The sequence below is a fragment of the Entelurus aequoreus genome, linkage group LG19 (assembly GCF_033978785.1).
Source record: "Entelurus aequoreus isolate RoL-2023_Sb linkage group LG19, RoL_Eaeq_v1.1, whole genome shotgun sequence".
NCBI classification, from domain to species: domain Eukaryota; kingdom Metazoa; phylum Chordata; class Actinopteri; order Syngnathiformes; family Syngnathidae; genus Entelurus; species Entelurus aequoreus.
The window spans coordinates 11727413-11799501 of NC_084749.1; positions in this window are offsets into that span (position 1 = coordinate 11727413).

The following is a 72089-nucleotide window of genomic DNA, read 5'->3' on the forward strand; positions in this document are numbered from 1 at the left end:
ATTCTAGTAAAACTTACATAGTTCAATATTACAGGCATTTTTAGACATTTTACATGTTTGGTTTAAAAGTTGTTTTTGAATACATTTAAATTGCTTTTTTCGCATTATCTCAGGATTCTAAGATCATTACTTTCATATTGAGTAAAAAACTACTTTTTATTTTTGCAAACCTTACAAACTCACATAAATACATTATTACAGGTATTTTTAGACATGACACATTTTTGGTTTTGGAGTTATGTTTAGATAACTTTCATATTTAGTATGACTGTTGTACTGTCATATTGAATTAAAAAAAACTAGCTTGTGTCTTTGCAAACTTTACAAAATATACTTTTTCTAGTAAAACTAACAAAGATACATGACTCCAGGCATTATTAGCCATTTTGCATGTGTTTTTTAAGAGTTATGTTTAAATACATTTTTATTGCTTTTTTTGCATTATCTCAGGATTCTAAAATCATTACTTTCATACTGAGTAAAAAACTACTTTTTGTTTTTGCAAAACTTACAAACTCACATACCTACATTATTACAGGTAATTTTAGACATGACACACGTTTGGTTTTGGAGTTATGTTTATATAACTTTCATATTTAGTATGACTGTTATACTGTCATATTGAATAAAAAAAACTAGCTTGTGTCTTTGCAAACTTTACAAAAGATAATTTTTCTAGTAAAACAAACAAAGGTACATGTCTCCAGGCATTATTAGCCATTTTGCATGTGTTGTTTAGGAATTATGTTTAAATACATTTTTATTGCTTTTTTCGCATTATCTCAGGATTCTAAGATCATTACTTTCATATTGAGTAAAAAACTACTTTTTGTTCTTGCAAACCTTACAAACTTGCATAAATACATTATTACAGGCATTTTTAGACATGACACATGTTTGGTTTTGGAGTTATGTTTAGATAACTTACATATTTAGTATGACTGTTATACTGTCATATTGAATTTAAAAAAACTAGCTTGTGTCTTTAAAAACTTTACAAAAGATACTTTTTCTAGTAAAACTAACAAAGATAAATGTCTTCAGGCATTATTAGCCATTTTGCATGTGTTTTTAGGAGTTATGTTGAAATACATTTTTATTGCTTTTTTAGCATTATCTCAGGATTCTAAAATCATTACTTTCATATTGAGTAAAAAACTACTTTTTTTTCTAGCAAACCTTACAAACTTGCATAAATACATTATTACAGGCATTTTTAGACATGACACATGTTTGGTTTTGGAGTTATGTTTAGATAACTTTCATATTTAGTATGACTGTTATACTGTCATATTGAATTAAAAAAAACTAGCTTGTGTCTTTGCAAACTTTACAAAAGATACTTTTTCTAGTAAAACTAACAAAGATAAATGTCTTCAGGCATTATTAGCCATTTTGCATGTGTTTTTTAGGAGTTATGTTTAAATACATTTTTATTGCTTTTTTCGCATAACTCAGGATTCTAAAATCATTACTTTCATATTGAGTAAAAAACTACTTTTTGTTTTTGCAAAAATTTCAAACTCACATACATACATTATTATAGGCAATTTTAGACATGACACACGTTTGGTTTTGGAGTTATGTTTATATAACTTTCATATTTAGTATGACTGTTTTACTGTCATATTGAATAAAAACAACTAGCTTGTGTCTTTGCAAACTTTACAAAAGATAATTTTTCTAGTAAAACAAACAAAGGTACATGTCTCCAGGCATTATTAGCCATTTTGCATGTGTTGTTTAGGAATTATGTTTAAATACATTTTTATTGCTTTTTTCGCATTATCTCAGGATTCTAAGATCATTACTTTCATATTGAGTAAAAAACTACTTTTTGTTCTTGCAAACCTTACAAACTTGCATAAATACATTATTACAGGCATTTTTAGACATGACACATGTTTGGTTTTGGAGTTATGTTTAGATAACTTACATATTTAGTATGACTGTTATACTCTCATATTGAATTTAAAAAAACTAGCTTGTGTCTTTAAAAACTTTACAAAAGATACTTTTTCTAGTAAAACTAACAAAGATAAATGTCTTCAGGCATTATTAGCCATTTTGCATGTGTTTTTTAGGAGTTATGTTGAAATACATTTTTATTGCTTTTTTAGCATTATCTCAGGATTCTAAAATCATTACTTTCATATTGAGTAAAAAACTACTTTTTTTTCTTGCAAACCTTACAAACTTGCATAAATACATTATTACAGGCATTTTTAGACATGACACATGTTTGGTTTTGGAGTTATGTTTAGATAACTTTCATATTTAGTATGACTGTTATACTGTCATATTGAATTAAAAAAAACTAGCTTGTGTCTTTGCAAACTTTACAAAAGATACTTTTTCTAGTAAAACTAACAAAGATAAATGTCTTCAGGCATTATTAGCCATTTTGCATGTGTTTTTTAGGAGTTATGTTTAAATACATTTGTATTGCTTTTTTCGCATAACTCAGGATTCTAAAATCATTACTTTCATATTGAGTAAAAAACTACTTTTTGTTTTTGCAAACCTTTCAAACTCACATACATACATTATTAAAGGCAATTTTAGACATGACACACGTTTGGTTTTAGAGTTATGTTTATATAACTTTCATATTTAGTATGACTGTTATACTGTCATATTGAATAAAAACAACTAGCTTGTGTCTTTGCAAACTTTACAAAAGATAATTTTTCTCGTAAAACTAACAAAGATACACGTCTCCAGGCATTATTACCCATTTTGCATGGGTTGTTTAGGAATTAAGTTTAAATACATTTGTATTGCTTTTTTCGCATTATCTCAGGATTCTAAGATCATTACTTTCATATTGAGTAAAAACCACTTTTTGTTTTAGCAAACCTTACAAACTCACATAAATACATTATTACAGGCATTTTTAGACATGACACATGTTTGGTTTTGGAGTTATGTTTAGATAACTTTCATATTTAGTATGACTGTTATACTGTCATATTGAATAAAAACAACTAGCTTGTGTCTTTGCAAACTTTACAAAAGATATTTTTTCTCGTAAAACTAACAAAGATACACGTCTCCAGGCATTATTACCCATTTTGCATGGGTTGTTTAGGAATTAAGTTTAAATACATTTTTATTGCTTTTTTCGCATTATCTCAGGATTCTAAGATCATTACTTTCATATTGAGTAAAAACCACTTTTTGTTTTAGCAAACCTTACAAACTCACATAAATACATTATTACAGGCATTTTTAGACATGACACATGTTTGGTTTTGGAGTTATGTTTAGATAACTTTCATATTTAGTATGACTGTTATACTGTCATATTGAATATAAAAAACTAGCTTGTGTCTTGGCAAACTTTCCAAAAGATCATTTTTCTAGTAAAACTAACAAAGGTACATGTCTCCAGGCATTATTAGCCATTTAGCATGTGTTGTTTAGGAATTATGTTTAAATACATTTTTATTGCTTTTTTCGCATTATCTCAGGATTCTAAGATCATTACTTTCATATTGAGTAAAAAACTACTTTTTGTTCTTGCAAACCTTACAAACTTGCATAAATACATTATTACAGGCATTTTTAGACCTGACACATGTTTGGTTTTGGAGTTATGTTTAGATGACTTTCATATTTAGTATGACTGTTATACTGTCATATTGAATTTAAAAAAACTAGCTTGTGTCTTTAAAAACTTTACAAAAGATACTTTTTCTAGTAAAACTAGCAAAGATAAATGTCTTCAGGCATTATTAGCCATTTTGCATGTGTTTTTTATGAGTTATGTTGAAATACATTTTTATTGCTTTTTTAGCATTATCTCAGGATTCTAAAATCATTACTTTCATATTGAGTAAAAAACTACTTTTTGTTCTTGCAAACCTTACAAACTTGCATAAATACATTATTACAGGCATTTTTAGACATGACACATGTTTGGTTTTGGAGTTATGTTTAGATGACTTTCATATTTAGTATGACTGTTATACTGTCATATTGAATTTAAAAAAACTAGCTTGTGTCTTTAAAAACTTTACAAAAGATACTTTTTCTAGTAAAACTAACAAAGATACATGTCTCCAGGCATTATTACCCATTTTGCATGGGTTGTTTAGGAATTATGTTTAAATACATTTTTATTGCTTTTTTCGCATTATCTCAGGATTCAAAGATCATTACTTTCATATTGAGTAAAAAATACATTTTGTTTTTGCAAACCTTACAAACTTGCATAAATACATTATTACAGGCATTTTTAGACATGACACATCTTTGGTTTTGGAGTTATGTTTATATAACTTTCATATTTAGTATGACTGTTATACTGTCTGAGCTTGTGTCAATGCAAACTTTACAAAATACCATTTTTCTAGGAAAACTAACAAAGATACATGTTTCCAGACATTATTAGCCATTTTGCTTGTGGTTTAGGAGTAATGTTTAAATACATTTTTAATTTTTTGTCGCATTATCTCAGGATTTTAAGAACAATACAGTCATATTGAGTAAAAAAAAACTACTTCTTGTGTTTGCAAGTTTTAAAAAAGCATGTGTTTCAAGTAAAAACTGCCAACGATGCATTATTTCAGGCATTATTAGCCACTTTTCATGTGTGGTTTGAGTTATGTTTAAATAACTGTAATATTGAGTGTGACAGTATACTGTCATAGTGAGTAAAACCTAATTTATGTATTTGCAAACCTTACAAAATCATATAAATCTAGTAAAACTCACATGGATTCTATCTTACAGACATTTTTAGACATTTCGCATGTTTGGTTTAGGATTCAATATTACAGGCATTTTTAGACATTTTACATGTTTGGTTTAAAATTTGTGTTTGAATAAATTTGTATTGCTTTTTTCGCATTATCTCAGGATTCTAAGAACATTACTTTCATATTGAGTAAAAAAACTACTTTTTGTTTTTGCAAACCTTACAAACTCACATAAATACATTACTACAGGCATTTTTAGACATGACACATGTTTGGTTTTGGAGTTATGTTTATATATCTTTCATATTTAGTATGACTGTTATGCTGTCATATTGAATTAAAAAACTAGCTTGTGTCTTTGATATCTTTACAAAAGATCATTTTTTTAAACTAACAACGTTACATGTCTCCCTTGGCATTATTAGCCATTTTGCATGTGTAGTTTAGGAGTTAGGTTTAAATACATTTGTATTGCTTTTTTTCCCATTATCTCAGGGTTCTAAGAACATTACAGTCATATTGAGTAATAAACTACTTTTTGTGATTGCAAAATGTAAAACTCAGTAAAACTCCCAATGATTCATTATTTCAGGCATTATTAGCCATTTTATGTGTAGTTTATGAGTTATGTTTAAATAACTGTCATATTGAGTGTGATTTTGTCATTGTGAGTAAAACTTAATTTTTGTATTTGCAAACCTTACAAAAACAACTGATTCTAGTAAAACTCACATTGATACAGAATTACAGGCATGTTTAGAAAATATTGCATGTTTGGTTTTGGAGTTATATTTATATAACCTGCTTTCTGAGCCGCCACTTTTGTGGTTTGCGTGTCCTACTGATCCAGGAAAATGTTGTCCGGGGGCTTCTATGCCCCCTGGTAGGGTCCTCCAAGACAAACAGGTCCTAGGTGAGGGATCAGACAAAGAGCAGCTCAAAGACCTTTATTAAAAGTACAATTGAGGACCTAGATTTTTTCTCGCCCGGACGCAGGTCACCGTGGCTCCCCTGTGGAGCCAGGCCCAGAGGTGGGGCACGATGGCGATTGACGGGCCTGTCCCCATGGGGCCCAGCCTTGCTCAGCTCGAAGAGGCAACGTGGATCCCCCCTCCAGGGCTCACCACTCATGGGCTTGGGTCATAGAGGGTGCAGTTTGAGCTGGGCGGCAGCCGAAGGCAGGGCACTTGGTGGTCCGATTATCGGCTACATATGCTCGCTCTTGTGACATGGAACATCACCTCGCTGGGAGGGAAGGAGCCTGAGCTGTAGCATGAGGTGGAGACGTTCCCGGCTAGATATAGTTGGACTCACAGCAAGGGCTCTGGAACCTGTTCACTCAAGAGGGGCTGGACTGAGCTGAACTTTCATTACTTGCAACGCCAGAGTGGAAGAGATTCGACACTGGCGTTGCAACTAATGAGAGGCTGGGGTGGCAATTCTTGTTACCCCCCGGCTCAAAGCCTGCACGTTGGAATTTAACCCAATAGACGAGATAGTAGCTTCCCTCAGCCTTCGGGTTGGGTGACGGGTCCTGACTGTTGTTTGTGTTTACACACCAAACAGCAGCTCAGAGTACCCACTCTTTTTGGATTCCCTTGAGGGAGTACTGGAGAGTGCTCCCTCGGGTGATTCCCTTGTTCTGCTGGTGGGCAACGACAGTGAAACCTGGAGAGTCGTGATTGGGAAAAATGGCCACCCGGATCTGAACCCAAGTGGTGCTTTGTTATTGGACTTTTGTGCTCGTCACGGATTGTCCATAACAAACACAATGTTCAAACATAACGGTGTCCATATGTGCACTTGGCACAAGGACACCCTCGGCCGCATGATTGACTTTGTAGTTGTGTCATGGGATTTGCGGCCTCATGTTTTGGACACTCTGTGAAGAGAGGGGCAGAGCTTTCTACCAACCACCACCTGGTGGTGAGCTGGCTCCTATGGTAGGGGAGGATGCCGGTCGGACCTGGCAGGCCCAAACGCATTGTAAGGGTCGGCTGGGAATGCCTAGCAGAGTCTCCTGAAGAACTTTGAACATGTCCGGAAGAACTTTGAACATGTCACGAGGGAGGTGCTGGACATTGAGTCTGAGTGGACCATGTTCCGTTCCTCTCTTGTTGAGCCAGCTGATTGAAGCTGTGGCCGCAAGGTGTTTGGTGCCTGTCGTGGCGGTAATCCACCAGCAGTGAGGGATGCTGTCAAGCTGAAGAAAGAGCCATCGGGTCCTTTTGGCTCATGGGACTCCAGAGGCAGTGGGCATACCGACAGGCCAAGCGAGACCTCCTCAATCCCACCAACACGTCTTCCTATGAGGAAACAGTGCCTGGGAAGTCTGTGGTGGGCTCTCCTATTTCTGGGGCTGAGGTTGACAAGGTAGTTAAAAAGCTCCTCGGTGGCAAGGCCCCGGGGGTATGAGCTCCGTCCGGAGTTCCTTAAGGCTCTGGATGCTGTGGGGCAGTATTGGTTTACAAGACTCTGCAACATTGCGTCTACATCGGGGGCGGTACCTCTGGATTGGCAGACCGGGGTGGTTGTTCCCCGGTCTGCCAATCCAGGATGGCAGACCGGATTGGCAGACCCGGTCTGCCAATCCGGTCTGCTATGAGTCCTAACTGCTTTGGTACACCTGCCGATGACAGCCTTCAGTATTTTGTGGCTGTCATCAGCCACAAAATACTACATTACTCTGGCGTTGCAAGTAATGAGAGGCTGGGTTGTCAGAAGGGGAACCGGAGGGTGTGTTCCAACTATCGTAGATCACACTCCTCAGCCTTCCCGGTAAGGTCTATTCATGCGTACTGGAGAGGAGGAACCTCGGATCCAGGACAATCAGTGTGGTTTTTCCTGGTCGTGGAATGGTAGACCAGCTCTAAACTCTCGGCAGGGTCCTTGAGTGTGCATGGGAGTTTGCCCAACCAGTCTACATAAGTTTTGTGGACTTGGAGAAGACATTCGGCCTTGGTCCCCGGTAAATCCTGTGGGTAGTGCTCAGAGAGTATGGAGTATCGGCATGTCTGATTGTGGCGGGTGTCTCCCTGTATGATCAGTGTCAGAGCTTGGTCCGCATTGCCGGCAGTATGTTGGACCCCTTTCCAGTGAGGGTTGGACTCCGCCAAGGCTGCCCTTTGTCACCGATTCTGTTCATAACTTTAATGGACAGAATATCTAGGCGCAGTCATGGCTTTGACTGCGCCTGGTTTGGTGGCTGCAGGATTAGGTCTCTGCTTTTTGCAGATGATGTGGTCCTTATGGCTTCAACTGGCCAGGATCTTCAGCTTTCATTGGATCGGTTCGCAGTGAAGCGACTGGGATGAGAATCAGCACCTCCAAGTCCGAGTCCATTGTTCTCGCCCGGGAAAGGGTGGAGTGCCATCTCCAGGTTGGGAAAGAGATCTTGCCCCAAGTGAAGGCGTTCAAGTACCTAGGAGTCTTGTTCACGAGTGAGTATAGAGTGGATCGTGAGATCTACAGGCGGATCGGTGCGGCGTCTTCAGTAATGAGGACGCTATATCGATCCGTTGTGGTGAAGAAGGAGCTGAGCCAGAAGGAAAAGCTTTCAATTTACCGGTTGATCAACGTTCCCATCCTCACCTATGGTCATGAGCTTTCGGTTATGACCAAAAGGACAAGGTCACGGGTACAAGCGGCCGAAATGAGTTTCCTCCGCCGGGTGGTGGGTCTCTCCCTTAGAGATAGGGTGAGAAGCTCTGTCATCCGTGAGGAACTCAGTGTAAAGCCGCTGCTCCTCCACATTGAGAGGAGCCAGATGAGGTGGTTCGGGCATCTGCTCAGGATGCCACATTGATACAATATTACAGGCATGTTTAGACATCTTGCATGTTTGGTTTTGGAGTTATGTTTCTATAACCTGCTTTCTGAACCGCCACCTTTGTGGTTTGCGTGTCCCACTGATCCTAGGAGCTATGTTATCCAGGGGCTTCTCTGCCCCCTGGTAGGGTCCCCCAAGAAAAACAGGTCCTAGGTGAGGAATCAGACAAAGAGCAGCTCAAAGACCTTTATGAAAAGTACAAATCGAGGACCTAGATTTTTTTCTTGCCCGGACGCGGGTCACCATGGCTCCCCTGTGGAGCCAGGCCCAGAGGTGGGGCACGATGGCGAGCGACTGGTGCCCATGGGGCCCAGCTCGAAGAGGCAACGTGGGTGCCCCCTGCAATAGGCTCACCACTCATGGGCTGGGTCATAGAGGTCGGGTGCAGTGTGAGCTGGGCGGCAGCCGAAGGCAGGGCACTTGGCAGTCCGATTATCGGCTACATAAGCTCGCTCTTGGGACGTGGAACCTCACCTCGCAGGGATGGAAGGAGCCTGAGCTGGTGCGCGAGGTGGAGAAGTTCCCGGCTAGATAAAGTTGGACTCACTTCGACGCACAGCAAGGGCTCTGGAACCTGTTCTCTCAAGAGGGGTTGGACTCTCTCCCACTCTGGCGTTGCAAGTAATGAGAGGCTGGGTTGTCAATTCTTGTTTCCCCCCGGCTCAAAGCCTGCACATTGGACTTAACCCAGTAGACGAGATGGTAGCTTCCCTCCGCTTTCTGGTTGGGTGACGGGTCCTGACTGTTGGTGTTTACGCACCAAACAGCAGCTCAGAGTACCCACTCTTTTTGGATTCCCTTGAGAGTGCTCCCTCGGGTGATTCCCTTGTTCTGCTGGGGGTCTTCAACGCTCATGTTGGCAACGACAGTGAAACCTGGAGAGTCGTGATTGGGAAAAATGGCCACCCAGATCTGAACCCAAGTGGTGCTTTGTTATTGGACTTTTGTGCTCGTCACGGATTGTCCATAACAAACACAATGTTCAAACATAAGGGTGTCCATATGTGCACTTGGCACCAGGACACCCTCGGCCGCAGTTCCATGATTGACTTTGTAGTTGTGTCATGGGATTTGCGGCCTCATGTTTTGGACACTCGGGTGAAGAGAGGGGCGAGCTTTCTACCGATCACCACCTGGTGAGCTGGCTCCGATGGTGGGGAAGGATGCCGGACAGACCTGGCAGGCCCAAACGCATTGTGAGAGTCTTTTGGGAACGCCTAGCAGAGTCTCCTGTCAGAGAGAGTTTCTTTTTCCACTTCCGGAAGAACTTTGAACATATCACAAAGGAGGTGCTGGACATTGAGTCGGAATGGATCATGTTCCGTGCCTCTCTTGTCGAGCCAGCTGATTGGAGCTGTGGCCGCAAGGTGTTTGGTGCCTGTCGTGGCGGTAATCCTAGAACCCGCTGGTGGCCACCAGCAGTGCGGGATGCCGTCAAGCTGAAGAAAGAGCTTATCTGGTCCTTTTGGCTCATGGGACTCCAGAGGCAGCGGGCATACCGACAGGCCAAGCGAAACCTCCTCAATCCCACCAACACGTCTTCCTATGAGGAAGCAGTGTCTGGTGAATTTGTGGTGGGCTCTCCTATTTCTGGGGCTGAGGTTGCCAAGGTAGTTAAAAACCTCCTCGGTGGCAAGGCCCCGGGGGTAGATGAGCTCCGTCCGGAGTTCCTTAAGGCTCTGGATGCTTTGGGGCATCGCATGGACATCTGGGGCGGTACCTCTGGATTGGCAGACCGGGGTGGTGGTTCTTCTCTTTAAGAAGGGGAACCGGAGGGTGTGTTCCAACTATCGTAGATCACACTCCTCAGCCTTCTCGGTAAGGTCTATTCATGTGTACTGGAGAGGAGGAACCTCGGATCCAGGACGAACAGTGTGGTTTTCGTCCTGGTCGTGGAACGGTAGACCAGCTCTATACTCTCGGCAGGGTCCTTGAGTGTGCATGGGAGTTTGCCCAACCAGTCTACATGTGCTTTGTGGACTTGGAGAAGACATTCCACCCCGGGAAGTCCTGTGGGGAGTGCTCAGAGAGTATGGGGTATCGGCATGTCTGATTGTGGCGGGTCGCTCCCTGTATGATCAGTGTCAGAGCTTGGTCCGCATTGCCGGCAGTAAGTCGGACCCCTTTCCAGTGAGGGTTGGACTCCGCCAAGGCTGCCCTTTGTCACCGATTCTGTTCATAACTTTTGTGGACAGAATTTCTAGGCGCAGTCATGGCGTTGAGGGGATCCGGTTTGGTGGCTGCAGGATTAGGTCTCTGCTTTTTGCAGATGATGTGGTCCTTATGGCTTCAACTGGCCAGGATCTTCAGCTCTCATTGGATCGGTTCGCAGCCGAGTGTGAAGCGACTGGGATGAGAATCAGCACCTCCAAGTCCGAGGTTCTCGCCCGGGAAAGGGTGGAGTGCCATCTCGAGGTTGGGCAGGAGATCTTGTGGATGAGTTCAAGTACCTGGAGTCTTGTTCATGAGTGAGGGAAGAGTGGATCGTGAGATGCACAGGCTGATCGGTGCGGCGTCTTCAGTAATGAGGACGCTAAATCGATTCGTTGTGGTAAGAAGGAGCTGAGGCAGAAGGAAAAGCTCTCAATTTACCGGTCGATTTACGTTCCCATCCTCACCTATGGTCATGAGCTTTGGAGTAAGACCGAAAGGACAAGATCACGGGTACAAGCGGCCAAAATGAGTTTTCTCCGCTGGGTGGCGGGTCTCTCCCTTACTGTAAGAATTTTCACCGTTTGATTACAGTAACCTACTGGCAGCTAATGGTTCCAGTATAAAACTGTTTTTCTACAGCACACATACTGTGATTTATCACTACAGTTTATTACTGTAAAAAGTATCACAGTACTGTGCTGTATCAAATATACGCTTCACAGCATAATACTGTCATCTGTTTAGCGGCATTACACTGTTATTTTAGTGTATCCACTGTAATATCCATTAACTTTTAATTACAGTAAAATAATTGTAAGCACTATAGACTGAGCTTTACGGTATAATGCCACTAGAAGTTAATGAATTGAACTTTTAAATTTTCAAAATCAAAACCCCTGCAATCTGCTGGCATAAAAATGACTGGAGAAATGGCCTTGCAAGTTAATGCTTTTATTAACCAATTATTTTAAAGTGCATCAAATACATTCAATGTACATTTAGTTCATTCTTCTTATTTTCAGTAAAGCATTTTAACATTTATAACATGTCAACTTAATTTCAAACTGGAGACAAAACACTGAACACGAGTCCAGTGTTTAGTTGTCGGCTACATAAAGCCCCACTCAAAGTCTGTGAGATGTTTTATAAGGGTGGCTACGTGAGGATTTACAGTTGCTGCCTTTTTCTGAACCAGCTTCCCGGTCTTCTTGGACACCACCTTTCCCTGGCTAGCCTTTGTTCCCCTCTCGGGGTTAACACCAATGAATCGCCTAAAAAAGAGAGAAAGCATATTAAATATTCTGTTGTGATTGAAGATTACTTGCAGTCGATACAGAACTCCACTCACATTGTTATTTAGGAATATGCACTGCACAAATATTAATATCAATTTTAGGATATATGTGAGCCTATACCATAACCACAGCTGTAGATGAGTGAATGCTCTAAAACCCATTAAGACAAATTCAGAGAGGAAGACAATGCTAAAGCCTCCCCAATCCCTCTCTCTATTTATTTTTTCTCTCCATCTACGGGACCGTGTATTTACGCTGATGTTTCCTGCTTTCACCCATTTAACATATCGTTACCTGCTCATTACCTATCTTCTCTGCATCCTGGGGTCACACTGGTGCTTCTTGCCTTTACCCATTCAACATATCTTTACCTGCACATCACCTACCTTCTCTGCATAGTGTGGTCACGCTGGTGCTTTCTACCTTTACCCATTCAACATATCTTTACCTGCACATTACCTACCTTCTCTGTATCCTGGCGTCTAGCTGGTGTTTCCTGCCTTTACCCATTCAACATATATTTACCTGCACATTACCTACCTTCCCTGCATCCTGGGGTCACACTGGTGCTTCTTTCTTTCACCATACAACATATCTTCACCTGCACATACCTACCTTGTCTGCATTGCGTCGACCACACCTGCGCTTCCTTCTTTCACCCATTCAACATACCTTCACCCGCACATTACCTACCTTCTCTGCATAGTGGGGTCACACTGGTGCTTCCTGCCTTTACCCATTCAACATATCTTCACCCGCACATTACCTACCTTCTCTGCATCCTGGGGTCAAACAGGTGCTTCCTTCTTTGACCCAGTCAACATATCTTTACCTGCACATTACCTACCTTCTCTGTATCCTAGCGTCAAACTGGTGCTTCGGTCCTTAATAAGAAGGTCCACAAAGGAACAGAAGAGTCATTGATTTAAGGCACAGAATTGGGGAAATGACAAGTCAAATTCCTGAACAGAGGTGAGAAATATAAAATAAAATATCCTAACAGTATTTAACAGTATCAAGAGGATTTACCTTTGAACAAATTCCAATGTCCGAGCACCAAGCAAGAAGGGCAGCAAGCCCTGAGATGAAGCTAGGTTGGACGCCTTTGCAGATGACATCACCTTCCATGCTGATCATCCAACGTTTTATTGTGACTTTGTCACCAGCAACTGGTAAAGTCAAGAAATGCAGTTTATGTTCCTAAACAGTATCCAATATGGGTAGCATTTTAAAAGTATTTGGAATGGCCACCTCACTCGCTCTCTCTTTACTCTGTTTACATCTAGTCTCCTAAGGCAGTGGTTCTCAAATGGGGGTATGCGTACTCCTGGGAGTACTTGAAGGTATGCCAAGGGGTACGTGAGATTTTTAAAAAATATTCTAAAAATAGCAACAATTCAAAAACCCTTTATAAATATATTTATTGAATAATACTTCGACAAAATATGAATGTAAGTTCATAAACTGAACATCTAATCAAGTAGGCTATTCCATTCATTACCATAAAGCCAGAGTTTCCCCCATGCCATGATGGTTTGACCCTACCTGGCGGTGCCACACGGCACCAACTGTCAATCAACTATCCATGTAGAAAACAATGGAGGCGTGGTTAAAGCGTAGCGTAATGCAGCTGAGACATGTGGACATGTTCCATAAATATTGATGTTGAAGATTTCTTTTTTTGTGAAGAAATGTTGAGAATGAAGTTCATGAATCCAGATGGATCTCTATTACAATCCCCAAAGAGGGCACTTTAAAGGCCTACTGAAATGATTTGTTTTAATTTAAACGGGAATAGCAGATCCATTCTATGTGTCATACTTAATCATTTCGCGATATTGCCATATTTTTGCTGAAAGGATTTAGTAGAGAAAATCGACGATAAAGTTCGCAACTTTTGCTCGCTGATAAAAAAAAGCCTTAACTGTACCGGAAGTAGCGTGACGTCACAGGAGCTAGGATTCCTCACAATTCCCCGTTGTTTACAATGGAGCGAGAGAGATTCGGACAGAGAAAGTGATGATTACCCCATTAATTTGAGCGAGGATGAAAGATTCTTAGATGAGGAACGTTACAGTGAATGACTTGAGAGGCAGCGATGGACGTATCTTTTTTCGCTCTGACCGTAACATAGGTACAAGCTGGCTCATTGGATTCCACACTCTCCTTTTTCTATTGTAGATCACAGATTTGTATTTTAAACCACATACTATATCCTCTTGAAAATGAGAGTCGAGAACGCGAAATGGACATTCAGTGCCTTTTATTTCCACGACAATACATCGGCGAAATGCTTTAGCTACGAGCTAACGTGATAGCATCTTGCTTTAACTGCACATAGAAACAAAAGAAATAAACCCCTGACTGGAAGTATAGATAGAAAATCAACAATACTATTAAACCGTGGACATGTAAATACACGGTTAATGCTTTCCAGGCGGGCGAAGGTTAACAATGCTGTGCTAACGACGCCATTGAAGCTAACTTAGCAACCGGACTGCACAGAGCTATGCTAAAAACATTAGCTCTCCACCTACGCCAGCCAGCCCTCATTTGCTCATCAACACCCGTGCTCACCTGCGTTCCAGCGATCGGCAGAAGGACGAAGGACTTCACCCGATGCGTTTGGCGGCCCGGAGACGTAGGACGTCAAGGTGAAGTCGGCGGCTAGCGCGGCTAGCGTGGCTAGCGCTCCAACAAAGTCCTCCTGGTTGTGTTGCTGTAGTCCGCTGCTAATACACTGATCACACCTACAACTGTCTTCTTTGCAGCCTTCATTGTTCATTAAAAAAATTGCAAAAGATGTCCAGAATACTGTGGAATTATGAAATGAAAACAGAGCTTTTTGTATAGGATTCTACGGGGTACCATAACTTCCGTTACACGGACTTCGTCACGCGCAAAAGGTTGAGTGGTTGAGAACCACTGCCCTAAGGCAGTGGTTCTCAACCTTTTTTCAGTGTTGTGAACATTTTTTTAATGCAAGTAGACCTCCATGTCTTCATAACAGGAATATCCTGAATTCTCAAGTTGCATATCACAATAGTCATCATCAGTGTTAATAACACAAGAGCTGCTTGGATTTGCTGTTGAGCAAGTCAAACTTCGTTCAGTGTAGCCGTAGTGCTTCCTTGACACGTGCGATGTGAAAGTAGACTTAACTGTAAATCTTTTTTCACATTGACTGAAGGGGCACGTAACTGTCCTACATTCGGTAATATGACTTTTCAAATGCAGGAGAAGGGCCCGTATATCATCGCACTTCGCGCTACATGAGACAATATTACAAGGTAAACCTTCTGCGCTATACATATCAGTCCTACTCTTGCCATATTTATGACGACGGCTGTGAGTTTTGAAGGCTGAGAAGTTGGAAAAAACTCTTGTGCATTTAGGGAAAGCACACTTAAACGATGCATTAGGCATACAACAATGATTCCGCATGTGTCTAACATACGCAAATACATTGCTGCAAGTTGTAGCACATATGTTGCAAGTTATCATCTTTTATGATGACTATGACAAAAAAGAAGAAAACTTAGCTAGCTAGCATGCGGCGGTACATGCGCGTGGTCAACGATAGTGTCTGTGATGCTGACTGTGATGCTATGTCATTTCGGACTTTATAAATATATATAAAAAGTAATTCAAACAGAAAATGACACATCAAGGTACAAGTGACTCTTACCTTGTTATCAAAAACACACGATGCAGTAGGATGGATTTAGCAGGGGCGGCCAGGTGAAATGAAGCTCGGTTGGACGAATTGTGGGCGGACCCAAGAAACAAGTCTGAAAAATACTGAATTATACTGTAGGTTTTACAGTAACTTAGTGCTGGTCGATATTTTTTGAAAATTGCAACAAAATTTACAGTACTTAACTGCATTTAAGAAGAACAGGATAGGTTGATTGGCAACACTAAATTGGCCCTAGTGGTGAATGTGAGTGTGAATGTTGTCTGTCTATCTGTGTTGGCCCTGCGATGAGGTGGCAACTTGTCCAGGGTGGAACCCGCCTCCCGCCCGATTGTAGCTGAGATAGGCTCCAGCGCCCCCCGCGACTCCGAAGGGAATAAGCGGTAGAAAATGGATAAAACTGTAATTTTATTTTTTATTTTTACAGTAATTTTTTACAGTGAAGGTCATGGGTGTCAAACTCTGGCCCGTGGGCCCTTGAGGCAATATCAAATTAACACTAAAGCTGGACCGTTGATTATACATTGCGGCAGTGCCGCAGTAACACCGCTACTTCTAATACTTGCCATCCCTCCCGGGAGTGACCCCAGCACTCCTCCCAAATATTTTTTTTTTTTCAGCTAGTCAAACGAGTGCTGGCCCAGTTTTGTAGTTGTGTCATCGGATTTGCGGCCTCATGTTTTGGACACTCGGGTGACGAGAGGGGCAGAGTTTTCTACCGATCACCACCTGGTAGTGAGCTGGCTCCGATGGTGGGGGATGATGCCGGACAGACCTGGCAGGCCCAAATGCATTGTGAGGGTCTGCTGGGAACGCCTAGCAGAGTCTCCTGTCAGAGAGAGTTTCAATTCCCACCTCCGGAAGAACTTTGAACATGTCACGAGGGAGGTGCTGGAACATTTTCCGTGCCCCTCTTGGCGAGGCGGCTGATTGGAGCTGTGGCTTCAAGGTGTTTGGTGCATGTCGTGGCGGTAATCCTAGAACCCGCTGGTGGATACCAGCAGTGAGGGAAGCCATCAAACACTGAAGAAAGAGCCTATCTGCCATGGGGTGGGGAAGTGTGCTGCTGACCTTTACTGTGGCTATTACGGATCGGTGGAGGGAATACTTCGAAGACCTCCTCAATCCCACCAACATGTCTTCCTATGTTTAAGCAGTGCCTGGGGAATCTCTTGTGGTTTCTCCTATTTCTGGGGCTGAAGTTGCTGAGGTAGTTAAAAAGCTCCTCGGTGGCAAGGCCCCGGGGGTGGATGAGATCCTTAAGGCTCTGGATGCTGTGGGGCTGTCTTGGTTGACAAGACTCTGCAACATCGCGTGGACATTGGGGGCGGTACCTCTGGTTTGGGAGACCGGGGTGGTGGTTCCTCTCTTTAAGAAGGGGAACCGGAGCGTGTGTTCCAACTATCGTGGATCACACTCCTCAGCCTTCCCGGTAAGGTCTATTCATGTGTACTGGAGAGGAGGCTACGCTGGATAGTCGAACCTCGGATCCTCCAGTTCCACGACCAGGACGAAAACCACACTGTTCGTCCTGGTCGTGGGACTTTAGACCAGCTCTATATTCTCGGCAGGGTCCTTGAGTGTGCATGGGAGTTTGCCTAACCAGTCTACATGGGCTTTGTGGACTTGGAGAAGGCATTCGACCGTATCCCGGGAAGTCCTGTGGGGAGTGCTCAGAGAGTATGGGGTATCGGACTGTCTGATCAGTGTCAGAGCTTTGTCCACATTGCCGGCAGTAAGTCGGACCCCTTTCCAGTGAGGCTGCCCTTTGTCACCGATTCCGTTCAAAACTTTTATGGACAGAATTTCTAGGTGCAGTCATGGTGTTGAGGGGATCCGGTTTGGTGGCTGCAGGATTAGGTCTCTGCTTTTTGCAGATAATGTGGTCCTGATGGCTTCAACTGGCCAGGATCTTCAGCTCTCATTGGATCGGTTCGCAGCCGAGTGTGAAGCGACTTGGATGAGAATTAGCACCTCCAAGTCCAAGTCCATGGTTCTCGCCCGGGAAAGGGTGGAGTGCCATCTACAGGTTGGGGAGGAGATCTTGCCCAAAGTGGAGGAGTTTAAGTACCTAGGAGTCTTGTTCACGAGTGAGGGAACAGTGGATCTTAAGATCCACAGGCGGATTGGTGCGGCGTCTTCAGTAATGAGGACGCTATATCGACCCGTTGTGGTGAAGAAGGAGCTAAGCCAGAAGGAAAAGCTCTCAATTTCGGTCGATCTACGTTCCCATCGTCACCTATGGTCATGAGCTTTGGGTTATGACCGAAAGGACAAGATCACGGGTACAAGCGGCCGAAATGAGTTTCCTCCGCCGGGTGGCAGGTCTCTCCCTTAGGGATAGGGTGAGAAGCTCTGTCATCCGGGAGGAACTCAGTGTAAAGCTGCTGCTCCTCCACATTGAGAGGAGCCAGATGAGGTGGTTCGGGCATCTGCTCAGGATGCCACCCGAACGCCTCCCTAGGGAGGTGTTTAGGGCAAGTCCGACCGGCAGGAGGCCACGGGGAAGACCCAGGACACATTTGCAAGAAAATGTCTCCCGGCTGGCCTGGGAACGCCTCGGGATCCCCCGAGAAGAGCTGGACAAAGTGGCTGGGGAGAGGGAAGTCTGGGCTTCTCTGCTAAGGCTGCTGCCACCGCAACCCGACCTCGGATAAGCGGAAGAAAATGGATGGATGGATGGATTTAGTATGACAGTTATACTGTCATATTGAGTAAAACAACTAACTTGTGTCTTTGCAAACCTTACAAAATATATTTTTTCTAGTAAAACTCACAAAGATACATTTTTCCAGGCATTATTAGCCATTTTGCATGTGTGGTTTAGGAGTTATGTTTAAATAACTGTCAGATTGAGTGTGACAGTATACTGTCATTGTGAGAAAAACCCATAGTTTGTATTTGCAAACCTTACAAAAACAACTGATTCTAGTTAAACTCACATGAATACAATATTACAGGCATTTTTAGACATAATGCATGTTGGCTTTTGGAGTTATGTTTATATAACTTTCATATTTAATCAGACAGTTACACTGTCATATTGAGTAAAAAAAAACTAACTTGTGTCTTTACAACCCTTACACAACATTTTTTTTCTAGTAAAACTCACAAAGATACATTTCTCCAGGCAATATCAGCCTTTTTACATGTGTGGTTTAAGAGTTATGTTTAAATAACTGTCATATTGAAGTGGCAGTAATACTGTCATAAGTAACACCTAATTTTTGTATTTGTAAACCTTACCAAAATACCTGATTCTGGTAAAACTCACATGGATTCAATATTACAGGCATGTTTAAATTTTGGAGTAATGTTTATCTAACTTTCATGTGTAGTCATATTGAGTAAAACAACTACTTGTGTCTTTGCAAACCTTACAAAAGATCATTATTCTAGTAAAACTAACAAAGATACATTTCTCCAGGCATTATTAGCAATTGCTTATGTGTTGTTTAGGAGTTATGTTTAAAAAACTGTCATATTGAGTGTGGCAGTATACTGTCATAGTGAGTAAAACCTATTTTTTGTATTTGCAAACCTTACAAAAAAATCTGATTCTAGTAAAACTCACATAGATACAATATTACAGGCATTTTTAGACATTATGCATATTTGGTTTTGAAATTATGTTTATATAACCTTCATATATAGTATGACAGCTATACTGTAATATTGAATACAAAAAATAACGTGTGTCTTTGCAAACCTTACAAAATATGATTTTTCTTGTAAAACTCACAAAGATAAAATTTTCACGCATTATTAGGAATTTTGCATGGTTGGTTTAGGAATTATGTTGGAATACATTTTTATTGCGTTTTTCGCATTGTCTCAGGATTTTAAAAACATTACTGTCATATTAAGTAAAAAAAACTACTTTTTGTGTCTGCAAGCCTTAAAAAAGCATATGTTTCGAGTAAAACTCACGAGGATGCATTATATCAAAAATCTTTAGACAGATTGCATGTTTGGTTTTGGACTTATGTTCAAATAACTTTCATATTTAGTATGACAGTTATACAGTAGTATTAAATTAAAAAAACTAACTTGTGTCTTTGCAAACCTTACAAAAGATCATTTTTCTAGTAAAACTAACAAATATACATGTCTCTAGGCTTTATTAGCCATTTTGCATGTGTTGCTTAGGAGTTATGTTTGAATACATTTGTATTGCTTTTTTCGCATTATCTCATGATTCCAGGAACATTACTGTCATATTGAGTGAAAAACTACTTTCTGTTTTTGCTAGCCTTAAAAAAGCATATTTTTAGAGTAAAACTCCCAATGATGAATTATTTCAGGCATTATTAGCTATTTTTTATGTGTGGTTTACTAGTTATGTTTAATAACTGTCATGAGTGTGACTGTATACTGTCATAGTGAGTAAAACCTAATGTTTGTATATGAAAACCTTAAGAAAACAACTGATACTAGTAAAACTCACATGGATTCAATATTACAGGCATTTTTAGACATTTTGCATGTTTGGTTTAGGAATTATGATGGAATACTTTTTTATTGCTTTTTTCGCATTATCTCAGGATTCTAAGAACATAATTGTCATATTGAGTAAAAAACTACTTTTTGTTTTTGCAAACCTTACACAATATATTTTTTCCAGTAAAACTCACAAAGATATATTTCTCCAGGCAATATTAGCCATTTTGCATTTGTGGTTTAGGAGTTATGTTTGAAAAAACTGTCATATTGTTTGTGGCAGTTATACTGTCATTATGAGTAAAACATAATTTTTGTATTTGTAAACCTTACCAAAATACCTGATTCTGGTAAAACTCACATAGATTCAATATTACAGGCATTTTTAGACATAATGCATGTTTGGTTTTGGAGTTATTTTTATATAAATTTCATATTTAGTATGACAGCTATACTGTCATATTGGGTAAAAAAACTAACTTGTGTCTTTGCAAACCTTACAAAAGATCATTTTTCTAGTAAAACTAACAAATATACATGTCTCTAGGCTTTATTAGCCATTTTGCATGTGTTGCTTAGGAGTTATGTTTGAATACATTTTTATTGCTTTTTTCGCATTATCTCATGATTCCAAGAACATTACTGTCATATTGAGTGAAAAACTACTTTCTGTTTTTGCTAGCCTTAAAAAAGCATATTTTTAGAGTGAAACTCCCAATGATTAATTATTTCAGGCATTGTTAGCTATTTTTTATGTGTGGTTTACTAGTTATGTTTAATAACTGTCATGAGTGTGACTGTATACTGTCATAGTGAGTAAAACCTAATGTTTGTATAAGAAAACCTTAAGAAAACAACTGATACTAGTAAAACTCACATGGATTCAATATTACAGGCATTTTTAGACATTTTGCATGTTTGGTTTAGGAATTATGATGGAATACTTTTTTATTGCTTTTTTCGCATTATCTCAGGATTCTAAGAACATAATTGTCATATTGAGTAAAAAACTACATTTTGTTTTTGCAAACCTTACACAATATATTTTTTCCAGTAAAACTCACAAAACTATATTTCTCCAGGCAATATTAGCCATTTTGCATTTGTGGTTTAGGAGTTATGTTTGAAAAAACTGTCATATTGTTTGTGGCAGTTATACTGTCATTATGAGTAAAACATAATTTTTGTTTTTGTAAACCTTACCAAAATACCTGATTCTGGTAAAACTCACATAGATTCAATATTACAGGCATTTTTAGACATAATGCATGTTTGGTTTTGGAGTTATTTTTATATACATTTCATATTTAGTATGACAGCTATACTGTCATATTGAGTAAAAAAAACTAACTTGTGTCTTTGCAAACCTTACAAAAGATTATTTTTCTAGTAAAACTAACAAAGATACATATCTCCAGGTATTATTAGCCATTTTGCAATCTGTTGTTTAGGAGTCATGTTTGAATAGGTTTTTATTGCTTTTTTTGCATTATCCCAGGATTCTAAGAACATTACAGTCATATGGAGTAAAAAATTACTTTTTGTGTTTGCGGGCTTTAAAAAAAGCATATGTTTAGAGTAAAACTCCCAATGATGCATTATTTCAGGCATTTTTAGCCATTTTGCATGGGTGGTTTACTAGTTATGTTTAATAACTGTTATAGTGAGTAAAACCTAATTTTTGGATTTGCAAACCTTACAAAAGATTATCTGATTCTAGTAAAACTCAAATGGATTCAATATTACAGGCATTTTTAGACATGTTGCATGTTTGGTTTAGGAATTATGATGGAATACATTTTTATTGCTTTTTTCGCATTATCTCAGGATTCTAAGAACATTATTATCATATTGAGTAAAAAACTACTTTTTGTGTTTGCAAGCCTTAAAAAAGCATATGTTTCGAGCAAAACTCACAAGAATGCATCATTTGAGGCAATATTAGCAATTTTTCAAGTGTAGTTTAGGAGTCATGTTTAAATAACTTACATATTGAGTGTGGCAGTTAAACTGTCATATTGAGTAAAAAAATTAATTTGTGTCTTTGAAAATCTTACGAAAGAAAATGTTTATAGTAAAACTGACAAAGATACATTTCTTAATTCATTTTTAGACATTTTGCATGTTTGGTTTAGGAATTATGACTAAATACATCTTTATTGCTTTTTTCGCATTATCTCAGGATTCTAAGGACATTATTGTCATATTGAGTAAAAAACTAGTTTTTGTGTTTGCAAGCCTAAAAAAAGCATATGTTTCGAGCAAAACTCACAGGAATGCATTATTTAAAGCATTATTAGCCATTTTTCATGTGTAGTTTAGGAGTTATGTTTAAATAACTTACATATTGAGCGTGGCACTTATACTGTCATATTGAGTGAAAAAAAAATAACTTTCGTGTTTGCAAACCTTACAAAAGAAATGTTTCTAGTAAAACTCACAAAGATACATTCATTATTAGACATTTTTCATGTGTGGTTTCATATTGAGTGTGGCAGTTATACTGTCATTATGGGTAAAACCTAATTTTTGTATTTGCAAACCTTACAAAAACAACTGATTCTAGTGAAACGCACATTGATTCAATATTATAGGCATTTTTAGACATTTTGCATGTTTGGTTTAGGAGTTGTGTTTGAATCATTTTTTATTGTTTTTTTGGCATTATCTCACACTGCAAGAAATTTCACCATTTAATTACAGTAACCTACTGGCAGCTAATGGTTCCAGTATAAAACTGTTTATAAAAACTGCTATGCAAATGTATTCATACTGCATAGCAGTTTTTAAAAACAGTTTTATACTGGAACCAGTAGGTTACTGTAATTAAATGGTGAAATTCTGTTGTTAGGGAGTTTTTGACGTGGCGACTTGAATTGTAATGGAGCTGTCCAGCTCTTGTCTGTGTCCTTTTGTAATCCTTCTTCCATTATTTTCAAGAAGGCTTTGTCCTGAATGGAGGGTGCGATGTAATTGTCATGTCTGGTTTGTTTGAACACATTACATCCTAAATGATCAGGTTCACAAGCGCTATCCACAAGTTGGGTGCTGAAGCTGAATGGAATTTGTATCTCACAATGTCTCGCTATTACATTAAATACATTGGGGCATGTCTCAAACATTGTAGCTAGTAAAACTCACAAAGATACATTTCTTAATTCATTTTTAGACATTTTGCATGTTTGGTTTAGAAATTATGATGAAATACATTTTTATTGCTTTTTTCGCATTATCTCAGGATTCTAAGAACATTATTGTCATATTGAGTAAAAAACTACTTTTTGTGTTTGCAAGCCTAAAAAAAGCATATGTTTCGAGCAAAAATCACAGGAATGCATTATTTAAAGCATTATTAGCCATTTTTCATGTGTAGATTAGGAGTTATGTTTAAATAACTTACATATTGAGCGTGGCAGTTATACTGTCATATTGAGTGAAAAAAAAAAATAACTTTTGTGTTTGCAAACCTTACAAAAGAAATGTTTCTAGTAAAACTCACAAAGATACATTCATTATTAGACATTTTTCATGTGTGGTTTCATATTGAGTGTGGCAGTTATACTGTCATTATGGGTAAAACCTAATTTTTGTATTTGCAAACCTTACAAAAACAACTGATTCTAGTGAAACGCACATTGATTCAATATTATAGGCATTTTTAGACATTTTGCATGTTTGGTTTAGGAGTTGTGTTTGAATCATTTTTTATTGCTTTTTTGGCATTATCTCACACTGTAAGAAATGTCACCATTTAATTACAGTAACCTACTGGCAGCTAATGGTTCCAGTATAAAACTGTTTTTAAAAACTGCTATGCAAATGTATTCATACTGCATAGCAGTTTTTGAAAACAGTTTTATACTGGAACCAGTAGGTTACTGTAATTAAATGGTGAAATTCTGTTGTTAGGGAGTTTTTGACGTGGCGACTTGAATTGTAATGGAGCTGTCCAGCTCTTGTCTGTGTCCTTTTGTAATCCTTCTTCCATTATTTTCAAGAAGGCTTTGTCCTGAATGGAGGGTGCGATGTAATTGTCATGTCTGGTTTGTTTGAACACATTACATCCTAAATGATCAGGTTCACAAGCGCTATCCACAAGTTGGGTCCTGAAGCTGAATGGAATTTGTATCTCACAATGTTTCGCTATTACATTAAATAGATTGGGACATGTCTCAAACATTGTAGGACGCCCCTTCTCAGTTGTATTTGTGAACAGCGTTTTCACAGCGAGAGTTTTGTGGACATCACCTAAACACACGTTTCCTACTATGACCCACCCGAGGTCCAATTTTTGTGCATAAAGTGCGTTGTTAGGGCCACTTATCTGTTTATGGACTTTGTGAACTCTAATAACATCCCGTCCGAGAAGCATGAGTATTGGCATTAGAGTCCAGGTCAGGGATAAGGTGAGCTACTTACTTTAGGTGACTGTGTTGCATAGATGCACTGGGTGTGGGAATTGCATCTCTATCGTTTGGGATATTTATACATTCAATGAGGCTAGGCAATGGGATGTGGACTTAACCATCCAAGGCTGCCACTACATATCCTGTAGCTCTCCTGCCCATTGCTTTTTTAGTACCAGCACATGTCCTTAGTGAGTAAGGGGAACTAGGGCCACGGTCATTTAACAATTGAAAAAAGTCAGGACATACTAACGACCTGTTACTTTGTTCATCATGGATGGCATAGAGCCTTACTGCTTGTTCAGGATGGCCCGCTGGGTACACTTTAACAAGACTAATTTTAGAGCAGGATCTGCCTGCTTCGCTCACGCCACAAACCTGTGTGCACTTGGACGTGATCTCCTCCGACTTAGCGGAGTCCCTCTCTATACTCTGCTGCAGGTTCAGTTTCTTTAAACCAGGGTGCTGGTCCTGGGTGAAGAGCAGTGCAGTGTTTATCATCAAGACACTCAGAAAACTGTATCTTGACCATACAGTTTTTTGCATTGTGTGTAGATGAAGAACAGCATTTGAAGCAAATGTGGTTCTCTTTTAAGAATGCTTTTCGATCATCGAGTGTTTTCATTCGAAATGATCTGCACTTCGAGAGGGGCTGAGGTTTCATGTGAATTGGGCAAAGCTTGTCGCTGTTAACAGCTTTGTTTGCCGTTTTTTTGTGTATCTAAATTGTAACGGGAGACAACATCAGTTTTGTGCACTGAATTTTTTTTTTTTTATATGCTCTCAAAGGCAGTTTGTCGAGTTTGGGTACGTCAGGGAACGATGTAAAGTTAAAGCTTGGGTCATTTCTTGAGTTAGCTTCTCGCGTTACAAAGTCTACAAAAACATTGAATGGTGGGAAGGGGACACGTTGTGTGCATTTGTATTTAGCTCCTACTGTTAAAGTAAAAGTTAAAGTACCAATGATTGTCACACACACACTAGGTGTGGTGAAATTTGTCGTCTGCATTTGACCCATCCCTTTGTTCACCCCCTGGGAGGTGAGGGAAGCAGTGGGCAGCAGCGGTGCCGCGCCCGGGAATCATTTTTGGTGATTTAACCCCCAATTCCAACCTTTGATGCTGAGTGCCAAGCAGGGAGGTAATGGGTCCCATTTTTATAGTCTTTGGTATGACTCGGCCGGGGTTTGAACTCACAACCTACCGATCTAAGGGCGGACACTCTAACCACTAGGCCACTGAGTAGGTGGTCCACCTTTCTTGCAAATTAAGGGAAGTTTCTGCACAATTGGATTTAATCCTCTTGCGGTATCCAAAAACGCAAGACCAGGAAGGTCTCTTTCAGCTTTAGCACGCTATATTTCCATGAGCAGTTCCCTAAACTTCCTTAGTTTGTGTAGTCTTTGGATGTGATTTGGGGGAACATATCAATTCTTTTGAAGAGTTTATCCTCAATCACTTCAGCTGAGCCATAACATTGCTCAAGCCTGTCCCACATCATATTGAGACCTTTGGTTGGGTTGTTAATGTGTATGGCTGTAATTTGTTCTACGTGTTCAGAGGATTCTTTGCCAAGCCACTTTAACATCAAGTCCATCTCCTCACTTGTTGTTAAATCTAATCCATTTATTGCATTTTTAAAGGAGCGTTTCCAAGCTCTGAAATTTTGAGGCTTGTCGTTAAATTGCAGTAGTCCTGTTGCTACTATTTCCCGGCGAGCAAAGTATCTAATGAAGTCACTCACATTAGAGATTTAGGCTCTTGGCATGAAGGCCGGACTTTGATTGATTGATTGATTGAGACTTTTATTAGTAAGTTGCAAAGTGAAGTACATATTCCGTACAATTGACCAGTAAATGGTAACAACCGAATAAGTTTTTCAACTTGTTTAAGTAGGGTCCACTTAAATTGATTCATGATACAGATATACACTACCAGATACAAGTATATACTATTATCATAATACAGTCATCACACAAGATAATCACATTGAATTATTTACATTATTTACAATCCGGGGTGTGAAGGGGCAGGGGGTTGTTAGGTTTGGTTATCATCAGTCATCAACAATTGAGAACAGAGAAATTGATATTGGTACAGTGTAGGTCTGACTTGGTAGGATATGTACAGCAAGTAGTGGACATAGAGAGAGAGAGGCAGAGAGAGAAAGAGAGAGAGAGAGAGAGAGAGAGAGATCAGAAGGCATAAGAAAAAGTATCTGCATTTGATTGTTTACATTTGATTATTAACAATCCGGGGAGGGTGTTAGTTTAGGGTTCTAGCTGCCTGGAGGTGTACTTTTAGTGCGGTTTTGAAGGAGGATAGAGATGCCCTTTCTTATACCTGTTGGGAGCGCATTCCACGTTGATGTGGCATAGAAAGAGAATGAGTTAAGACCTTTGTTAGATCGGAATCTGGGTTTAACGTGGTTAGTGGAGCTCCCCCTGGTGTTGTGGTTATGGCGGTCATTTACTTTAAGGAAGTAGTTTGACATGTATTTCGGTATCAGGGAGGTGTAGCGGATTTTATAGACTAGGCTCAGTGCAAATTGTTTTACTCTGTCCTCCACCCTGAGCCAGCCCACTTTGGAGAAGTGGGTAGTGAGGTGGGAGCTGGGGTGGAGGTCTAGAAGTAATGTGACTGACTTGTTCTGGGATGTTTGGAGTTTAGATTTGAGGGTTTTGGAGGTGCTAGGGTATCAGGAGGTGCATGCGTAATCCAAAAAGGGTTGACGAGAGTTCCCGCCAGAATCCTCATGGTGCTTTTGTTGACCAGAGAGGAGATTCTATAGAGAAATCTCGTTCGTTGGTTGACCTTTTTGATTACCTTGGTTGCCATTTTATCGCAGGAAAGATTAGCCTCTAGAATGGAACCTAGGTAGGTGACCTCATCCTTCCTGGTGATAACAATGACACCCACTTTCATAGTGAAGTCATTGACTTTCTTAAGGTTGATGTGGGACCCAAACAGGATGGATTCCGTTTTACCCAAGTGTATGAATAGCTTGTTTTCAGCGAGCAAGGTGCAAGTTCTACAGAGTTCAGCACTGAGGACTTTCTCCACCTGTGACTAGTCCCTGTCTGATACCAGCAAGGCCGAGTCATCCGCAAACAAGAACAATTCACAGTCGCATGCCGATGACAAGTCGTTTAAGTATATTAGGAACAGTAAAGGCCCCAATATACTGCCTTGAAGGACTCCACAGGTCACTGAGAGGGGGGGGGGGGGGGGGGGACACGGTGCCGTTCACCTCTACCACCTGTTCTCTCCCCTCAAGTAAGATTGCATCCAGCTCGATGAGGTTTTGTTAAATCCGATTGCTCTGAGCTTATCCAACAGTATAGCGTGGTGAACGGTGTCAGATGCCTTCTGAAGGTCCAGAATGACCATGCCGCAGTATTTGCCCGCGTCCACCTCATGTTTGATTTGGTCGGTCAGATAGAGAAGGCATTTGTCAGTGGAGTGGTTAGTTCTGAAGCCGGATTGGAATTTGTATATGAGTTTATTAGTGGCAAGGCAACTATCGACCTGTTCATAAACTATTTTTTCCATTACTTTCGAAATGGAACTGAGAATAGAAACAGGTCGGTAGTTGCCAGATTCCAATTTTCTTCGTTTTTCAAAGAGGGGAGTTACTCTTGCTATCTTAAAATCTTTTTGTACTTGGCCGTGTGAAATTGAGATGTTTATTATGTGCGTGATGATTGGGGCAATGATGGAGGAAGAGTCCCTGAGGAATCTGAAGGGATAATTATCAAGGCCGGTGGCCTTGTTTGGGTGGAGCGCGCTCAATTTTTTAAGCACCTCATCAGCTGTGACAATTTCTAATTTGAAATCATTGTTGGATACTTCTAGCTTTCTGTAGAAGGCTTTAATGTGTTCTACACCAAAGCGACCAGAGTGGTGGGACAGCTTGTTGACAATCTTGTGCTTTTTCCTTCCAGACCCTAGTGGATTTGCCACTTTAAAGGAATCTTGATAAAGAATTATGCCTAAGGAGGAGGTCCTGTCTTTGAGCAGCATGTTCTTTTTAATATTTGTGCCACCCCACAAATCCTGAATAACATTATCAGGTTGGATTCCAGTTTTTACTTGCTGTATTTGCTCCCTCACAGACTTTAAGGATAACAGTGACTCAATGGTGTTTTTCACTGGCACATATTGTAGAAAACTTTCTTTGCCTGATTTATTCTGACCAAGACAAATTGGGAGTGGCTCCACATATTTAAAGTTACAAGTGACTCTGATTGCACGGGAATTACCTTGTTATCAAAAACACACCAGTAGGATGGCTTTAGCTGCGGCGGCCAGGTGGCAGCAGGTTATCGCTCGACCATCCATCGGTACTTGGGCTTCTATGCCCCCTGGTAGGGTCTCCCAGACAAACAGGTGCTAGGTGAGGGATCAGAAAAAAAGCAGCTCAAAGACCTTTATAAGAAGTACAAATCGAGGACCTAGATTTTTCCTCGCCCGGACGCGGGTCACCGGGGCTCCCCTCTGGAGCCAGGCCCAGAGGTGGGGCACAATGGCGAGCGCCTGTCCCCATGGGACTCAGGCTTAGCTCGAAGAGGCAATGTGGGTCCCCCCTCCAATGGGCTCACCACTCATTGGCTGGGTCATAGAGGTCGGGTGCAGTGTGAGCTGGGCAGCAGCCGAAGGCAGGGCACTTGGCGGTCCAATCATCGGCGACATAAGCTAGCTCTTGAGACGTGGAATGTCACCTCGCTGGGAGGGAAGGAGAAGTTCTGGCTAGATATAGTTGGACTCACTTCTACGCACAGCCAGGGCTCTGGAACCTGTTCTCTCTGGGGCCGGACTCTCTTCCACTCTGGCATTGCAAGCAATGAGAGGCGACAGGCTGGTGTGGCAATTCTTGTTGCCCCCACGACTCAAAGCCTGCACATTGGACTTTAACACAGTAGACGAGATGGTAGCTTCCCTCCGCCTTCGGGTTGGGGGACGGGTCCTGACTGTTTTTTGTGTTTACGCACCAAACAGCAGCTCCGACTACCCACTTCTTTGATGGAGTACTGGAGAGTGCTCCCTCGGGTGATTCCCTTGTTCTGCGGTGGGGGGCTTCAACGCTCATTTTGGCAATGACAGTGAAACCTGGAGAGGCGTGATTGGGAAAAATGACCACCCGGATGTGAACCCAAGTGGGGCTTTGTTATTGGACTTTTGTACTCGTCACGGATTGTCCATAACAAACACAATGTTCAAACATAAGGGTGTCCATATGTGCACTTGGCACCAGGACACCCTCGGCCGCAGTTCCATGATTGACTTTGTAGTTGTTTCATCGGATTTGCGGCCTCATGTTTTGGACACTCAGGTGACGAGAGGGGCAGAGCTTTCTACCGATCACCACCTGGTGGTGAGCTGGCTCCGATGGTGGGGGATGATGCCGGACAGACGTGGCAGGCCCAAATGCATTGTGAGGGTCTGCTGGGAACGCCTAGCAGAGTCTCCTGTCAGAGAGAGTTTCAATTCGCACCTCCGGAAGAACTTTGAACATGTCACGAGGGAGGTGCTGGACCATTTTCCGTGCCCCTCTTGGCGAGGCGGCTGATTGGAGCTGTGGCCTCAAGGTGTTTGGTGCATGTCGTGGCGGTAATCCTAGAACCCGCTGGTGGATACCAGCAGTGAGGGAAGCCATCAAACACTGAAGAAAGAGCCTATCTGCCATGGGGGGGGGGGGGGGGGGGGGGGGGCAGTGTGCTGCTGACCTTTACTGCGGATATTACGGATCAGTGGAGGGAATACTTCGAAGACCTCCTCAATCCCACCAACTGGTTTGGGAGACCGTGGTGGTGGTTCCTCTCTTTAAGAAGGGGAACCGGAGCGTGTGTTCCAACTATCGTGGATCACACTCCTCAGCCTTCCCGGTAAGGTCTATTCATGTGTACTGGAGAGGAGGCTACGCCGGATAGTCGAACCTCGGATCCTCCAGTTCCACGACCAGGACGAAAACCACACTGTTCGTCCTGGTCGTGGAACTTTAGACCAGCTCTATATTCTCGGCAGGGTCCTTGAGTGTGCATGGGAGTTTGCCTAACCAGTCTACATGGGCTTTGTGGACTTGGAGAAGGCATTCGACCGTATCCCGGGAAGTCCTGTGGGGAGTGCTCAGAGAGTATGGGGTATCGGACTGTCTGATTGTGGCGGGTCGCTCCCTGTATGATCAGTGTCAGAGCTTTGTCCACATTGCCGGCAGTAAGTCGGACCCCTTTCCAGTGAGGCTGCCCTTTGTCACCGATTCTGTTCAAAACTTGTATGGACAGAATTTCTAGGTGCAGTCATGGTGTTGAGGGGATCCGGTTTGGTGGCTGCAGGATTAGGTCTCTGCTTTTTGCAGATAATGTGGTCCTGATGGCTTCAACTGGCCAGGATCTTCAGCTCTCATTGGATCGGTTCGCAGCCGAGTTTGAAGCGACTGGGATGAGAATCAGCATCTCCAAGTCCAAGTCCATGGTTCTCGCCCGGGAAAGGGTGGAGTGCCATCTACAGGTTGGGGAGGAGATCTTGCCCAAAGTGGAGGATTCTAAGTACCTAGGAGTCTTGTTCACGAGTGAGGGAACAGTGGATCGTAAGATCCACAGGCGGATTGGTGCGGCGTCTTCAGTAATGAGGACGCTATATCGATCCGTTGTGGTGAAGAAGGAGCTGAGCCAGAAGGAAAAGCTCTCAATTTACCGGTCGATCTACGTTCCCATCGTCACCTATGGTCATGAGCTTTGGGTTATGACTGAAAGGACAAGATCACGGGTACAAGCGGCCGAAATGAGTTTCCTCCGCCGGGTGGCAGGTCTCTCCCTTAGAGATAGGGTGAGAAGCTCTGTCATCCGGGAGGAACTCAGAGTAAAGCTGCTGCTCCTCCACATTGAGAGGAGCCAGATGAGGTGGTTCGGGCATCTGCTCAGGATGCCACCCGAACGCCTCCCTAGGGAGGTGTCTAGGGCAAGTCCGACCGGCAGGAGGCCACGGGGAAGACCCAGGACACATTTGCAAGACTATATCTCCCGGCTGGCCTGGGAACGCCTCGGGATCCCCCGAGAAGAGCTGGACAAAGTGGCTGGGGAGAGGGAAGTCTGGGCTTCTCTGCTTAGGCTGCTGCCCCCGCAACCCGACCTCGGATAAGCGGAAGAAAATGGATGGATGGATTTAGTATGACAGTTATACTGTCATATTGAGTAAAACAACTAACTTGTGTCTTTGCAAACCTTAAAAAATATATTTTTTCTAGTAATACTCACAAAGATACATTTCTCCAGACATTATTAGCCATTTTGCATGTGTGGTTTAGGAGTTATGTTTAAATAACTGTCAGATTGAGTGTGACAGTATACTGTCATTGTGAGGAAAAACCCATAGTTTGTTTTTGCAAACCTTACAAAAACAACTGATTCTAGTTAAACTCACATGAATACAATATTACAGGCATTTTTAGACATAATGCATGTTTGCTTTTGGAGTTATGTTTATATAACTTTCATATTTAGTCTGACAGTTATACTGTCATATTGAGTAAAAAAAAACTAACTTGTGTCTTTACAACCCTTATACAACATTTATTTTTAGTAAAACTCACAAAGATACATTTCTCCAGGCAATATTAGCCTTTTACATGTGTGGTTTAAGAGTTATGTTTAAATAACTGTCATATTGAAGTGGCAGTAATACTGTCATTATAAGTAACACCTCATTTTTGTATTTGTAAACCTTACCAAAATACCTGATTCTGGTAAAACTCACATGGATTCAATATTACAGGCATGTTTAAATTTTGGAGTAATGTTTATCTAACTTTCATATGTAGTCATATTGAGTAAAACAACTAACTTGTGTCTTTGCAAACCTTACAAAAGATCATTATTCTAGTAAAACTAACAAAGATACATTTCTCCAGGCATTATTAGCAATTTCTTACGTGTTGTTTAGGAGTTATGTTTAAAAAACTGTCATATTGAGAGTGGCAGTATACTGTCATAGTGAGTGAAACCTAATTTTTGTATTTGCAAACCTTACAAAAAAATCTGATTCTAGTAAAACTCACATAGATACAATATTACAGGCATTTTTAGACATTTTGCATATTTGGTTTTGAAATTATGTTTATATAACCTTCATATATAGTATGACAGCTATACTGTAATATTGAGTAAAAAAAAAAACGTGTGTCTTTGCAAACCTTACAAAATATGATTTTTCTTGTAAAACTCACAAAGATAAAATGTTCATGCATTATTAGGAATTTTGCATGGTTGGTTTAGGAATTATGTTGGAATACATTTGTATTGCTTTTTTCGCATTATCTCATGATTCCAAGAACATTACTGTCATATTGAGTAAAAAACTACTTTTTGTTTTTGCTAGCCTTAAAAAAGCATATTTTTAGAGTAAAACTCCCAATGATGAATTATTTCAGGCATTATTAGCTATTTTTTATGTGTGGTTTACTAGTTATGTTTAATAACTGTCATATTGAGTGTGACTGTATACTGTCATAGTGAGTAAAACCTATTTTTTGTATATGAAAACCTTAAGAAAACAACTGATTCTAGTAAAACTCACATGGATTCAATATTACAGGCATTTTTAGACACGTTGCATGTTTGGTTTAGGAATTATGATGGAATACTTTTGTATTGCTTTTTTCGCATTATCTCAGGATTCTAAGAACATAATTGTCATATTTATTTAAAAAACTACTTTTTTTTTTTTAGCAAACCTTACACAATATATTTTTTTCCAGTAAAACTCACAAAGATATATTTCTCCAGGCAATATTAGCCATTTTGCATTTGTGGTTTAGGAGTTATGTTTGAAAAAACGGTCATAATGTTTTTGGCAGTTATACTGTCATTATGAGTAAAACATAATTTTTGTATTTGTAAACCTTACCAAAATACCTGATTCTGGTAAAACTCACATAGATTCAATATTACAGGCATTTTTAGACATAATGCATGTTTGGTTTTGGAGTTATTTTTAAATAAATTTCATATTTAGTATGACATCTATACTGTCATATTGAGTAAAAAAAACTAACTTGTGTCTTTGCAAACCTTACAAAAGATTATTTTTCTAGTAAAACTAACAAAGATACATATCTCCAGGTATTATTAGCCATTTTGCAATCTGTTGTTTAGGAGTTATGTTTGAATAGGTTTTTATTGCTTTTTTTTTGCATTATCCCAGGATTCTAAGAACATTACAGTCATATGGAGTAAAAAATTACTTTTTGTGTTTGCGGGCTTTAAAAAAAGCATATGTTTAGAGTAAAACTCCCAATGATGCATTATTTCAGGCATTTTTAGCCATTTTGCATGGGTGGTTTACTAGTTATGTTTAATAACTGTCATAGTGAGTAAAACCTAATTTTTGGATTTGCAAACCTTACAAAAGATTATCTGATTCTAGTAAAACTCAAATGGATTCAATATTACAGGCATTTTTAGACATGTTGCATGTTTGGTTTAGAAATTATGATGGAATACATTTTTATTGCATTTTTTGCATTATCTCAGGATTCTAAGAACATTATTATCATATTGAGTAAAAAACTACTTTTTGTGTTTGCAAGCCTTAAAAAAGCATATGTTTCGAGCAAAACTCACAAGAATGCATCATTTGAGGCAATAGTAGCAATTTTTCAAGTGTAGTTTAGGAGTCATGTTTAAATAACTTACATATTGAGCGTGGCAGTTAAACTGTCATATTGAGTAAAAAAAAATATTTTGTGTCTTTGCAAATCTTACAAAAGAAAATGTTTCTAGTAAAACTCACAAAGATACATTCATTATTAGACATTTTTCATGTGTGGTTTCATATTGAGTGTGGCAGTTATACTGTCATTATGGGTAAAACTAATTTTTGTATTTGCAAAGATTACAAAAACAACCGATTCTAGTGAAACGCACATTGATTCAATATTATAGGCATTTTTAGACATTTTGCATGTTTGGATTTGGAGTTGTGTTTGAATCATTTTTTATTGCTTTTTTGGCATTATCTCACACTGTAAGACATTTCACCATTTAATTACAGTAACCTACTGGCAGCTAATGGTTCCAGTATATAACTGTTTTTAAAAACTGCTATGCAAATGTATTCATACTGCATAGCAGTTTTTAAAAACAGTTGTATACTGGAACCAGTAGGTTACTGTAATTAAATGGTGAAATTCTGTTGTTAGGGAGTTTTTGACGTGGCGACTTGAATTGTAATGGAGCTGTCCAGTTCTTGTCTGTGTCCTTTTGTAGTCCTTCTTCCATTATTTTCAAGAAGGCTTTGTCCTGAATGGAGGGTGCGATGTAATCGTCATGTCTGGTTTGTTTGAACACATTACATCCTAAATGATCAGGTTCGCAAGCGCTATCCACAAGTTGGGTGCTGAAGCTGGATGGAATGTGTATCTCACAATGTCTCGCTATTACATTAAATACATTGGGGCATGGCTCAAACATTGTAGGACGCCCCTTCTCAGTTGTATTTGTGAACAGCGTCTTCACAGCGAGAGTTTTGTGGACATCACCTAAACACACGTTTCCTACTATGACCCACCCGAGGTCCAATTTTTGTGCATAGGGTGTGTTGTTAGGGCCACTTATCTGTTTATGGACTTTGTGAACTCTAATAACATCCCGTCCGAGAAGCATGAGTATTGGCATTAGAGTCCAGGTCAGGGATAAGGTGAGCTACTGCCTTTAGGTGACTGTGTTGCATAGATGCACTGGGTGTGGGAATTGCATCTCTATCGTTTGGGATATTTATACATTCAATGAGGCTAGGCAATGGGATGTGGACTGAACCATCCAAGGCTGCCACTACATATCCTGTAGCTCTCCTGCCCATTGCTTTTTTAGTACCAGCACATGTCCTTAGTGAGTAAGGGGAACTAGGGCCACGGTCATTGAACAATTGAAAAAACTCAGGACATACTAACGACCTGTTACTTTGTTCATCATGGATGGCATAGAGCTTTACTGCTTGTTCAGGATGGCCCGCTGGGTACACTTTAACAAGACTCATTTTAGAGCAGGATCTGCCTGCTTCGCTCACGCCACAAACCTGTGTGCACTTGGACGTGATCTCCTCCGACTTAGCGGAGTCCCTCTCCATACTCTGCTGCAGGTTCAGTTTCTTTAAACCAGGGTGCTGGTCCAGGGTGAAGAACAGTGCAGTGTTTATCATCAAGACACTCAGAAAACTGTATCTTGACCATACAGTTTTTTGCATTGTGTGTAGATGAAGAACAGAATTCGAAGCAAATGTGGTTCTCTTTTAAGAATGCTTTTCGATCATCGAGTGTTTTCATTCGAAATGATCTGCACTTCGAGAGGGGCTGAGGTTTCATGTGAATTGGGCAAAGCTTGTCGCTGTTAACAGCTTTGTTTGCCGTTTTTTTGTGTATCTAAATTGTAACGGGAGACAACATCAGTTTTGTGCACTGAAATTTATTTTTGTTTATATGCTCTCAAAGGCAGTTTGTCGAGTTTGGGTACGTCAGGGAACGATGTAAAGTTAAAGCTTGGGTCATTTCTTGAGTTAGCTTCTCGCGTTACAAAGTCTACAAAAACATTGAATGGTGGGAAGGGGACACGTGTGCATTTGTATTTAGCTCCTACTGTGGTCCACCTTTCTTGCAAATTGATGGGAAGTTTCTGCACAATTGGATTTAATCCTCTTGCGGTATCCAAAAACGCAAGACCAGGAAGGTCTCCTTCAGCTTTAGTACTCTGCATTTCCATGAGCAGGTCACTAAACTTCCTTAGTTTGTGTAGTCTTTGGATGTGATTTGGGGGAACATATCAATTCTTTTGAAAAGTGTATCCTCAATCACTTCAGCTGAGCCATAACATTGCTCAAGCCTGTCCCACATCATATTGAGACCTTTGGTTGGGTTGTTAATGTGTATGGCTGTAATTTGTTCTACGTGTTCATTCTTTGCCAAGCCACTTTAACATTAAGTCCATCTCCTCACTTGTTGTTAAATCTAATCCATTTATTGCATTTTTAAAGGAGCGTTTCCAAGCTCTGAAATTTTGAGGCTTGTCGTTAAATTGCAGTAGTCCTGTTGCTACTATTTCCCGGCGAGCAAAGTATCTAATGAAGTCACTCACATTAGAGATTTAGGCTTTTGGCATGAAGGCCGGACTTTGGTTGATTGATTGATTGAGACTTTTATTAGTAAGTTGCACATGAGTGAAGTACATATTCCGTACAATTGACCACTAAATGGTAACAACCAAATAAGTTTTTCAACTTGTTTAAGTCAGGGTCCACTTAAATTGATTCATGATACAGATATACACTACCAGATATATACTATTATCATAATACAGTCATCACACAAGATAATCACATTGAATTATTTACATTATTTACAATCTTTAAGAAGGGGAACCGGAGGGTGTGTTCTATCTATCGTGGGATCACACTCCTCAGCCTTCCCGGTAAGGTCTTTTCAGGTGTGCTGGAGAGGAGGCTACGCCGGATAGTCGAACCTCGGATTCAGGAGGAGGTGGAGAAGTTCCCGGCTAGATAAAGTTGGACTCACTTGCAAGTAATGAGAGGCTGGGTTGTCAATTCTTGTTGCCCCCCGGCTAAAAGCCTGCACATTGGACTTAACCCAGTAGACGAGATGGTAGCTTCCCTCCGCTTTCTGGTTGGGTGACGGGTCCTGACTGTTGGTGTTTACGCACCAAACAGCAGCTCAGAGTACCCACTCTTTTTGGATTCCCTTGAGAGTGCTCCCTCGGGTGATTCCCTTGTTCTGCTGGGTGTCTTCAACGCTCATGTTGGCAACGACAGTGAAACCTGGAGAGTCGTGATTGGGAAAAATGGCCACCCGGATCTGAACCCAAGTGGTGCTTTGTTATTGGACTTTTGTGCTCGTCACGGATTGTCCATAACAAAAACACAATGTTCAAACATAAGGGTGTCCATATGTGCACTTGGCACCAGGACACCCTCGGCCGCAGTTCCATGATTGACTTTGTAGTTGTGTCATGGGATTTGCGGCCTCATGTTTTGGACACTCGGGTGAAGAGAGGGGCGAGCTTTCTACCGATCACCACCTGGTGAGCTGGCTCCGATGGTGGGGAAGGATGCCGGACAGACCTGGCAGGCCCAAACGTATTGTGAGAGTCTTTTGGGAACGCCTAGCAGAGTCTCCTGTCAGAGAGAGTTTCTTTTTCCACTTCCGGAAGAACTTTGAACATGTCACAAAGGAGGTGCTGGACATTGAATCGGAATGGATCATGTTCCGTGCCTCTCTTGTCGAGCCAGCTGATTGGAGCTGTGGCCGCAAGGTGTTTGGTGCCTGTCGTGGCGGTAATCCTAGAACCCGCTGGTGTCCACCAGCAGTGCGGGATGCCGTCAAGCTGAAGAAAGAGCTTATCTGGTCCTTTTGGCTCATGGGACTCCAGAGGCAGCGGGCATACCGACAGGCCAAGCGAAACCTCCTCAATCCCACCAACACGTCTTCCTATGAGGAAGCAGTGTCTGGGGAATTTGTGGTGGGCTCTCCTATTTCTGGGGCTGAGGTTGCCAAGGTAGTTAAAAACCTCCTCGGTGGATGAGCTCCGTCCGGAGTTCCTTAAGGCTCTGGATGCTGTGGGGCTGTTTTAGTTGAGAAGACTCTGCAACATCGCGTGGACATCTAGGGCGGTACCTCTGGATTGGCAGACCGGGGTGGTGGTTCTTCTCTTTAAGAAGGGGAACCGGAGGGTGTGTTCCAACTATCGTAGATCACACTCCTCAGCCTTCCCGGTAAGGTCTATTCATGTGTACTGGAGAGGAGGAACCTCGGATCCAGGACGAACAGTGTGGTTTTCGTCCTGGTCGTGGAACGGTAGACCAGCTCTATACTCTCGGCAGGGTCCTTGAGTGTGCATGGGAGTTTGCCCAACCAGTCTACATGTGCTTTGTGGACTTGGAGAAGACATTCGACCGTGGCCACCCCGGGAAGTCCTGTGGGGAGTGCTCAGAGAGTATGGGGTATCGGCATGTCTGATTGTGGCGGGTCGCTCCCTGTATGATCAGTGTCAGAGCTTGGTCTGCATTGCCGGCAGTAAGTCGTACCCCTTTCCTGTGAGGGTTGGACTCCGCCAAGGCTGCCCTTTGTCACCGATTCTGTTCATAACTTTTATGGACAGAATTTCTAGGCGCAGTCATGGCGTTGAGGGAATCCGGTTTGGTGGCTGCAGGATTAGGTCTCTGCTTTTTGCAGATGATGTGGTCCTTATGGCTTCAACTGGCCAGGATCTTCAGCTCTCATTGGATCGGTTCGCAGCCGAGTGTGAAGCGACTGGGATGAGAATCAGCACCTCCAAGTCCGAGGTTCTCGCCCGGGAAAGGGTGGAGTGCCATCTCGAGGTTGGGCAGGAGATCTTGTGGATGAGTTCAAGTACCTGGAGTCTTGTTCATGAGTGAGGGAAGAGTGGATCGTGATATGCACAGGCTGATCGGTGCAGCGTCTTCAGTAATGAGGACGCTATATCGATTCGTTGTGGTAAGAAGGAGCTGAGCCAGAAGGAAAAGCTCTCAATTTACCGGTCGATTTACGTTCCCATCCTCACCTATGGTCATGAGCTTTGGGGTAAGACCGAAAGGACAAGATCACGGGTACAAGCGGCCAAAATGAGTTTTCTCCACTGGGTGGCGGGTCTCTCCCTTACTGTAAGAATTTTCACCGTTTAATTACAGTAACCTACTGGCACCTAATGGTTCCAGTATAAAACTGTTTTTCTACAGCACACATACTGTGATTTATCACTACAGTTTATTACTGTAAAAAGTATCACAGTACTGTGCTGTATCAAATATACGCTTCACAGCATAATACTGTCATCTGTTTAGCGGCATTACACTGTTATTTTAGTGTATCTACTGTAATATCCATTAACAGTTAATTACAGTAAAATAATTGTAAGCACTACAGACTGAGCTTTACAGTATAATGCCACTAGAAGTTAATGAATTGAACTTTTAAATTTTCAAAATCAAAACCCCTGCAATCTGCTGGCATAAAAATGACTTGAGAAATGGCCTTGCAAGTTAATGCTTTTATTAACCAATTATTTTAAAGTGCATCAAATACATTCAATGTACATTTAGTGCATTCTTCTTATTTTCAGTAAAGCATTTTAACATTTATAACATGTCAACTTAATTTCAAACTGGAGACAAAACATTGAACACGAGTCCAGTGTTTAGTTGTCGGCTACATAAAGCCCCACTCAAAGTCTGTGAGATGTTTTATAAGGGTGGCTACGTGAGGATTTACAGTTGCTGCCTTTTTCTGAACCAGCTTCCCGCTCTTCTTGGACACCACCTTTCCCTGGCTAGCCTTTGTTCCCCTCTCGGGGTTAACGCCAATGAATCGCCTAAAAAAAGAAAAAGCATATTAGATATTCTGTTGTGATTGAAGATTACTTGCAGTCGATGCAGAACTCCCCTCACATTGTTATTTAGGAATATGCACTGCACAAATATTAATATCAATTTTAGGATGTATGTGAGCCATACCATAACCACAGCTGTAGATGAGTGAATGCTCTAAAACCCATTAAGACAAATTCAGAGAGGAAGACAATGCTAAAGCCTCCCCAATCCCTCTCTCTATTTATGTTTTCTCTCCATCTACGGGACCGTGTATTTACGCTGATGTTTCCTGCTTTCACCCATTTAACATATCGTTACCTGCTCATTACCTATCTTCTCTGCATCTTGGGGTCACACTGGTGCTTCTTGCCTTTACCCATTCAACATATCTCTACCTGCACATCACCTACCTTCTCTGCATAGTGTGGTCATGCTGGTGCTTTCTACCTTTACCCATTCAACATATCTTTACCTGCACATTACCTACCTTCTCTGTATCCTGGCGTCTAGCTGGTGTTTCCTGCCTTTACCCATTCAACATATCTTTACCTGCTTATTACCTACCTTCCCTGCATCCTGGGGTCACACTGGTGCTTCTGTTTTTCACCGTACAACATATCTTCACCTGCACATACCTACCTTGTCTGCATTGCCTCGACCACACCTGCGCTTCCTTCTTTCACCCATTCAACATACCTTCACCCGCACATTACCTACCTTCTCTGCATAGTGGGGTCACATTGGTGCTTCCTGCCTTTACCCATTCAACATATCTTCACCCGCACATTACCTACTTGCTCTGCATTCTCGGGTCACGCTGGTGCTTCCTGCCATCACCCAGTCAACATACCTGCAAATTACCTACTTTTTCTGCATCCTGGGGTCAAACAGGTGCTTCCTTCTTTGACCCAGTCAACATATCTTTACCTGCACATTACCTACCTTCTCTGTATCCTAGAGTCAAACTGGTGCTTCGGTCCCTAATAAGAAGGTCCACAAAGGAACAGAAGAGTCATTGATTTAAGGCACAGAATTGGGGAAATGACAAGTCAAATTCTTGAACAGAGGTGAGAAATATAAAATAAAATATCCTAACAGTATTTAACAGTATCGAGAGGATTTACCTTTGAACAAATTCCAATGTCCGAGCACCAAGCAAGAAGGGCAGCAAGCCCTGAGATGAAGCTAGGTTGGACGCCTTTGCAGATGACATCACCTTCCATGCTGATCATCCAACGTTTTATTGTGACTTTGTCACCAGCAACTGGTACAGTCAAGAAATGCAGTTTATGTTCCTAAACAGTATCCAATATGGGTAGCATTTTAAAAGTATTTGGAATGGCCACCTCACTCGCTCTCTCTTTACTCTGTTTACATCTAGTCTCCTAAGGCAGTGGTTCTCAAATGGGGGTACGCGTACTCCTGGGGGTACTTGAAGGTATGCCAAGGGGTACGTGAGATTTTTTTAAAAATATTCTAAAAATAGCAACAATTCAAAAACCCTTTATAAATATATTTATTGAATAATACTTCGACAAAATATGAATGTAAGTTCATAAACTGAACATCTAATCAAGTAGGCTATTCCATTCATTACCATAAAGCCAGAGTTTCCCCCATGCCATGATGGTTTGACCCTACCTGGCGGTGCCACACGGCACCAACTGTCAATCAACTATCCATGTAGAAAACAATGGAGGCGTGGTTAAAGCGTAGCAGTAATGCAGCTGAGACATGTGGACATGTTCCATAAATATTGATGTTAAAGATTTCTTTTTTTGTGAAGAAATGTTGAGAATGAAGTTCATGAATCCAGATGGATCTCTATTACAATCCCCAAAGAGGGCACTTTAAGTTGATTACTTCTATGTGTAAAATTCTTTATTTATAATTGAATCACTTGTTTATTTTTCAACAAGTTTTTAGTTATTTTTAATTCTTTATTTCCAAATAGTTCAAGAAAGACCACAACAAATGAGCAATATTTTGCACTGTTATACAATTTAATAAATCAGAAACTGATGACATAGTGCTGTATTTTACTTCTTTATCTCTTTTTTTTCAACCAAAAATGCTTTGCTCTGATTAGGGGGTACTTGAATTAAAAAAATGTTCACAGGGGTACATCACTGAAAAAAGGTTGAGAACCACTGTCCTAAGGCAGTGGTTCTCAACCTTTTTTCAGTGCTGTGAACATTTTTTTAATGCAAGTAGACCTCCAGACTTTATAAATATATATAAAAAGTAATTCAAACAGAAAATGACACATCAAGGTACAAGTGACTCTTACCTTGTTATCAAAAACACACGATGCAGTAGGATGGATTTAGCAGGGGCGGCCAGGTGAAATGAAGCTCGGTTGGACGAATTGTGGGCGGACCCAAGAAACAAGTCTGAAAAATACTGAATTATACTGTAGGTTTTACAGTAACTTACTGCTGGTCGATATTTTTTGAAAAATGCAACAAAATTTACAGTACTTAACTGCATTTAAGAAGAACAGGATAGGTTGATTGGCAACACTAAATTGGCCCTAGTGTGTGAATGTGAGTGTGAATGTTGTCTGTCTATCTGTGTTGGCCCTGCGATGAGGTGGCGACTTGTCCAGGGTGTACCCCGCCTCCCGCCCGATTGTAGCTGAGATAGGCTCCAGCGCCCCCCGCGACCCCGAAGGGAATAAGTGGTAGAAAATGGATGGATGGATGGAGTATATAACTGTAATTTTATTTTTTATTTTTACAGTAATTTTTTACAGTGAAGGTCATGGGTGTCAAACTCTGGCCCGTGGGCCCTTGAGGCAATATCAAATTAACACTAAAGCTGGACCGTGGATTATACATTGCGGCAGTGCTGCAGTAACACCGCTACTTCTAATACTTGCCAACCCTCCCGGGTTTGACTCCAGCACTCCTCCCGAAAAAAAAAAATTTTCAGCCAGTCAAACAAGTGCTGGCCCAGTTTCATGTCAGTGCAGCATCTGCACCCACACACAATTGAATGCAACGCATACTTCATCAACAGCGATACAGGTTACACTGACGGTAGCCAAATAAAAAACTTTAACACTTTTAGGAATATACGCCACACTGTGAATCCACACCAAACAAGAATGACAAACACATTTCGGGAGAACATCCGCACCGTAACACAACATAAACACAACAGAACAAATACCCAGAACCTTTTGTAGCACTAAATCTTCCGGGACGCTGCAAGGTGTGTGTGTGTGTGGGTGGGGGTGGTTTGGTGGTAGCGGGGGTGTATTTTGTAGCATCCCGAAAGAGTTAGTGCTGCAAAGGGTTCTGGGTATTTGTTCTTTTGTGTTTATGTAGTGTTACGGTGCGGATGTTCTCCCGAAATGTGTTTGTCATTCTTGTTTGGTGTGGGTTCACAGTGTGGCGTATATTTCTAACAGTGTTAAAGTTTTTTATACTGGCACCCTCAGTGTGACCTGTATCGCTGTTGATGAAGTATGCTTTGCATTCATTTGTGTATGTGTGCTGAAACTGCACATACAGTGGGTCTGAACGATGTTAGAATTGGGTGTATGAGATATGACTGTTGAACACCTTCGTTCGATAACGAAAGTTGCCTCGGCTCAAAGCCTGAGCCCCAACATTAAAGAACTAGCATCCAAAAAAAGATGCCAGGTATCTGGCTTGGGCACATCAAATTAGATCAGTGTGTTGCAAACTGAGCAGTTTAAAGTCCTGAATGGTTGTCTTATTCATTGTTATTTTATTTTCAAATTCATTAACCTGTGGAAAAAGTTAATCTTGATATTTACCTCAGAAGGCTGCAAATAGAAAAGAGGCATTCAATTTTTATTTAAATTGTATTTGATATGCAATTGATATTTTTTAATTATTATTATTATTATTTGAAACTCGATTTTGCATGTCACTATAAAGTTATATAATCCTTGCTTGTTCAATATTCAAAGCAAAACTTGTTTGGGTCCCTATTAAAAGGTTAATTTGTTCAACCTCGGTTCAGTTTTAAACTTTGGCCCACTCTGTATTTGAGTTTGACACCCCTGGTGAAGGTGAAGCTCTGTCATCCTGGAGGAACTCACAGTAAAGCCGCTGCTCCTCCACATTGAGAGGAGCCAGATGAGGTGGTTCGGGCATCTGCTCAGGATGCCACCCGAACGCCTCCCTAGGGAGGTGTTTAGGGCAAGTCCGACCGGCAGGAGGCCACGGGGAAGACCCAGGACACATTGGGGACACTATGTCTCCCGGCTGGCCTGGGAACGCCTCGGGATCCCCCGAGAAAAGCTGGACGAAGTGGCTGGAGAAAGGGAAGATTGGGCTTCTCTGCTTAGGCTGCGGCCCCCGCAACCCGACCATAACCCGACCATAAGCGGAAGAAAATGGATGGATTTAGTATGACAGTTATACTGTCATATTGAGTACAAAAACTAACTAAACCTTACACAATATGTTGTTCCCAGTAAAATTCACATTAATACAATATTACAGGCATGTTTAGACATATTGCATGTTTGGTTTTGGAGTTATGTTTATATAACCCCCTTTCTGAGCCGCCACCTCTGTGGTTTGCGTGTACCACTGATCCTAGGAGCTATGTTGTCCGAGGGCTTCTATGCCCCCTGGTAGGGTCCCTCAAGACAAACAGGTCCTAGGTGAGGGATCAGACAAAGAGCAGCTCAAAGACCTTTATGAAAAGTACAAATCGAGGACCTAGATTTTTTTCTCGCCCAGGCACGGGTCACCGGTGGCTCTCCTGTGGAGCCAGGCGCAGAGGTGGGGCACGATGTCTCCATGGGGCCCTGCCGGGCTCAGCTCAAAGAGGCAACGTGGGTCAACCCTCCAATTGGCTCACCACTCATGGGCCCATTGAGGTCATAGAGGTTGGATGCAGTGTGAACTGGGCGGCGGCCGAAAGCAGGGCACTTGGCGGTCCGATTATCGGCTACATAAGCTCGCTCTTGGGACGTGGAACGTCACCTCGCTGGGAGGGAAGGAGCCTCAGCTGGTGCGCGAGGTGAAGAAGTTCCGGCTAGATATAGTTGGACTCACTTCGACGCACAGCAAGGGCTCTGGAACCTGTTCTCTCAAGAGGGGCTGGACTCTCTTCCACTCTGGCGTTGCAAGAAATGAGAGGCTGGGGTGGCAATTGTTGTTGCTCAAAGCCTGCACGTTGGACTTTAACCCAGTAGACGAGATGGTAGCTTCCCTCCGCCTTCGGGTTGGGTGACGGGTCCTGACTGTTGTTTGTGTTTACGCACCAAACAGTAGCTCAGAGTACCCACTCTTTTCGGATTCCCTTGAGGGAGTACTGGAGAGTGCTCCCTCGGGTGATTCCTTTGTTCTGTTGGGGGACTTCAATGCTCATGTTGGCAAGGACAGTGAAACCTGGAGAGTCGTGATTGGGAAAAATGGCCACCCGGATCGAACCCAAGTGGTGCTTTGTTATGGGACTTTTGTGCTCGTCACGGATTGTCCATAACAAACACAATGTTCAAACATAAGGGTGTCTATATGTATACTTGGCACCAGGACACCCTCGGCCGCAGTTCCATGATTGACTTTGTAGTTGTGTCATGGGATTTGCGGCCTCATGTTTTGGACACTCGGGTGAAGAGAGGGGCAGAGCTTTCTACCGATCATCACCTGGTGGTGAGCTGGCGCCGATGGTGGGGGAGGATGCAGGACAGACCTGGCAGGCCCAAACGCATTGTGAGGGTCTGCTGGGAACGCCTAGCAGAGTCTCCTGTCAGAGAGAGTTTCAATTTCCACCTCCGGAAGAACTTTGAACATGTCACGAGGGAGGTGCTGGACATTGAGTCTGAGTGGACCATGTTCCGTGCCTCTCTTGTGGAGCCGGCTGATTGGAGCTGTGGCCGCAAGGTGTTTGGTGCCTGTCGTGGCGGTAATCCTAGAACTCACTGGTGGCCACCAGCAGTGAGGGATGCCGTCAAGCTGAAGAAAGAGCCTATCGGGTCCTTTTGGCTCATGGGACTCCAGAGGCAGCGGGCATACCGAAAGGCCAAGCAGTGCCTGGGGAATCTGTGGTGGGCTCTCCTATTTCTGGGGCTTAGGTTGCCTAGGTAGTTAAAAAGCTCCTCGGTGGCAAGGCCCCAGGGGTGGATGAGTTCCGTCCGGAGTTCCTTAAGGCTCTGAAAACTGTGGAGCTGTCTTGGTTGACAAGACTCTGCAACATCGCGTGGACATTGGGGGCGGTACCTCTGGATTGGCAGACCGGGGTGGTGGTTCCTCTCTTTATAAAGGGGAAGCGGAGGGTGTGTTCCAACTATCGTGAAACACACTCCTCAGCCTTCCCGGTAAGGTCTATTCATGTGTACTGGAGAGGAAGAAACTCGGATCCAGGACGAACAGTGTGGTTTTCGTCCTGGTCGTGGAACGGTAGACCAGGTCTGTACTCTCGGCAGGGTCCTTGAGTGTGAAGCGACTGGGATGAGAATCAGCACCTCCAAGTCCAAGTCCATGGTTCTCGCGCAGGAAAGGGTCGAGTGCCATCTCCAGGTTGGGGAGGAGATCTTGCCCCAAGTGGAGGAGTTCAAGTACCTAGGAGTCTTGTTCACGAGTGAGGATAGAGTGGATCGGGTGATCCACAGGCGGATCGGTGCGGCGTCTTCAGTATTGAGGACGCTATATCTATCCGTTGTGGTGAAGAAGGAGCTGAGCCAGAAGGAAAAGCTCTCAATTTACCGTCGATCTACGTTCCCAGCTTTGGGTTATGACCGAAAGGACAAGGTCACGGGTACAAGCGGCCGAAATGCGTTTCCTCTGCCGGGTGGTGGGTCTCTCCCTTAGAGATAGGGTGAGAAGCTCTGTCATCCGGGAGGAACTCAGAGTAAAGCAGCTGCTCCTCCGCATTGAGAGGAGCCAATGAGGTGGTTCGGGCATCTGCTCAGGATGCCACCCGAACGCCTCTAGGGAGGTGTTTAGGGCAAGTCCGACCGGCAGGAGGCCACGGGGAAGACCTAGGACACATTGGAAAGACTATGTCTCCCGGATGGCCTGGGAACGCCTCGAAGTGGCTGGGGAGAGGGAAGTCTGGGATTTTCTGCTCAGGCAACCCGACCTCGGATAAGCGGAAGAAAATGGATGGATTTAGAATGACAGTTATACTGTCAGATTGAGTACAAAAACTAACTAAACCTTACACAATATATTGTTTCTAGTAAAACTCACAAAGATACATATCTCCAGGCATTATTAGCCATTTTGCATGTGTGGTTTAGGAGTTATGTTTAAATAACTGTCAGATTGAGTGTGACAGTATACTGTCATAGTGAGTAAAACCCATATTTTGTATTTGCAAACCTTACAAAAACAACTAAAGTTAAACTCACACAGATACAATATTACAGGCATTTTTGGACATAATGCATGTTTGGTTTTAGAGTTATGTTTATATAACTTTCATATTTATTATGACAGTTATACTGTCATATTGAATAAAAAAAAAACTAACTTCTGTCTTTGCAAACCTTACAAAAGACCATTTTTCTAATAAAACTAATGTCGTAATAACATGTCTCCAGGCATTGTTAGCCATTTTGCATGTGTTTGAGTTATGTTTAAATAACTGTCATATTGAGTGTGACAGTATACTGTCATAAAACCCAATTTTTGTATTTGCAACCCTGATTCTAGTAAAACTCACATATATACAATATTACAGGCAGTTTTGGACATAATGCATGTTTGGTTTTGGAGTTATGTTTATATAACTTTCACATATAGTATGACAGCTAAACTGTTATATTGAGTAAAAAAAACTAACTTGTGTTTGTCATAAAACCCAATTTTTGTATTTGCAAACCATACAACTGATTCAAATAAAACTTACATGGATTCAATATTACAGGCATTTTCAGACATTTTGCATGTTTGGTTTAGGAATTATGTTGGAATACATGTGTATTGCTTTTTTCGCATTATCTCAGGATTTTTAGAACATTACTGTCATATTGAGTAAAAAAATAATTTTTGTGTTTGCAAGCCTTAAAAAAGCATAAGTTTCCAGTAAAACTCCCAAAGATGCATTATTTCAGGCATTATTAGCCATTTTTCAGGTGTGGTTTAGGAGTTATGTTTAAATAACTGTCATATTGAATGTGGCGTTTTACTGTCATATTGAGTTAAAAAAAAACTAACTTGTGTCTTTGCAAACCTTACAAAAGAAAATGTTTCTAGCAACACTCACAAAGATAATTTTTTCACGCTATTAGACATGTTTCATGTGTATTTAGGAGTTATAATTAAATAACTTTCATATTGAGTGTTAAAGTTATAATGTCATAATGTGTAAAACCTAATTTTTGTATTAGCAAACCATACAAAAACAATTGATTCTAGTAAAACTTACATAGTTCAATATTACAGGCATATTGCAGGCAGACATTTTACATGTTTGGTTTAAAAGTTGTTTTTGAATACATTTAAATTGCTTTTTTCGCATTATCTCAGGATTCTAAGATCATTACTTTCATATTGAGTAAAAAACTACTTTTTGTTTTTGCAAACCTTACAAACTCACATAAATACATTATTACAGGTATTTTTGGACATGACACATTTTTGGTTTTGGAGTTATGTTTAGATAACTTTCATATTTAGTATGACTGTTATACGACAGTATAACAGTCATACTAAATATGAATAATTAAAAAAACTAGCTTGTGTCCTTGCAAACTTTACAAAATATATATTTCTAGTAAAACTAACAAAGATACATGTCTCCAGGCATTATTAGCCATTTTGCATGTGTTTTTTAGGAGTTATGTTTAAATACATTTTTATTGCTTTTTTCGCATTATTTCAGGATTCTAAAATCATTACTTTCATATTGAGTAAAAAACTACTTTTTGTTTTTGCAAACCTTACAAACTCACATACATACATTATTAAAGGCAATTTTAGACATGACACACGTTTGTTTTGGAGTTATGTTTATATAACTTTCATGTTTAGTATGACTGTTATACTGTCATATTGAATAAAAAAAAACTAGCTTGTGTCAATGCAAACTTTACAAAATACCATTTTACTAGGAAAACTAACAAAGATACATGTCTCCAGGCATTATTAGCCATTTTGCATGTGTTTTTTAGGAGTTATGTTTAAATACATTTGTATTGCTTTTTTCGCATTATCTCAGGATTCTACATTACTTTCATATTGAAAAAAAAAACTACTTTTTGTTTTTGCAAACCTTACAAACTCACATAAATACATTATTACAGGCATTTTTAGACATGACACATGTTTGGTTTTGGAGTTATGTTTATATAACTTGCATTTTAGTATGACTGTTATACTGTCTGAGCTTGTGTCAATGCAAACTTTACAAAATACCATTTTGCTAGGAAAACTAACAAAGATACAGGTTTCCAGACATTATTAGCCATTTTGCTTGTGTTGTTTAGGAGTAATGTTTAAATACATTTTAAGAACAATACAGTCATATTGAGTTAAAAAAAACTACTTTTTATGTTTGCAAGATTTAAAAAAGCATGTGTTTCAAGTAAAAACTGCCAACGATGCATTATTTCAGGCATTATTAGCCACTTTTCATATGTGGTTTGAGTTATGTTTAAGTAACTGTAATATTGAGTGTGACAGTATACTGTCATAGTGAGTAAAATCTAATTTATGTATTTGCAAACCTTACAAAATCATATAAATCTAGTAAAACTCACTTGGATTCAATATTACAGACAGTTTTAGACATTTCGCATGTTTGGTTTAGGAATTATGTTGGAATCATTTTTATAAATTTTTTCGTATAATCTCAGAATTTTAGAACATTACTGTCATATTGAGTAAAAAAATAATTTTTGTGTTTGCAAGCCTTAAAAAAGCATATGTTTCGAGTAAAACCTACAAGAATGCATTATTTCAGGCATTGTTAGTCATTTTTCATGTGTAGTTTAAGAGTTGTGTTTAAATAACTGTCATATTGAGTGTGGCAGTTATACTGTCATATTGAGTAAAAAAAACTAACCTGTGTCTTTGCAAACCTTACAAAAGAAAATGTTTCTAGTAACACTCACAAAGATACATTTTTTCACGCATTATTAGACATGTTTCATGTGTGGTTAGGAGTTATAAATAAATAATTGTCATATTGAGTGTTACAGTTATAATGTCATTATGTGTAAACCTAATTTTTGTATTTGCAAACCGTACAAAAACAATTGATTCTAGTAAAACTTACATAGATTCAATATTACAGGCATTTTTAGAAATTTTACATGTTTGGTTTAAAATTTGTGTTTGAATACATTTGTATTGCTTTTCTCGCATTATCTCAGGATTCTAAGAACATTACTTTCATATTGAGTAAAAAACTACTTTTTGTTTTTGCAAACCTTACAAACTCACATAAATACATTACTACAGGCATTTTTAGACATGACACATGTTTGGTTTTGGAGTTATGTTTATATATCTTCCATATTTAGTATGACTGTTCTGCTGTCATATTGAATTAAAAAACTAGCTTGTGTCTTTGATATCTTTACAAAAGATCATTTTTTTAAACTAACAACGTTACATGTCTCCCTTGGCATTATTAGCCATTTTGCATGTGTTGTTTAGGAGTTAGGTTTAAATACATTTTTATTGGTTTTTTCCCATTATCTCAGGGTTCTAAGAAAATTACAGTCATATTAAGTAAAAAACTACTTTTTGTGATAGCAAAATGTACAACTCAGTAAAACTCCCAAGGATTCATTATTTCAGGCATTATTAGCCATTTTATGTGTAGTTTATGAGTTATGTTTAAATAACTGTCATATTGAGTGTGATTTTGTCATTGTGAGTAAAACTTAATTTTTGTATTTGCAAAACTTACAAAAACAACCGATTCTAGTAAAACTCACATTTAAACAATATTACAGGCATGTTTAGACATATTGCATGTTTGGTTTTGGAGTTATGTTTATATAACCTGCTTTCTGAGCCACCACCTTTGTGGTTTGCGTGTCCTACTGATCCAGGAAAATGTTGTCCGGGGGCTTCTATGCCCCCTGGTAGGGTCCTCCAAGACAAACAGGTCCTAGGTGAGGGATCAGACAAAGAGCAGCTCAAAGACCTTTATTAAAAGTACAATTGAGGACCTAGATTTTTTCTCGCCCGGACGCAGTTCACCGTGGCTCCCCTGTGGAGCCAGGCCCAGAGGTGGGGCACGATGGCGATTGACGGGCCTCGAAGAGGCAACGTGGATCCCCCCTCCAGGGCCACCACTCATGGGCTTGGGTCATAGAGGGTGCAGTGTGAGCTGGGCGGCAGCCGAAGGCAGGGCACTTGGTGGTCCGATTATCGGCTACATATGCTCGCTCTTGGGACATGGAACATCACCTCGCTGGGAGGGAAGGAGCCTGAGCTGGTGCATGAGGTGGAGACGTTCCCGGCTAGATATAGTTGGAATCACAGCAAGGGCTCTGGAACCTGTTCTCTCAAGAGGGGCTGGACTAAGCTGAACTTTCATTACTTGCAACGCCAGAGTGGAAGAGATTCCACACTGGCGTTGCAACTAATGAGAGGCTGGGGTGGCAATTCTTGTTGCCCCCCGGCTCAAAGCCTGCACGTTGGACTTTAACCCAATAGACGAGATAGTAGCTTCCCTCAGCCTTCGGGTTGGGTGACGGGTCCTGACTGTTTGTGTTTACACACCAAACAGCAGCTCAGAGTACCCACTCTTTTTGGATTCCCTTGAGGGAGTACTGGAGAGTGCTCCCTCGGGTGATTCCCTTGTTCTGCTGGTGGACTTCAACGCTCATGTGGGCAACGACAGTGAAACCTGGAGAGTCGTGATTGGGAAAAATGGCCACCCGGATCTGAACCCAAGTGGTGCTTTGTTATTGGACTTTTGTGCTTGTCACGGATTGTCCATAACAAACACAATGTTCAAACATAAGGGTGTCCATATGTGCACTTGGCACAAGGACACCCTCGGCCGCATGATTGACTTTGTAGTTGTGTCATGGGATTTGCGGCCTCATGTTTTGGACACTCTGTGAAGAGAGGGGCAGAGCTTTCTACCAACCACCACCTGGTGGTGAGCTGGCTCCGATGGTAGGGGAGGATGCCGGTCAGACCTGGTAGGCCCAAACGCATTGTAAGGGTCTGCTGGGAACGCCTAGCAGAGTCTCCTGAAGAACTTTGAACATGTCCGGAAGAACTTTGAACATGTCACGAGGGAGGTGCTGGACATTGAGTCTGAGTGGACCATGTTCCGTTCCTCTCTTGTTGAGCCAGCTGATTGAAGCTGTGGCCGCAAGGTGTTTGGTGCCTGTCGTGGCGGTAATCCACCAGCAGTGAGGGATGCTGTCAAGCTGAAGAAAGAGCCATGGGGTCCTTTTGGCTCATGGGACTCCAGAGGCAGTGGGCATACCGACAGGCCAAGCGAGACCTCCTCAATCCCACCAACACGTCTTCCTATGAGGAAACAGTGCCTGGGAAGTCTGTGGTGGGCTCTCCTATTTCTGGGGCTGAGGTTGGCAAGGTAGTTAAAAAGCTCCTCGGTGGCAATGAGCTCCGTCCGGAGTTCCTTAAGGCTCTGGATGCTGTGGGGCAGTATTGGTTTACAAGACTCTGCAACATTGCGTCTACATCGGGGGCGGTACCTCTGGATTGGCAGACCGGGGTGGTTGTTCCTCTCTTTAAGAAGGGGAACCGGAAGGTGTGTTCCAACTATCGTAGATCACACTCCTCAGCCTTCCCGGTAAGGTCTATTCATGCGTACTGGAGAGGAGGAACCTCGGATCCAGGACAAACAGTGTGGTTTTTCCTGGTCGTGGAACGGTAGACCAGCTCTAAACTCTCGGCAGGGTCCTTGAGTGTGCATGGGAGTTTGCCCAACCAGTCTACATAAGTTTTGTGGACTTGGAGAAGACATTCGACCTTGGCCCCCGGTAAATCCTGTGGGTAGTGCTCAGAGAGTATGGAGTATCGGCATGTCTGATTGTGGCGGGTGTCTCCCTGTATGATCAGTGTCAGAGCTTGGTCCGCATTGCCGGCAGTATGTCGGACCCCTTTCCAGTGAGGGTTGGACTCCGCCAAGGCTGCCCTTTGTCACCGATTCTGTTCATAACTTTAATGGACAGAATATCTAGGCGCAGTCATGGCTTTGACTGCGCCTGGTTTGGTGGCTGCAGGATTAGGTCTCTACTTTTTGCAGATGATGTGGTCCTGATGGCTTCAACTGGCCAGGATCTTCAGCTTTCATTGGATCGGTTCGCAGTGAAGCGACTGGGATGAGAATCAGCACCTCCAAGTCCGAGTCCATTGTTCTCTCCCGGGAAAGGGTGGAGTGCCATCTCCAGGTTGGGAAAGAGATCTTGCCCCAAGTGAAGGCGTTCAAGTACCTAGGAGTCTTGTTCACGAGTGAGGATAGAGTGGATCTTGAGATCTACAGGCGGATCGGTGCGGCGTCTTCAGTAATGAGGACGCTATATCGATCCGTTGTGGTGAAGAAGGAGCTGAGCCAGAAGGAAAAGCTTTCAATTTACCGGTCGATCAACGTTCCCATCCTCACCTATGGTCATGAGCTTTGGGTTATGACCAAAAGGACAAGGTCACGGGTACAAGCGGCCGAAATGAGTTTCCTCCGCCGGGTGGTGGGTCTCTCCCTTAGAGATAGGGTGAGAAGCTCTGTCATCCGTGAGGAACTCAGTGTAAAGCCGCTGCTCCTCCACATTGAGAGGAGCCAGATGAGGTGGTTCGGGCATCTGCTCAGGATGCCACATTGATACAATATTACAGGCATGTTTAGACATCTTGCATGTTTGGTTTTGGAGTTATGTTTATATAACCTGCTTTCTGAACCGCCACCTTTGTGGTTTGCGTGTCCCACTGATCCTAGGAGCTATGTTGTCCAGGGGCTTCTTTACCCCCTGGTAGGGTCCCCCAAGAAAAACAGGTCCTAGGTGAGGAATCAGACAAAGAGCAGCTCAAAGACCTTTATGAAAAGTACAAATCGAGGACCTAGATTTTTTTCTTGCCCAGGCGCGGGTCACCATGGCTCCCCTGCGGAGCCAGGCCCAGAGGTGGGGCACGATGGCGAGCGACTGGTGCCCATGGGGCCCAGCTCGAAGAGGCAACGTGGGTCCCCCCTGCAATAGGCTCACCACTCATGGGCTGGGTCATAGAGGTCGGGTGCAGTGTGAGCTGGGCGGCAGCCGAAGGCAGGGCACTTGGCAGTCCGATTATCGGCTACATAAGCTCGCTCTTGGGACGTGGAACGTCACCTCGCAGGGATGGAAGGAGCCTGAGCAGGTGCGCGAGGTGGAGAAGTTCCCGGCTAGATAAAGTTGGACTCACTTCGACGCACAGCAAGGGCTTTGGAACCTGTTCTCTCAAGAGGGGTTGGACTCTCTCCCACTCTGGCGTTACAAGTAATGAGAGGCTGGGTTGTCAATTCTTGTTGCCCCCCGGCTAAAAGCCTGCACATTGGACTTAACCCAGTAGACGAGATGGTAGCTTCCCTCCGCTTTCTGGTTGGGTGACGGGTCCTGACTGTTGGTGTTTACGCACCAAACAGCAGCTCAGAGTACCCACTCTTTTTGGATTCCCTTGAGAGTGCTCCCTCGGGTGATTCCCTTGTTCTGCTGGGGGTCTTCAACGCTCATGTTGGCAACGACAGTGAAACCTGGAGAGTCGTGATTGGGAAAAATGGCCACCCGGATCTGGACCCAAGTGGTGCTTTGTTATTGGACTTTTGTGCTCGTCACGGATTGTCCATAACAAACACAATGTTCAAACATAAGGGTGTCAATATGTGCACTTGGCACCAGGACACCCTCGGCCGCAGTTCCATGATTGACTTTGTAGTTGTGTCATGGGATTTGCGGCCTCATGTTTTGGACACTCGGGTGAAGAGAGGGGCGAGCTTTCTACCGATCACCACCTGGTGAGCTGGCTCCGATGGTGGGGGAGGATGCCGGCCAGACCTGGCAGGCCCAAACGCATTGTGAGAGTCTTTTGGGAACGCCTAGCAGAGTCTCCTGTCAGAGAGAGTTTCTTTTTCCACCTCCGGAAGAACTTTGAACATGTCACAAAGGAGGTGCTGGACATTGAGTCGGAATGGATCATGTTCCGTGCCTCTCTTGTCGAGCCAGCTGATTGGAGCTGTGGCCGCAAGGTGTTTGGTGCCTGTCGTGGCGGTAATCCTAGAACCCGCTGGTGGCCACCAGCAGTGCAGGATGCCGTCAAGCTGAAGAAGGAGCTTATCTGGTCCTTTTGGCTCATGGGACTCCAGAGGCAGCGGGCATACCGACAGGCCAAGCGAAACCTCCTCAATCCCACCAACACGTCTTCCTATGAGGAAGCAGTGTCTGGTGAATTTGTGGTGGGCTCTCCTATTTCTGGGGCTGAGGTTGCCAAGGTAGTTAAAAACCTCCTCGGTGGATGAGCTCCGTCCGGAGTTCCTTAAGGCTCTGGATGCTGTGGGGCTGTTTTAGTTGACAAGACTCTGCAACATCGTGTGGACATCTAGGGCGGTACCTCTGGATTGGCAGACTGGGGTGGTGGTTCTTCTCTTTAAGAAGGGGAACCGGAGGGTGTGTTCCAACTATCGTAGATCACACTCCTCAGCCTTCTCGGTAAGGTCTATTCATGTGTACTGGAGAGGATGAACCTCGGATCCAGGACGAACAGTGTGGTTTTCGTCCTGGTCGTGGAACGGTAGACCAGCTCTATACTCTCGGCAGGGTCCTTGAGTGTGCATGGGAGTTTGCCCAACCAGTCTACATGTGCTTTGTGGACTTGGAGAAGACATTCGACCGTGGCCACCCCGGGAAGTCCTGTGGGGAGTGCTCAGAGAGTATGGGGTATCGGCATGTCTGATTGTGGCGGGTGTCTCCCTGTATGATCAGTGTCAGAGCTTGGTCCGCATTGCCGGCAGTAAGTCGGACCCCTTTCCAGTGAGGGTTGGACTCCGCCAAGGCTGCCCTTTGTCACCGATTCTGTTCATAACTTTTGTGGACAGAATTTCTAGGCACAGTCATGGCGTTGAGGGGATCCGGTTTGGTGGCTGCAGGATTAGGTCTCTGCTTTTTGCAGATGATGTGGTCCTTATGGCTTCAACTGGCCAGGATCTTCAGCTCTCATTGGATCGGTTCGCAGCCGAGTGTGAAGCGACTGGGATGAGAATCAGCACCTCCAAGTCCGAGGTTCTCGCCCGGGAAAGGGTGGAGTGCCATCTCGAGGTTGGGCAGGAGATCTTGTGGATGAGTTCAAGTACCTGGAGTCTTGTTCATGAGTGAGGGAAGAGTGGATCGTGAGATGCACAGGCTGATCGGTGCGGCGTCTTCAGTAATGACGGCGCTATATCGATTCGTTGTGGTAAGAAGGAGCTGAGCCAGAAGGAAAAGCTCTCAATTTACCGGTCGATTTACGTTCCCATCCTCACCTATGGTCATGAGCTTTGGAGTAAGACCGAGAGGACAAGATCACGGGTACAAGCGGCCAAAATGAGTTTTCTCCGCTGGGTGGCGGGTCTCTCCCTTACTGTAAGAATTTTCACCGTTTGATTACAGTAACCTACTGGCAGCTAATGGTTCCAGTATAAAACTGTTTTTCTACAGCACACATACTGTGATTTATCACTACAGTTTATTACTGTAAAAAGTATCACAGTACTGTGCTGTATCAAATATACGCTTCACAGCATAATACTGTCATCTGTTTAGCGGCATTACACTGTTATTTTAGTGTATCCACTGTAATATCCATTAACTTTTAATTACAGTAAAATAATTGTAAGCACTACAGACTGAGCTTTACGGTATAATGCCACTAGAAGTTAATGAATTGAACTTTTAAATTATCAAAATCAAAACCCCTGCAATCTGCTGGCATAAAAATGACTGGAGAAATGGCCTTGCAAGTTAATGCTTTTATTAACCAATTGTTTTAAAGTGCATCAAATACATTCATTGTACATTTAATGCATTCTTCTTATTTTCAGTAAAGCATTTTAACATTTATAACATGTCAACTTAATTTCAAACTGGAGACAAAACACTGAACACGAGTCCAGTGTTTAGTTGTCGGCTACATAAAGCCCCACTCAAAGTCTGTGAGATGTTTTATAAGGGTGGCTACGTGAGGATTTACAGTTGCTGCCTTTTTCTGAACCAGCTTCCCGGTCTTCTTGGACACCACCTTTCCCTGGCTAGCATTTGTTCCCCTCTCGGGGTTAACGCCAATGAATCGCCTAAAAAAGAGAGAAAGCATATTAGATATTCTGTTGTGATTGAAGATTACTTGCAGTCTATACAGAACTCCACTCACATTGTTATTTAGGAATATGCACTGCACAAATATTAATATCAATTTTAGGATATATGTGAGCCTATACCATAACCACAGCTGTAGATGAGTGAATGCTCTAAAACCCATTAAGACAAATTCAGAGAGGAAGACAATGCTAAAGCCTCCCCAATCCCTCTCTCTATTTATGTTTTCTCTCCATCTACGGGACAGTGTATTTACGCTGATGTTTCCTGCTTTCACCCATTTAACATATCGTTACCTGCTCATTACCTATCTTCTCTGCATCCTGGGTTCACACTGGTGCTTCTTGCCTTTACCCATTCAACATATCTTTACCTGCACATCACCTACCTTCCCTGCATAGTGTGGTCACGCTGGTGCTTTCTACCTTTACCCATTCAACATATCTTTACCTGCACATTACCTACCTTCTCTGTATCCTGGCGTCTAGCTGGTGTTTCCTGCCTTTACCCATTCAACATATCTTTACCTGCACATTACCTACCTTCCCTGCATCCTGGGGTCACACTGGTGCTTCTTTCTTTCACCATACAACATATCTTCACCTGCACATACCTACCTTGTCTGCATTGCGTCGACCACACCTGCGCTTCCTTCTTTCACCCATTCAACATACCTTCACCCGCACATTACCTACCTTCTCTGCATAGTGGGGTCACACTGGTGCTTCCTGCCTTTACCCATTCAACATATCTTCACCCGCACATTACCTACTTTCTCTGCATCCTGGGGTCAAACAGGTGCTTCCTTCTTTGACCCAGTCAACATATCTTTACCTGCACATTACCTACCTTCTCTGTATCCTAGAGTCAAACTGGTGCTTCTGTCCCTAATAAGAAGGTCCACAAAGGAACAGAAGAGTCATTGATTTAAGGCACAGAATTGGGGAAATGACAAGTCAAATTCCTGAACAGAGGTGAGAAATATAAAATAAAATATCCTAACAGTATTTAACAGTATCAAGAGGAATTACCTTTGAACAAATTCCAATGTCCGAGCACCAAGCAAGAAGGGCAGCAAGCCCTGAGATGAAGCTAGGTTGGACACCTTTGCAGATGACATCACCTTCCATGCTGATCATCCAACGTTTTATTGTGACTTTGTCACCAGCAACTGGTACAGTCAAGAAATGCAGTTTATGTTCCTAAACAGTATCCAATATGGGTAGCATTTTAAAAGTATTTGGAATGGCCACCTCACTCGCTCTCTCTTTACTCTGTTTACATCTAGTCTCCTAAGGCAGTGTTTCTCAAATGGGGGTATGCGTGAGATTTTTAAAAAATATTCTAAAAATAGCAACAATTCAAAAACCCTTTATAAATATATTTATTGAATAATACTTTGACAAAATATGAATGTAAGTTCATAAACTGAACATCTAATCAAGTAGGCTATTCCATTCATTACCATAAAGCCAGAGTTTCCCCCATGCCATGATGGTTTGACCCTACCTGGCGGTGCCACACGGCACCAACTGTCAATCAACTATCCATGTAGAAAACAATGGAGGCGTGGTTAAAGCGTAGCAGTAATGCAGCTGAGACATGTGGACATGTTCCATAAATATTGATGTTAAAGATTTCTTTTTTTGTGAAGAAATGTTGAGAATGAAGTTCATGAATCCAGATGGATCTTTATTACAATCCCCAAAGAGGGCACTTTAAAGGCCTACTGAAATGATTTTTTTTTTATTTAAACGGGAATAGCAGATCCATTCTATGTGTCATACTTGATCATTTCGCGATATTGCCATATTTTTGCTGAAAGGATTTAGTAGAGAAAATCGACGATAAAGTTCGCAACTTTTGCTCGCTGATAAAAAAAAAGCCTTGCCTGTAGTGAAGTAGCGTGACGTCACAGGAGCTAGGATTCCTCACAATTCCCCGTTGTTTACAATGGAGCGAGAGAGATTCGGACCGAGAAAGTGATGATTACCCCATTAATTTGAGCGAGGATGAAAGATTCGTAGATGAGGAACGTTACAGTGAATGACTTGAGAGGCAGCGATGGATGTATCTTTTTTCGCTCTGACCGTAACTTAGGTACAAGCTACTCTCCTTTTTCTATTGTAGATCACAGATTTGTATTTTAAACCACCTCGGATACTATATCCTCTTGAAAATGAGAGTCGAGAACGCGAAATGGACATTCAGTGCCTTTTATCTCCACGACAATACATCTGCGAAATGCTTTAGCTACGAGCTAACGTGATAGCATCTTGCTTTAACTGCATATAGAAACAAAAGAAATAAACCCCTGACTGGAAGTATAGATAGAAAATCAACAATACTATTAAACCGTGGACATGTAAATACACGGTTAATGCTTTCCAGGCTGGCGAAGGTTAACAATGCTGTGCTAACGACGCCATTGAAGCTAACTTAGCAACCGGACTGCACAGAGCTATGCTAAAAACATTAGCTCTCCACCTACGCCAGCCAGCCCTCATTTGCTCATCAACACCCGTGCTCACCTGCGTTCCAGCGATCGGCAGAAGGACGAAGGACTTCACCCGATGCGTTTGGCGGCCCGGAGACGTAGGAAGTCAAGGTGAAGTCGGCGGCTAGCGCGGCTAGCGCGGCTAGCGCGGCTAGCGCTCCAACAAAGTCCTCCTGGTTGTGTTGCTGTAGTCCGCTGCTAATACACTGATTCCACCTACAACTGTCTTCTTTGCAGCCTTCATTGTTCATTAAAAAAATTGCAAAAGATGTCCAGAATACTGTGGAATTATGAAATGAAAACAGAGCTTTTTGTATAGGATTCTACGGGGTACCATAACTTCCGTTACTCGGACTTCGTCACGCGCATACGTCATCATACCGCGATGTTTCAGCCGGATATTTCCCGGGAATTTTAAAATGTCACTTTATAAGTTAACCCGGCCGTATTGGCATGTGTTGCAATGTTAAGATTTCATCATTGATATATAAACTATCAGACTGCGTGGTCGGTAGTAGTGGCTTTCAGTAGGCCTTTAAGTTGATTACTTCTATGTGTAAAATTTTTTATTTATAATTGAATCACTTGTTTATTTTTCAACAAGTTTTTAGTTATTTTTAATTCTTTTTTTCCAAATAGTCCAAGAAAGACCACAACAAATGAGCAATATTTTGCACTGTTATACAGTTTAATAAACCAGAAACTGATGACATAGTGCTGTATTTTACTTCTTTATCTCTTTTTTTTCAACCAAAAATGCTTTGTTCTGATTAGGGGGTACTTGAATTAAAAAAATGTTCACAGGGGTACATCACTGAAAAAAGGTTGAGAACCACTGCCCTAAGGCAGTGGTTCTCAACCTTTTTTCAGTGCTGTGAACATTTTTTTAATGCAAGTAGACCTCCATGTCTTCATAACAGGAATATCCTGAATTCTCAAGTTGCATATCACAATAGTCATCATCAGTGTTAATAACACAAGAGCTGCTTGGATTTGCTGTTGAGCAAGTCAAACTTCGTTCAGTGTAGCCGTAGTGCTTCCTTGACACGTGCGATGTGAAAGTAGACTTAACTGTAAATCTTTTTTCACATTGACTGAAGGGGCACGTAACTGTCCTACCTTCGGTAATATGACTTTTCAAATGCAGGAGAAGGGCCCGTATATCATCGCACTTCGCGCTACATGAGACAATATTACAAGGTAAACCTTCTGCGCTATACATATCAGTCCTACTCTTGCCATATTTATGACGACGGCTGTGAGTTTTGAAGGCTGAGAAGTTGGAAAAAACTCTTGTGCATTTAGGGAAAGCACACTTAAAAGCCACTGCTCCTCCACATTGAGAGGAGCCAGATGAGGTGGTTCGGGCATCTGCTCAGGATGCCACCCGAACGCCTCCCTAGGGAGGTGTTTAGTGCAAGTCCGACCGGCAGGAGGCCACGGGGAAGACCCAGGACACATTGGGAACACTATGTCTCCCGGCTGGCCTGGGAACGCCTCGGGATCCCCCGAGAAAAGCTGGACGAAGTGGCTGGAGAAAGGGAAGTTTGGGCTTCTCTGCTTAGGCTGCGGCCCCCGCAACCCGACCATAACCCGACCATAAGCGGAAGAAAATGGATGGATTTAGTATGACAGTTATACTGTCATATTGAGTACAAAAACTAACTAAACCTTACACAATATGTTGTTCCCAGTAAAATTCACAAAGATACATATCTCCAGGCATTATTAGCCATTTTGCATGTGTGGTTTAGGAGTTATGTTTAAATAACTGTCAGATTGAGTGTGACAGTATACTGTCATAGTGAGTAAAACCCATATTTTGTATTTGTAAACCTTACAAAAACAACTAAATCTAGATAAACTACAAATAAAATATTACAGGCATTTTTAGACATAATGCATGTTTGGTTTTGGAGTTATGTTTATATAACTTTCATATTTAGTATGACAGTTATACTGTTAAAATGAGTAAAAAAAACTAACTTGTGTCCGTCATAAAACCCAATTTTTGTATTTGCAAACCTTACAAAAACAACTGATTCTAGTAAAACTCACATTAATACAATATTACAGGCATGTTTAGACATATTGCATGTTTAGTTTTGGATTTATGTTTATACAACCCCCTTTCTGAGCCGCCACCTTTGTGGTTTGCGTGTCCCACTGATCCTAGGAGCTATGTTGTCCGAGGATTCTATGCCCCCTGGTAGGGTCCCTCAAGACAAACAGGTCCTAGGTGAGGGATCAGACAAAGAGCAGCTCAAACACCTTTATGAAAAGTACAAATCGAGGACCTAGATTTTTTTCTCGCCCAGGCACGGGTCACCGTGGCTCCCCTGTGGAGCCGGCGCAGAGGTGGGGCACGATGGCGAGCGACTGGTGGGCGCCTGTCTCAGCTCGAAGAGGCAACGTGGGTCAACCCTCCAATGGGCTCACCACTCATGGGCCCATTGAGGTCATAGAGGTCGGATGCAGTGTGAACTGGGCGGCAGCCGAAGGCAGGACACTTGGCGGTCCGATTATCGGCTACATAAGCTCGCTCTTGGGATGTGGAACGTCACCTCGCTGGGAGGGAAGGAGCCTGAGCTGGTGCGCGAGGTGAAGAAGTTCCGGCTAGATATAGTTGGACTCACTTCGACGCACAGCAAGGGCTCTGGCACCTGTTCTCTCAAGAGGGGCTGGACTCTCTTCCACTCTGGCGTTGCAAGCAATGAGAGGCTGGGGTGGCAATTGTTGTTGCTCAAAGCCTGCACGTTGGACTTTAACCCAGTAGATGAGATGGTAGCTTCCCTCCGCCTTCGGGTTGGGTGACGGGTCCTGACTGTTGTTTGTGTTTACGCACCAAACATCAGCTCAGAGTACCCATGCTTTTTGGATTCCCTTGAGGGATAACTGGAGAGTGCTCCCTCGGGTGATTCCCCTGTTCTGTTGGGGGACTTCAATGCTCATGTTGGCAAGGACAGTGAAACCTGGAGAGTCGTGATTGGGAAAAATGAACCTAAGTGGTGCTTTGTTATTGGACTTTTGTGCTCGTCACGGATTGTCCATAACAAACACAATGTTCAAACATAAGGGTGTCTATATGTGTACTTGGCACCAGGACACCCTCGGCCGCAGTTCCATGATTGACTTTGTAGTTGTGTCATGGGATTTGTGGCCTCATGTTTTGGACACTCGGGTGAAGAGAGGGGCAGAGCTTTCTGCCAATCATCACCTGGTGGTGAGCTGGCTCCGATGGTGGTGGAGGATGCGTTAGACCTCGCAGGCCCAAACGCATTGTGAGGGTCTGCTGGGAACGGCTAGCAGAGTCTCCTGTCAGAGAGAGTTTCAATTACCACCTCCGGAAGAACTATGAACATGTCACGAGGGAGGTGCTGGACATTGAGTCTGAGTGGACCATGTTCTGTGCCTCTCTTGTCGAGCCGGCTGATTAGAGCTGTGGCCGCAAGGTGTTTGGTGCCTGTCGTGGCGGTAATCCTACCTGCAGTGAGGGATGCCGTCAAGCTGAAGAAAGAGCCTATCGGGTCCTTTTGGCTCATGGGACTCCAGAGGCAGCGGTTATACCGAAAGGCCAAGCAGTGCCTCGGGAATCTGTGGTGGGCTCTCCAATTTCTGGGGCTTAGGTTGCCTAGGTAGTTAAAAAGCTCCTCGGTGGCAAGGCCCCAGGTGTTGATGAGTTCCGTCCGGAGTTCCTTAAGGCTCTGGATACTGTGGGGCTGTCTTGGTTGACAAGACTCTGCAACATCACGTGGACATTGGGGGCGGTACCTCTGGATTGGCAGACCGGGGTGGTGGTTCCTCTCTTTAAGAAGGGGAACCGGAGGGTGTGTTCCAACTATCGTGAAACACACTTCTCAGCCTTCCCAGTAAGGTCTATTCATGTGTACTGGAGAGGAGGAAACTCGGATCCAGGACGAACAGTGTGGTTTTCGTCATGGTCGTGGAACGGTAGACCAGGTCTATACTCTCGGCAAGGTCCTTGAGTGTGAAGCGACTGGGATGAGAATCAGCACTTCCAAGTCCAAGTCCATGGTTCTCGCGCAGGAAAGGGTCGAGTGCCATCTACAGGTTGGGGAGGAGATCTTGCCCCAAGTGGAGGAGTTCAAGTACCTAGGAGTCTTGTTCACGAGTGAAGATAGAGTGGATCGGGAGATCCACAGGCGGATTGGTGCGGCGTTTTCAGTATTGAGGACGCTATATCGATCCGTTGTGGTGAAGAAGGAGCTGAGCCAGAAGGAAAAGCTCTCAATTTACCGTCGATCTACGTTCCCAGCTTTGGGTTATGACCGAAAGGACAAGGTCACGGGTACAAGCGGCCGAAATGCGTTTCCTCTGCCGGGTGGTGGGTCTCTCCCTTTGAGATAGGATGAGAAGCTCTGTCATCCGGGAGGAACTCAGAGTAAAGCAGCTGCTCCTCCGCATTGAGAGGAGCCAATGAGGTGGTTCGGGCATCTGCTTAGGATGCCACCCGAACGCCTCTAGGGAGGTGTTTAGGGCAAGTCCGACCGGCAGGAGGCCACGGGGAAGACCTAGGACACATTGGAAAGACTATGTCTCCCGGCTGGCCTGGGAACGCCTCGGAATACCCCGAGAAGAGCTGGACGAAGTGGCTGGGGAGAGGGAAGTCTGGGATTTTCTGCTCAGGCAACCCGACCTCGGATAAGCGGAAGAAAATGGATGGATTTAGAATGACAGTTATACTGTCAAATTGAGTACAAAAACTAACTAAACCTTACACAATATATTGTTTCTAGTAAAACTCACAAAGATACATATCTCCAGGCATTATTAGCCATTTTGCATGTGTGGTTTAGGAGTTATGTTTAAATAACTGTCAGATTGAGTGTGACAGTATACTGTCATAGTGAGTAAAACCCATATTTTGTATTTGCAAACCTTACAAAAACAACTAAATCTAGTTAAACTCACACAGATACAATATTACAGGCATTTTTAGACATAATGCATGTTTGGTTTTAGAGTTATGTTTATATAACTTTCATATTTATTATGACAGTTATACTGTCATATTGAATAAAAAAAACTAACTTGTGTCTTTGCAAACCTTACAAAAGACAATTTTTCTAGTAAAACTAATGTCGTAATAACATTTTGCATGTGTTGTTTGAGTTATGTTTAAATAACTGTCATATTGAGTGTGACAGTATACTGTCATAAAACCCAATTTTTGTATTTGCAACCCTGATTCTAGTAAAACTCACATATATACAATATTACAGGCAGTTTTGGACATAATGCATGTTTGGTTTTGGAGTTATGTTTATATAACTTTCATTTATAGTATGACAGCTAAACTGTTATATTGAGTAGAAAAAACTAACCTGTGTTCGTCATAAAACCCAATTTTTGTATTTGCAAACCCTACAACTGATTCAAATAAAATTCACATGAATTCAATATTACAGGCATTTTCAGACATTTTGCATGTTTGGTTTAGGAATTATGTTGGAATACATTTGTATTGCTTTTTTCGCATTATCTCAGGATTTTTAGAACATTACTGTCATATTGAGTAAAGTTTTAAAAAAGCATATGTTTCCAGTAAAACTCCCAAAGATGCATTATTTCAGGCATTTTTAGCCATTTTTCAGGTGTGGTTTAGGAGTTATGTTTAAATAACTATCATATTGAGTGGGGCGTTATACTGTCATATTGAGTTAAAAAAACTAACTTGTGTCTTTGCAAACCTTACAAAAGAAAATGTTGCTAGCAACACTCACAAAGATAATTTTTTCACGCTATTAGACATGTTTCATGTGTATTTAGGAGTTATAATTACATAACTTTCATATTGAGTGTTAAAGTTATAATGTCATAATGTGTAAAACCTAATTTTTGTATTAGCAAACCATACAAAAACAATTGATTCTAGTAAAACTTACATAGTTCAATATTACAGGCATTTTTAGACATTTTACATGTTTGGTTTAAAAGTTGTTTTTGAATACATTTAAATTGCTTTTTTCGCATTATCTCAGGATTCTAAGATCATTACTTTCATATTGAGTAAAAAACAACTTTTTGTTTTTGCAAACCTTACAAACTCACATAAATACATTATTACAGGTATTTTTAGACATGACACATTTTTGGTTTTGGAGTTATGTTTAGATAACTTTCATATTTAGTATGACTGTTATACTGTCATATTGAATTAAAAAAAACTAGCTTGTGTCTTTGCAAACTTTACAAAAGATACTTTTTCTAGTAAAACTAACAAAGATACATGACTCCAGGCATTATTAGCCATTTTGCATGTGTTTTTTAAGAGTTATGTTTAAATACATTTTTATTGCTTTTTTCGCATTATCTCAGGATTCTAAAATCATTACTTTCATACTGAGTAAAAAACTACTTTTTGTTTTTGCAAAACTTACAAACTCACATACATACATTATTACAGGTAATTTTAGACATGACACACGTTTGGTTTTGGAGTTATGTTTATATAACTTTCATATTTAGTATGACTGTTATACTGTCATATTGAATAAAAAAAAACTAGCTTGTGTCTTTGCAAACTTTACAAAAGATAATTTTTCTAGTAAAACAAACAAAGGTACATGTCTCCAGGCATTATTAGCCATTTTGCATGTGTTGTTTAGGAATTATGTTTAAATACATTTTTATTACTTTTTTTGCATTATCTCAGGATTCTAAGATCATTACTTTCATATTGAGTAAAAAACTACTTTTTGTTCTTGCAAACCTTACAAACTTGCATAAATACATTATTACAGGCATTTTTAGACATGACACATGTTTGGTTTTGGAGTTATGTTTAGATAACTTACATATTTAGTATGACTGTTATACTGTCATATTGAATTTTAAAAAACTAGCTTGTGTCTTTAAAAACTTTACAAAAGATACTTTTGCTAGTAAAACTAACAAAGATAAATGTCTTCAGGCATTATTAGCCATTTTGCATGTGTTTTTTAGGAGTTATGTTGAAATACATTTTTATTGCTTTTTTAGCATTATCTCAGGATTCTAAAATCATTACTTTCATATTGAGTAAAAAACTACTTTTTGTTCTTGCAAACCTTACAAACTTGCATAAATACATTATTACAGGCATTTTTAGACATGACACATGTTTGGTTTTGGAGTTATGTTTAGATAACTTTCATATTTAGTATGACTGTTATACTGTCATATTGAATTAAAAAAAACTAGCTTGTGTCTTTGCAAACTTTACAAAAGATACTTTTTCTAGTAAAACTAACAAAGATTAATGTCTTCAGGCATTATTAGCCATTTTGCATGTGTTTTTTAGGAGTTATGTTTAAATACATTTTTATTGCTTTTTTCGCATAACTCAGGATTCTAAAATCATTACTTTCATATTGAGTAAAAAACTACTTTTTGTTTTTGCAAACCTTTCAAACTCACATACATACATTACTAAAGGCAATTTTAGACATGACACATGTTTGGTTTTAGAGTTATGTTTATATAACTTTCATATTTAGTATGACTGTTATACTCTCATATTGAATAAAAACAACTAGCTTGTGTCTTTGCAAACTTTACAAAAGATAATTTTTCTCGTAAAACTAACAAAGATACACGTCTCCAGGCATTATTACCCATTTTGCATGGGTTGTTTAGGAATTAAGTTTAAATACATTTTTATTGCTTTTTTTGCATTATCTCAGGATTCTAAGATCATTACTTTCATATTGAGTAAAAACCACTTTTTGTTTTAGCAAACCTTACAAACTCACATAAATACATTATTACAGGCATTTTTAGACATGACACATGTTTGGTTTTGGAGTTATGTTTAGATAACTTTCATATTTAGTATGACTGTTATACTGTCATATTGAATTTACAAAACTAGCTTGTGTCTTGGCAAACTTTCCAAAAGATAATTTTTCTAGTAAAACTAACAACGATACATGACTCCAGGCATTATTAGCCATTTTGCATGTGTTTTTTAAGAGTTATGTTTAAATACATTTTTATTGCTTTTTTCGCATTATCTCAGGATTCTAAAATCATTACTTTCATACTGAGTAAAAAACTACTTTTTGTTTTTGCAAAACTTACAAACTCACATACATACATTATTACAGGTAATTTTAGACATGACACACGTTTGGTTTTGGAGTTATGTTTATATAACTTTCATATTTAGTCTGACTGTTATACTGTCATATTGAATACAAAAAAACTAGCTTGTGTCTTTGCAAACTTTACAAAAGATAATTTTTCTAGTAAAACTAACAAAGGTACATGTCTCCAGGCATTATTAGCCATTTTGCATGTGTTGTTTAGGAATTATGTTTAAATACATTTTCATTGCTTTTTTCGCATTATTTCAGGATTCTAAGATCAATACTTTCATATTGAGTAAAAAACTACTTTTTGTTCTTGCAAACCTTACAAACTTGCATGAATACATTATTACAGGCATTTTTAGACATGACACATGTTTGGTTTTGGAGTTATGTTTAGATGACTTTCATATTTAGTATGACTGTTATACTGTCATATTGAATTTAAAAAAACTAGCTTGTGTCTTTAAAAACTTTACAAAAGATACTTTTTCTAGTAAAACTAACAAAGATTAATGTCTTCAGGCATTATTAGCCATTTTGCATGTGTTTTTTAGGAGTTATGTTTAAATACATTTTTATTGCTTTTTTCGCATAACTCAGGATTCTAAAATCATTACTTTCATATTGAGTAAAAAACTACTTTTTGTTTTTGCAAACCTTTCAAACTCACATACATACATTACTAAAGGCAATTTTAGACATGACACATGTTTGGTTTTAGAGTTATGTTTATATAACTTTCATATTTAGTATGACTGTTATACTCTCATATTGAATAAAAACAACTAGCTTGTGTCTTTGCAAACTTTACAAAAGATAATTTTTCTCGTAAAACTAACAAAGATACACGTCTCCAGGCATTATTACCCATTTTGCATGGGTTGTTTAGGAATTAAGTTTAAATACATTTTTATTGCTTTTTTCGCATTATCTCAGGATTCTAAGATCATTACTTTCATATTGAGTAAAAACCACTTTTTGTTTTAGCAAACCTTACAAACTCACATAAATACATTATTACAGGCATTTTTTGACATGACACATGTTTGGTTTTGGAGTTATGTTTAGATAACTTTCATATTTAGTATGACTGTTATACTGTCATATTGAATTTACAAAACTAGCATGTGTCTTGGCAAACTTTCCAAAAGATCATTTTTCTAGTAAAACTAACAACGATACATGACTCCAGGCATTATTAGCCATTTTGCATGTGTTTTTTAAGAGTTATGTTTAAATACATTTTTATTGCTTTTTTCGCATTATCTCAGGATTCTAAAATCATTACTTTCATACTGAGTAAAAAACTACTTTTTGTTTTTGCAAAACTTACAAACTCACATACATACATTATTACAGGTAATTTTAGACATGACACACGTTTGGTTTTAGAGTTATGTTTATATAACTTTCATATTTAGTATGACTGTTATACTGTCATATTGAATAAAAAAAACTAGCTTGTGTCTTTGCAAACTTTACAAAAGATACTTTTTCTCGTAAAACTAACAAAGATACACGTCTCCAGGCATTATTACCCATTTTGCATGGGTTGTTTAGGAATTAAGTTTAAATACATTTTTATTGCTTTTTTCGCATTATCTCAGGATTCTAAGATCATTACTTTCATATTGAGTAAAAACCCCTTTTTGTTTTAGCAAACCTTACAAACTCACATAAATACATTATTACAGGCATTTTTAGACATGACACATGTTTGGTTTTGGAGTTATGTTTAGATAACTTTCATATTTAGTATGACTGTTATACTGTCATATTGAATTTAAAAAAACTAGCTTATGTCTTGGCAAACTTTCCAAAAGATCATTTTTCTAGTAAAACTAACAAAGATACATGTCTCCAGGCATTATTACCCATTTTGCATGGGTTGTTTAGGAATTATGTTTAAATACATTTTTATTGCTTTTTTCGCATTCAGGATTCAAAGATCATTACTTTCATATTGAGTAAAAAAATACATTTTGTTTTTGCAAACCTTACAAACTCACATAAACACATTATTACAGGCATTTTTAGACATGACACATGTTTGGTTTTGGAGTTATGTTTATATAACTTTCATATTTAGTATGACTGTTATACTGTCTGAGCTTGTGTCAATGCAAACTTTACAAAATACCATTTTTCTAGGAAAACTAACAAAGATACATGTTTCCAGACATTATTAGCCATTTTGCTTGTGTTGTTTAGGAGTAATGTTTAAATACATTTTTAATTTTTTGTCGCATTATCTCAGGATTTTAGAACATTACAGTCATATTGAGTAAAAAAAAACTACTTCTTGTGTTTGCAAGTTTTAAAAAAGCATGTGTTTCAAGTAAAAACTGCCAACGATGCATTATTTCAGGCATTATTAGCCACTTTTCATGTGTGGTTTGAGTTATGTTTAAATAACTGTAATATTGAGTGTGACAGTATACTGTCATAGTGAGTAAAACCTAATTTATGTATTTGCAAACCTTACAAAATCATATAAATCTAGTAAAACTCACATGTATTCTATATTACAGACATTTTTAGACATTTCGCATGTTTGGTTTAGGATTCAATATTACAGGCATTTTTAGACATTTTACATGTTTGGTTTAAAATTTGTGTTTGAATAAATTTGTATTGCTTTTTTCGCATTATCTCAGGATTCTAAGAACATTACTTTCATATTGAGTAAAAAAACTACTTTTTGTTTTTGCAAACCTTACAAACTCACATAAATACATTACTACAGGCATTTTTAGACATGACACATGTTTGGTTTTGGAGTTATGTTTATATATCTTTCATATTTAGTATGACTGTTATGCTGTCATATTGAATTAAAAAAATAGCTTTTGTCTTTGATATCTTTACAAAAGATCATTTTTTTAAACTAACAACGTTACATGTCTCCCTTGGCATTATTAGCCATTTAGCATGTGTAGTTTAGGAGTTAGGTTTAAATACATTTGTATTGCTTTTTTTTCCCATTATCTCAGGGTTCTAAGAACATTACAGTCATATTGAGTAATAAACTACTTTTTGTGATTGCAAAATGTAAAACTCAGTAAAACTCCCAATGATTCATTATTTCAGGCATTATTAGCCATTTTATGTGTAGTTTATGAGTTATGTTTAAATAACTGTCATATTGAGTGTGATTTTGTCATTGTGAGTAAAACTTAATTTTTGTATTTGCAAACCTTACAAAAACAACTGATTCTAGTAAAACTCACATTGATACAGGCATGTTTAGAAAATATTGCATGTTTGGTTTTGGAGTTATATTTATATAACCTGCTTTCTGAGCCGCCACTTTTGTGGTTTGCGTGTCCTACTGATCCAGGAAAATGTTGTCCGGGGGCTTCTATGCCCCCTGGTAGGGTCCTCCAAGACAAACAGGTCCTAGGTGAGGGATCAGACAAAGAGCAGCTCAAAGACCTTTATTAAAAGTACAATTGAGGACCTAGATTTTTTCTCGCCCGGACGCAGGTCACCGTGGCTCCCCTGTGGAGCCAGGCCCAGAGGTGGGGCACGATGGCGATTGACGGGCCTGTCCCCATGGGGCCCAGCCTTGCTCAGCTCGAAGAGGCAACGTGGATCCCCCCTCCAGGGCTCACCACTCATGGGCTTGGGTCACAGAGGGTGCAGTTTGAGCTGGGCGGCAGCCGAAGGCAGGGCACTTGGTGGTCCGATTATCGGCTACATATGCTCGCTCTTGTGACATGGAACATCACCTCGCTGGGAGGGAAGGAGCCTGAGCTGTAGCATGAGGTGGAGACGTTCCCGGCTAGATATAGTTGGACTCACAGCAAGGGCTCTGGAACCTGTTCACTCAAGAGGGGCTGGACTGAGCTGAACTTTCATTACTTGCAACGCCAGAGTGGAAGAGATTCGACACTGGCGTTGCAACTAATGAGAGGCTGGGGTGGCAATTCTTGTTACCCCCCGGCTCAAAGCCTGCACGTTGGAATTTAACCCAATAGACGAGATAGTAGCTTCCCTCAGCCTTCGGGTTGGGTGACGGGTCCTGACTGTTGTTTGTGTTTACACACCAAACAGCAGCTCAGAGTACCCACTCTTTTTGGATTCCCTTGAGGGAGTACTGGAGAGTGCTCCCTCGGGTGATTCCCTTGTTCTGCTGGTGGGCAACGACAGTGAAACCTGGAACATGTCCGGAAGAACTTTGAACATGTCACGAGGGAGGTGCTGGACATTGAGTCTGAGTGGACCATGTTCCGTTCCTCTCTTGTTGAGCCAGCTGATTGAAGCTGTGGCCACAAGGTGTTTGGTGCCTGTCGTGGCGGTAATCCACCAGCAGTGAGGGATGCTGTCAAGCTGAAGAAAGAGCCATCG